The sequence below is a fragment of the Lissotriton vulgaris genome, chromosome 4_1 (genome assembly GCF_964263255.1).
Source record: "Lissotriton vulgaris chromosome 4_1, aLisVul1.2, whole genome shotgun sequence".
Taxonomy (NCBI): Eukaryota; Metazoa; Chordata; class Amphibia; order Caudata; family Salamandridae; genus Lissotriton; species Lissotriton vulgaris.
Window position 1 is genome coordinate 1,861,585,600 of NC_141691.1, and position 72,089 is coordinate 1,861,657,688.

A 72,089-nucleotide genomic window follows, 5' to 3' on the forward strand; every position below is an offset into this window, starting at 1 on the left:
GACTAGTTAGTAGCTCTCATCAGATAGCAGTTTAAATGGCAGGTAAAATGCTGAGCTTAAAATGTAATTTTATTTTCTTAGTACCTCATTGTCTGTCTTTCCATGTTAATGAACACTCTGAAGCTGTGCTACTTGAATTTGAGATGTCATTCAATGCTCTTGGATGATGTAAAATTGTAGTCTATGTTTGCAAAATACATTTTTTTTTGTTCTTCAAAATCAGGTGTCTGTATATTACCTACTGGCGATAGCCAGTAGGTATATATAGTTAGGATTTTTTCTCTATGGAACTTTTGAAAATTCTATGTCTAATAACTTTGGCGTTTGTGGACGGAATCGGCTGAAATTTTCAGGAAAATGGCACATTTTGTTTCTGAGCAGCCCCTGAAAATTTGGAGGGGTTTCATCAAGGGGGGGCCGAGAAAAAAGGGGGGTCCCAAAACGCGTTTTTAACATTGAGTTTTCCATAGGGCGTTTGGCCTCACTTTTAGCTCGAACGGCTGAATGGATTTGCACGAAACTTGGCAAAATTGTAGGGACTGTTAGCCCGATGTGCCTTTGCTGGGTCTCAATATGTGTGCTCCAGTGAATTTTGAGAAATTAACGTTTTAAAAAACAGATATATCTGTGACAGCGTCCCGGATAGCGCTCCGGTTCGCGAACTTTTCGCGTAACGGAACTTTGCGTAGCGAAGCTGATTGGCTCTCCGGTGTCTGTCAACATTCTAAACAGTCCGGAGCGGCCGCCATCTTGTTTCTCGGTAGGATCGAGAGACAAGAGGAGGAGAAAAACGAAGGGGGAATTTAATGAAAAAGGGCAAGGTAGACCCTTCTTGACCCCCTAGGAATGATGTTGGGGTTATTAAAGGGTCCCGTGGGGCAAATAAAAAAATATTGATTTTTTGCGGTAGAAGCGCTTTCCGGTTCGCGAACCGGGTAGTGAACCGGGACGCGAAACGGGAATTCGCCATTTTGTGTTTCGATTTAATTAAATTACAAGATGGAGGAAGAAAAACAATGTGAGAAATGGGTATAAGGGGGTACGGGAGACGTATCCTGACCCCCTATGTTTTCTGAGGGTGACTGAGGATGCTCATATATGTTGATACTTGTCTTCCAGCGGCTGCGCGTGAGCGTTTTTTAATTTTTTTTTGCTGCGTGACGTCTGTTAACGTTCGATTCGAAGGAAATCAGGAAGTGTTGACCGCCATTTTGACACTGCGGGTAAATATATTGTTAAAAATAATTGTTATAAATTAATCCGTATTGATAAACATTGTCTGCGCCATCTTGCTTTTTTTCCAATGGCACACTTTTGTCGTGCACGGCAGCCATTTTAGATGCCTTGACCAGACCCACTCTCTGCACGCCGCCGATCGTGACGTCTGTTAACGTTCGATTCGAAGAAAATCAGGAAGTGTTGACCGCCATTTTGACACTGCGAGTAAATATATTGTTAAAAATAATTGTTATAAATTAATTTGTATTGATAAACATTGTCTGCGCCATCTTGCTTTTTTTCAATGCCACACTTTTGTCGTGCACTGCAGCCATTTTAGATGCCTTGACCAGACCCACTCTCTGCACGCCGCCGATCCTCAGCATGGCTCCCCACCTTCACAAGCATCTCCCCCACGCACTGGTCACCCCCGCTCTCTGTCTTATGCATGGGCCATAAACCTCCCCCATCTGCGCTGCACATCCATGAGAATCACACCCTGTGCCCGCCCGACACCACCCTTTCACCCTATTCACTACCGCACCCTCTGACATTCCTCTTCCTTTGTGTCTGATTTTCCAGGCCGGTCCCAGGCTATCACCTAGCCCTGCGGATGTAGTTTATGGCCTCAACTGTAAAGAATCACCCCTCTTCAAAGGAGTTACAGTAGATCAAGGCCCCCACCCGATGAGATCCGTCACACCACACGCGTTCCTACTATCTGATAACCCTCCTGTATTGTGATTGGGGAGGGGATTCTCACTGTGAGGGTGTGTGGGACCGAGCCTGAAGCGGAAGATTCCAGGGATGCCTTTTTGTACATCAAAGTCTTCACAATTATGTGTCACATTAAAAATATATAGCACTCCAACAAAGTAGTAGGATTATAACACTTTAATAACTTATAAATATATACAACGCAACAAAAACAGTAAACACGTTAAAAAAAATGTTTTTAAACAGAAGCAACAATGGTCAGTAGCGGTCTGTTGTGCGAATAGTCCAAAGGCAGCACAACGTGCTGAGTTCTGGACGGCACCCAGGTGATGTCACCTGGGTGCCGCACTGGTTTTGGTATCCTACAATGCTGCTCCGAAAAACGGCGTGGGGCGCCCCGGGGAGGCGGGGGCGGCGGCGTGAACGGACCTTCCCAGGTGGAGGCTCGTCTGCTGTAGTGGGGCGCCCCTTTAGCGTTTCACTTGCCATTCAGCGGTTTTCCGCCCGCTTTTGCTGCACTGTGCCTCGTCAGTAGCGGTCTGTTGTGCGAATAGTCCCAAGGCAGCAGAACGCGCTGAGATCTGGACGGCACCCAGGTGATGTCCAGTAAGTTGCCGCACTGGTTTTGGCATTCTACAATGCTGCTCCGAAAAACGGCGTGGGGCGCCCCGGGGGGCGGGGGGAGGCGGCGTGAACGGGCCTCCCCAGGTGGAGGCTCGTCTGTTGTAGTGGGGCGCCCCTTTACCGTTTCAGTTGCCATTCCGCTCGCTTTTGATACACTGTGCCTCATCCGCCATTCAGCTGTTTACCACCCGCTCTTGCGGCTACAGCGTCTCGCTCACCATGTAGTTGAGTTGCGCCCACTCTTGCGGTGCAGCGATAGGCGGCTGCCACAGGACTCTTAAAATGGCGGCCGGCTCTTCGGATTTGGGCCTGGCCCACTAAAATGGCCCTGGGACACCTTGGAACTCGGACAATTGTCTGCTAGGGCTTGGGCCCCATTCTCGAAAGCGTCCCCTCAGCCTTGAAGATTCTGCAAAAGTCTTGGGGGCCCCCGACTCCCGCAGGCTTCCGGTGGGGAGCGGCTGCCATGATTGCTTGCGGAATGGCCACGACGGAGCTACGAGATGGTGGTGCTCTCATGCTGACGCCAGCTTCAGTCTGAAACATCCAGAAACACTGTAGACTATCAATTCGATGAGTTCCGGTGGAGCCCCAACGTGACCCGGTAGGGAAGAACTTGCCCTCCCCTTTTTTGAGTGATGGTTCTTGTTGCCTGTCCCCTCTGTTGTCATCTAACGGAACCTTTTTTGATTGCCGAGTGAGAAAAAAAAAGGTGGGTCTTTCATCGTTTGGGAAAAAAAAATGTTTTAATCCAATGAAAAGTGTTATTTTTAGGTCATATGATCAAGCCTTCCATCATTAGGAAACCAAAAGTAAAATGAACCAATGAAAAGTTTTATGAACAAGTCACATGACCTGTTATGCGGCTTTGGGCTATAAAAAGCGTACAAAATCCGTTGGCCCATGAGGCGGCGTCAGTAGCGGACCGATGTGCGAATAGGCCGAAGGAAGCACAACGTGCCGAGATCCGGATGGCACCGAGGTGGTGTCCAGCAAGTTGCACTGGTGTGGCCATCCTACAATGCTGCGCCGAAAGACGGCGTGGGGTGCCCGGGGGGAGGCGGTGCGAACGGCCCTCTTCCACCTCCCCAGGTGGAGGCACCTTATCTGCAGTGCGGCGCCCCTTAGCGTTTCACACGCCGTCCAGCCGAGTTGCGCCCGCACTTGCTGCTACAGTAGGCCGAAGGCAGCACAACGCGCCGAGATCCGGATGGCACCGAGGTGGTGTCCAGCAAGTTGCCGCACTGGTGTGGCCATCCTACAATGCTGCGCCGAAAGACGGCGTGTCCAGCTGAGTTTCTCCCGCTCTTGCGGTACAGTGACTCGAACGCGCCGAGATCCGGATGGCACCGAGGTGGTGTCCAGCAAGTTGCCGCACTGGTGTGGCCATCCTACAATGCTGCGCCGAAAGACGGCGTGGGGTGCCCGGGGGGGGGGGGCGGAGAGGCGGCGGAAACGGACCTCTTCCGCCTCCCCAGGTGAAGGCATCTTATCTGCAGTGGGGCGCCTCTTAGCGTTTCACTTGTCTTTCAACAGAGTTCTGACCGCTCTTGCGGCACAGTGCCTCACCCTCCTTCCAGCTGAGTTCCGCCCGCTCTTGCGGTACAGCGACTCGCCCGCCATCCAGCTGAGTTCCGCCCGCTCTTGCGGTACAGTGACTCACCCGCCATCCAGCTGAGTTCCGCCCGCTTTTGCGGTACAGTGACTCACCCGCCATCTAGCTGAATTGCGGCTACTCTTGTGGTGCAGCGATAGGCGGCTGCAACAGGACTCTCAAAATGGCGGTCTGTTCTTTGGATTTGGGCCTGGTCCACTAAAATGGCCCTGGGACACCTTGGAACTCGGACGCTTGCCTGCTAGGGCATGGGCCCCATTCACGTAAGCGTCCCCTCTTTTGACTGATTGTTCTTGTTGCCTATCTCTTCTGTTGTCATTTTACGGAACCTTTTTGGACTGCCGAAAGGGGTTCTGGTCCGACCGCTGGTTGGTGGAGACCTTTTGATTTGTTGGATAATCCCCGACCTGCCAGTACATCCACCAATGAAGTGGCAGTGACAGAATCAGAGGCAAGGGAAACGGTTCTAAATCTTCAGAAGAACTTTGGACAAATGAAAATGACATGTTTAACTTGCGGCAAATTAATTTCATGTGGAGAGAGGAGTGTTATTCTAATCAATAGAGCTTATGAACATCATCATAGTCGCTGGTTGGTGGAGACATTTTGACTATATCCTGGACCTGCCCGGCCTCGCCCAAAATGGCGCCGGTATAAATGGGACTCGTAACTCCTTGTTGTGTACTGGTTGCCCAACCTTGATATCACGAGATACGTATGCAGTTTTGAAGCACATGGCGGGCGGGGACGAGTACTGATTGAACATTTCGACATCCCTATTGATATTAAGTTCTGATGTGTCATTGATTACTGTACTATTGAAAGTTCGATTTAACGTCACCCATGGTACTTGCCCGCAAATGTATATCTAGATAATTTTATTGTAACTGGCCCTGTCGTAGTTTAATTATAAAATGTACGTCCACCGATTCCGCAAATGTTAGACACCTTAGTTCTTGCAACCTAATGGGTCACCCGTTACGTTGTTCTACAGTGTAAATGTCCCCTCATCATATACGATTCCAGTTTGCTCCGTGGCCGGCCCACGTGGTTATAGGCCCGTATTTGTATACTGACATTTTCACAATAAAGGTTTTTAAAACAAAACATGGTGGTAGTACTTACATTGGAAAAGTTTTGAATAATAGCCACTGTTTTCGAATCAGTAAAAGGCAAGTGAAATAAAGCAGTCCAATTACATGACGGTTAAAAGGTATAATACGCAGGAACGCAGTAAAGATAAATGGTCAAGGGCTGTTGTGTTTTCTACTCCTGCAACATAAAGTGATCGATAAGAATCTGATATTCAGGCATATCGGCGACTAAGACAGCAGGCCGAGCCTCTTTTGCTCAACGGCTCCCTCATGGGACGAAGAAACGCCCTTTTTCTCGAAAAAGGAATATATTTTACTTGCAGGACAGTTGTAAATTTTCCGGGAAAATACATTAGCCTGGAACATTATAACATATATGTTTAAGAAAAAAAAATGTTCGAAAGCAATGAAAAGCGTTATTTTTAGGTCATATGACCAAGCCTTTCATCATTAGAATAACAAAAGTAAAATGAACCAATGAAAAGTTTTATTAACAAGTCACATGACCTGTTATGCTTACGTTAGGCGCTGCGCGCCGCGCTCTGGATCGCTTCCGGGAAGCTGTGCCTCGCGCACCGGAGTACTTCCGGGTGCGCTAACGCGGCACGTCATATGACGCATTACGCGACAACGCAGGTCCAGAATATAGTTAAAATGTCTCCAACAACCAGCGGTCGGAACACAACCCCTTTCAGTAGTCCATAAAGTTCTGTTAAATGACAACAGAAGGGACAGGCAACAAGAACCTTCAGTCAAAGAGGGGAGGGCAAGTTCTTCTCTACCTGTTCACGTTGGGGCTCCACCGGAACTGATCGAATTTGGGCGGGGTGCGTGGCGGAGCCGAGCTGTCTTGCAGCCATCATGGCGTCGAGCTCAGTTCATCTCACTAGTTTCGTATTTCTCATGAGGGGTTGTTCCTAATGTTTCTATTTTAGCGAGGTCAAAAAGAGATCCCATTAGTGGCCTACTGATTTTGCTCGATTCCTTTTGTTTTTTTAAACGATTTTTCACTATCTGCAAAGACTAAACAGAGTATTGCGACTCTGTGCTTGTTTGTAAATAGAGAATGAACCAAAGAGAACCAATTCTAAAACAGTAAATGCTTGGATAACAATCAATCAAATGGAGAGAGAAGCAGGCACGACGGATTACAACGGGGGCAAAGACCTGCGTTACCTACCCTTCACTATCTGCAAAGAGAGAATACTCCTAAAAGAAAAAAAGGGGGGGGGCAGCGTTCAAAGCACATCAGCGTGCATAGACACGAAAATGTTTTTACCTACCACGTACTTGACATTTTAAAGCTTTTCATATTTGCTATTAAAAAACCATTGAAATTCACTGAAAAAACCATAGGTTATAGACCATATATAGTTAGGGATTAGCATTTACAAAACCTTAATTTACTCGCACAAAACCATAGAAATTCGCATATATAGTTAGTTGCAATAACTATATATCGCGCACCCGCAATCCACTGCTGATGATGTCACATATTACATCATTCATGACATGGTCAGTGACATCACTGATGACATCACTGATGACATCATCCAGTGACTGTAAGTTTCTGTAAAGTTAAAATATGTCTTACATATTGAAGAATGAGTGGATGTATAAATGTCTGGATGAAGGATTTAGTAGGTGCATGACTGACTGTATGAGTAAATGATTAAATGTGTCTCACTGAGTGCATGGGTTAGTGACTAAACTGTCTGAATGTGTGCATTAGTATGTCTGTTGTTGTGTAAGATGCTGCATGTGTTGATCAGTTCCTATATGAGTAACTATATGGGTTATTGATTGGTAAGTATTTGCATGGGAGAGTGAGTGTGTGTGTGTGGGTGTCTGGGAGGTGTGTGACTCTGTGCATAGATGTATGAACAGTTGATTCACTAGATGTATGGGTTCAAAACTGCATGTGGAAACAGCTGTATGGGTGGTTGACTGTGTGCATGAGTGTATTGGTGAGTGAATTGATATCTCAATGCTACATGTCAAAGTAAGTACATATGTAAAACACAGTACATATGAGAGTTCACATATATAAATTACTGTGTATAAGAGCTATAAATGTGTGAGTGGCTGCATGGATCATTGAAAACTTGTATCAGTGATTGTATAAGAGAGTAAATATGTGTTAGAATATGTTTGAATAAGTAAGGTGTGTATAACTGTATAGTTGAGGAAATGGAGGTGTGATTGATTCTTTGCATGACTGACTAGGTGTATGAGTAACTCCATGGATGAGTGACAATCTGTGAGTGTCTGTTTACTCTGAGTGTATCTAAGGTTATATTAGAGTCTGAAGAAGTTAATCGTATTATCACATGATTGATGTCATCAGTGATGTTGTCTGTGATGTCATTTGAGTTGTCATCAGTGATGTCATCAGTGATGTCACTGACCATGTCATGAATGATGTAATATGTGACATCATCAGCAGTGGATTGCGGGTGCGCGATATATAGTTATTGCAACTAACTATATATGCGAATTTCTATGGTTTTGTGCGAGTAAATTAAGGTTTTGTAAATGCTAATCCCTAACTATATATGGTCTATAACCTATGTTTTTTTCAAGGAATATTTATATATATATATATACCAGCGAACTCTTCCCGATTAGCCCAATTCCTCTAGGCAAAGAAATAGCGCGGACCACTGTGGCTAGTCAGCTGCCGTTTATTCAGACTCCATAGTTAGTGCAGCAGCCATGACGCGTGTTGTCCGTCACAGGGGGCTTGATCACATGACGTGCTTCTGGCTTGACAGTTTGTTTACATATTTTTTCGGTTTTCTTACTGCTTAAACCATATGACAAATCATTAAAGTGACAGTGCAACGTAAAAATTTGGGGCCATGATTGCTGCATAAATGTGTGACAGCAACTCCTATTCGGACAAACAAATGTGCATCAATGTACACATATAACCATACTCCATATTTATAAATAAATATAAATATATAAATATAAATCTCTTATCAAAATTATGGTAAAATCTTGGAAATGTAAAACTAGTGTTTGTGTATACATTGATATCACCACTATCATAGTTTATTGCTGTAGTTAATCCTAACTTACGTCATGGTATAAATACCATTGGTTGCCTTCATGAATAGCTTGATGCTTGTTCAGAGCCAAGTGCAATACATTTTAAAGTGCAATAGTGATACAACTGTGCAAAACCAAATAAATTACTAAAGGGAAAAGGACATTTAAAATCAAGGCATTTTGCAGCTGCTATGTTGCCTATAGATTTTTAGTGATGACATGAAGATCTAGGAGTAAAGATAACTAATTCAGCAGTGAAAACCTTATACTGTTTTTGATATAAATACCTAAAGAGAGATGGGAATTTTAAGATAAGATATTACATCGATACCACTAGGGGTTTGTATATTAATGGGATTCTAAAACTCTGCAAAATTGTGTTTCAATAAATATATAAATAAATAAATCAATACATAAATAAATATTTAAAAATAAATATGCCACATTTCTATTTATGAATTTTGCATGACGTGCGTCTGTGTTTCAGAAAAACCCTGTATGTTAGTAAACAATATTATTACATACATTGTACTCAAACCCATTTAGTATAACTGTTGTCCATACAGGTACACATTTCATTGCCAAACAGTGTAAATATATATTTAAATTCACAACCTGGACCAACTTGTAAAATCCAATATATTGATAAATAAATAAACATCTGTAAAAGCCACCTTAAGATTTCATTTTTGCTATAAAATTCAATTCATGATTAAACTAGGCTCAGTATTCATTCTTTCTAAGTTATATATCAAGGCTAATGCACAGTTCCTCTGTGGCATTTAATCCACCTGGATACTTGGTATCGAGGTTTAAAATATACGTCATCCTCTAGTCTACGAAGTGCCTTTATACGGTCCCCACCCCTCTTTGGTTTTGGGACTGAGTCCAACAGATAATATTGTAGCCCCTTCGGACTGCCTTCATGTTTTTCATTAAAGTGACGTGCCACCGGATAGGAAGGATCATTGCTCTTGATTGCACGAATGTGTTGTAACACCCTTTTATGGCCTTGTAGAACAGTGCTACCTACATATTTTCAATTTGCAGGGGCATTCCAATACATAAATTACAGGGTCAGATTTGGAGAAGTGTGGCTCAATGGTTAGAGCGGCAGACCCTGATGCAGAGGTCTAGCCCGGGACCAGGGTTCAATTCCCCGCCTCGGCGGGTCTTGGGCTCAAAAATTCCACGGACCTAATAATTCTCGCCTCGGTGCCTATTCCAATCATGGAGTCCCACTCTGCAACTCTGGGCAATAGCTTGCTTAATCTCCACAACAGCCCCCACGACGCTAAGGATGCCTGGCCTCCACCTTGGGGGTGCCCAGGAGTGGACACCTCACAGGGAAAGCCAGGATGGGTTCCATAGCGGTATTCGTACAAGCGCCTTGAGACCCTTGCGGGTGAGTAGTGCGCTATACAAGTATCAATTTAAATTTTACATTTGCAATTCAGTACTTTATCAATGGCAATTTCCTTGTCGCTAAAAGTGGTTTTGTATTTGGTGATGTACACACCATGCTGACAGGCTTTACATGTTTTACATTTAAAAAAGCCCACCCGTTGTGATAACCATGTATTTTTGATTTGGTGGTCCGCACGGTGAACAACCTTTACAACGAAACTTTTACAACGCTCTACCATTACAACGCAGGCATTACAACGCAAACCATTACAACGCATTGCGCTGGGGGGCGCTCTAGGATAGGGAATACGTTTAATTTTCTATCCAACACCTTCCCTAGTGTCCACGGGGACTGGAGTTGGAATAGAAAATTAAACTTTTCACTATCCAGCACCCCAAAGCGCTATGCGTTGTAAAGGTTTGCGATGTAAAAACCGCGTTGTAAAGGCATGCGTGGTAAAAGTATGCATTGTAACGTCATACATCCGGTCCGCACTGGTCATTCTTTACCAGAATATCCTTCATGGATTTGCCCCGGCGATATGTAATTGCCGGTTGCCGAGAAACTGTCGAGCCAATAATGGGATCTTGTTTTATTAGGTGCCAATTTTTCTTTATTATTTTCCTTACTGCACCTTCCTATTGATTAAACTTTAAAATGAATCTGAACTTGTCCTGTGACTTGTTGCTCCTTGACTCATTGTGTTTGATTCCCACCAGATTCTCTCTAGATTCCTGTTTGCTTTTTATGAGGAGGTTATTCCAGACATTTCTTACTATATCCCCTCTCTTGGAATCTTTGTATACATTCGCCCTGGGCTAGTAAAAGTCCTGCTCATTACTACATATGCGTTTTAAACGCAGTAATTCTCCATACGGGATGCTTTCAATTAAGTGCCCAGGATGGGCAATGCTAGCATGTAAAATAGCATTTCCCGCGGTAGGTTTTCTGTGCAAGCGAGTCTCAAGGTTACCTTGTTCAATATAGACTTCCATGTCCAAAAGGTTCACTGATTTGTCACTGATACATCCACTAAAATTGAGATTTAGTTGATTTACATTAATCTCAGCAATTAATTTTTCTGCTTCGTCTTTAGTGCCTTGCCATACCAGGAAGAGGTAATCAATGAACCTCCACTAGGTCCTAATGTATTTGGACATGGTTTCTTTGTGTCCCTCCATGAGAATCAGCTCCTCCCACCAGCCCATATGCAAACAAGCATAGCTGGGGGAGAAGCTGGCTCCCATGGCGACGCTACTAGCTTGCTGATAATAAGCATTTTGAAACCTAAAGATATTTTTGGTTAGGCAACTTTCTATCATGTTCAATAACATTTTAGTATGCTCGATGTATTCAGGACCCCTGCGTGCCAGATAATATTGGAGGGCTCTGAGACCATCTCTGTGTCTGATTGACGCGTACAACGATGTCACATCCAGTGTAATCAGTAAGTAATCATCATGCCACTTAAAATCAAATTTTTTTTGCAAAAAATCCCCAGTGTCTCTTATGTACGATTTTAGAGATTGAACATATGTTTGGAGAAAAAAGTCAATATAAATTGAAGTCCTTTCAAAGATACTGTTTCGAGCTGATTTTATGGCCTACCTGGGGGGTTTGTTCCATCTTTATAGATCTTGGGAATTAAATATAAAATCGGTGTTACTGGGTTATTGTTCTTCAAATATTTATATTCATCCATTGATAATAGCACAGTACAGGCTGATAGCTTCAAGTTGTAGACTCCATGTACTGTCATTAAGGCTTGTTTGTTGCAACGATTGTAACAGTCCATGTCATTCAGCTGCTTCATGGCCTCGCTTATATAATCTTCATGTTTCCATAGGACTACGTTGCCCCCTTTGTCCGCACTCCTTATTACTATATTATGATCCTTTTTGAGTTTGGTCATTAGTTCATGATATTGGAGCTCCTTTACATTTTTTCAGTGGTTTTTTATCAACAGTGCTGATGTTTGAATTTTCCTATTTTAAATCATGCACTACTTGATCTTGAAAGCTGTCAATTGTGTCCTTTGGCATCATGGAGTAGAAAGTAGAGGGCGGTTTGAAAGGTGTATGTTCAATTGCTTGTACAGTGATAGGCGACAAAGGTGTTTCTTGTCACCTTCCTCCAATAGAGCTTCCAATACAGACTCCAGTTGTTTGTCTGGTTCATTGTTGCCTGCGCGTATATATAGTCCGTGAACTACACGGGAAAGCAGGATGACTTCATTGCTGTTTGGTGGCCAGGTCTGCACTGTAACAGGGGTTTGGGCGTCTGGGGACTTGAGGAGTTCATGACACTGAAATTACGGGGCCACTCAGCAAACATTGTGCCCCCTCCTGCTTCAGGCACAACGGCACTCACCACAAGCATAATTTTGCCTCCCCGAAAGGTACTTACCGGAACATTGCATGCTGGTACCAGTAGTGTTTTACACCAGGACATCAGCTGTTTTCAATCGGGTGGGGCCTGCCTGAACTTCCACCAATGGGAGAGCCTGTGATTGTATTTCAGGAGGGCAAAAGTGAAACCCCATGCAAGCGGCATCTGAGGAAGGCGTTGTACGCCGAAATGCATTATGCCTAAAAGCCTGTGATTAAAGAGCTCCTTGAAATTCCCCGCTGTGTCCTCTGAATTACTCAGGAGTGGAGTGGTTTGTCGGAGATATATATATATATATATATATATATATATATATATATATATATATATATATATATATATATATATATATATATATATATATATATATATATATATATATATATAAACCACAAACAGCAAGATGCACGCTCTCAGCAGCTGCCGCAAAACACCAGACCAGGTACAATCCAAGGGTGTTTATTCCACAAGCTACATGTTTCGGCTTCTCACAAGCCTTGTTTGAACAATGCTTGTGAGAAGCCGAAACATGTAGCTTGTGGAATAAACACCCTTGGATTGTACCTGGTCTGGTGTTTTGTGGCAGCTGCTGAGAGCGTGCATCTTGCTGTTTGTGGTTTATCCGTTTTTCCGGCTGGCTCGACCGGAACGCACGCCACCTCCCTCGGGGCCTCCAGCACTCTGTCAGACCGTTTGTTGGATGAATATATATATATATATATATATATATATATATATATATATATATATATATATATATATATATATATATATCAATTCAAAAGGAAGTGCCTGCTGAGGTAAGAGACCACACCTGGAATAAGATTGGCTGACAAATTTATTTGGTGGTGCTGTATGCCGCTAAAACATGATGGCTCACTGAATGAAAGTTCTGCTCCCGACGCGTTTCGTGCTGCCTGCACTTAATCATGGTTTGCAGTCTTAAAGTTCAGTGGGACGGCTTCGCCTTGTTTTGAAGCACCTGAGTACAACGGGGCCCCGCCTGAGTGGGCGTCGCCACAGCAAGTAGCATTCTGGTCCTTGCGGTGTCTTCGCTTTACCCCAGTGTGTTGCTCGCTGTCTCACACACTTTCCTTAAATTATTACTCCAGTGGGTTGTGAAACATCAGCTTTCTTTGCACCAGCAGTTTACTCCCCCAAATGCAGCTTCCAGTTCCTTCTCCATAGTGCCGATTGACACTGCAGCAGGTCTGCAAAGCAGCAGGGTTCCTCAACGTGGTCTAGGCGGAACCGCTAACATCAATTCAAAAGGAAGTGCCTGCTGAGGTAAGAGCCCACACCTGAAATAAGATTGGCTAACAAATGTATTTGGTGGTGCTGTATGCCGCTAAAATATGATGGCTCACTGAATGTAAGTTCTGCTCCCGACGCGTTTCGTGCTGCCTTTACTTAATCATGGTTTGCAGTCCTAAAGTTCAGTGGGACGGCTTCGCCTTGTTTTGAAGCACCTGAGTACAACGGGGCCCGCCTCAGTGGGCGTCGCCACAGCAAGTAGCATTCTGGTCCTTGCGGTGTCTTCGCTTTACCCCAGTGGGTTGCGCGCCGTCTCACACACTTTCCTTAAATTATTACTCCAGTGGGTTGTGAAACATCAGCTTTCTTTGCACCAGCAGTTTACTCCCCCAAATGCAGCTTCCAGTTCCTTTTCCATAGTGCCGATTGACACTGCAGCAGGTCTGCAAAGCAGCAGGGTTCCTCAACGCGGTCTAGGCGGAACCGCTAACATCAATTCAAAAGGAAGTGCCTGCTGAGGTAAGAGCCCACACCTGAAATAAGATTGGCTGACAAAAGTATTTGGTGGTGCTGTATGCCGCTAAAATATGATGGCTCACTGAATGAAAGTTCTGCTCCCGACGCGTTTTGTGCTGCCTTTACTTAATCATGGTTTGCAGTCTTAAAGTTCAGTGGGACGGCTTCTCCTTGTTTTGAAGCACCTGAGTACAACGGGGCCCCGCCTCAGTGGGCGTCGCCACAGCAAGTAGCATTCTGGTCCTTGCGGTGTCTTCGCTTTGCCCCAGTGGGTTGCGCGCCGTCTCACACACTTTCCTTAAATTATTACTCCAGTGGGTTGTGAAACATCAGCTTTCTTTGCACCAGCAGTTTACTCCCCCAAATGCAGCTTCCAGTTCCTTCTCCATAGTGCCGATTGACACTGCAGCAGGTCTGCAAAGCAGCAGGGTTCCTCAACGCGGTCTAGGCGGAACCGCTAACATCAATTCAAAAGGAAGTGCCTGCTGAGGTAAGAGCCCACACCTGGAATAAGATTGGCTGACAAATTTATTTGGTGGTGCTGTATGCCGCTAAAACATGATGGCTCACTGATTGAATGTTCTGCTCCCGACGCGTTTGGAGCCCTGCTGCTTTGCAGACCTGTGAGACGGCGCGCAACCCACTGGGGTAAAATGAAGACACCGCAAGGACCAGAATGCTACTTGCTGTGGCGACGCCCACTGAGGCGGGCCCCCGTTGTACTCAGGTGCTTCAAAACAAGGCGAAGCCGTCCCACTGAACTTTAAGACTGCAAACCATGATTAAGTGCAGGCAGCACGAAACGCGTCGGGAGCAGAACTTTCTTTCAGTGAGCCATCATGTTTTAGCGGCCAAGAAAAAAGGGGGATCCCAAAACGTGTTTTCCCCATGTTAATTTCCATAGGGACATTCTGACAAGGTGTCAGAACCGCAAAACTTGGTGCGAGTATTTGTGGGTTGTACTCTTTGACAAGAGAACAGGAGTTCTTAAACCGAAATACATGGGCAGAACTGGTCCGCTCCTGGAGACAGAAGATGGCACCCGATATGGCCGCCCAGATGGAACAAGAGGTTAGCGGTCTAGTCTGCGAGGCCACAGCTGCAGGGAAGTAGGTGAGCGGCGCGAGCGCCTCTCCAACGACGCACTCCACCGAGTTTACCGACCAGTTAAGTCGTTGTTGCCAGCGCTGTTCCTTAGAGTTTTCCAGTCCCCTTTGAGGTGAAATAACTCCCTAGTTTCTGAGTCCGGAGAGCATATTGGCAATTATTTACAACGTACTCGCCCTTCCCCAGTCTTCAGAGCGAGTTGCTTTTTTCAGAAGTTGAAGAGGCTGAGGAGATTAAAACAACTGAGTCACCGTTCGTCTGAGTGAGGAGGTCAACGAGTTCCGAGTTCACATAGCAGAGATTTAGCAGCGAGCTCAGAGCTAAGTAAAACTTAAACTAGTTGAAAGATATTGTTGAAAACACTTACCAAGTACAAGTCGAGTTGTGTAACCTGAAAGAAACTTCAGAATACATTTTCAAAGAGAAGCATGAGAGACTTGAATGAACTATTAACACGTCACTTGTAAATATTGTACATACCTGACAGGAGAGAAGTTGAACCAAAACAGGAAACCTGTAAAAGGAAGAAAAGAATTAGTTATCTCTTGAGAGGCATTTGAATGCTATTTCAAGTCAGAATGTTACGTAAATCTTCACCTGAGTAGTAGTCTTGAGTCCAGTAAAAAGAACCTGTGAGAAGACACGTAGAAAGGAAGTCAGCAGTTTTAAAAGACAGAGAGAAATACAAGAACCCCATTAAAAGAGTTACTCTTCAGATAGTGAAGTAAGTGCACTTACAAATAAACTAATAAGACCACTAGAGCAAAATAGGCAGATGAAACTAATGTTTGTTTTCTTCTATAGTGACAACTAGCTGATGAGGGAGACTGAATCTCACTAATATCAGAAGAGAAGCAAGGTCCAGGAGATATAGGGTGGGTGAGATATTCCAGTAGGAAATTTACAGAGTAGTGTCGAAGTAAAGGTAGTAATGTTATGTTAATTTTCAGGTTCCACTGAAAGAAAAGACGACGTCTGCAGATAGCTGACTGAAGGAACCATTCCGGACCAGTCTCTTCTTTGTTTGTTATTTTATCCAATTCCCCCGTCCCCCAAGGTAATGATTTGGAGGTTCTGAACAAGACCTACTAGCATTGCCGAGTGGGATTTGGGATCTAGCATCTCTGTTCCTGTGCAAGATTTGGTAAGCCATAATAGAGCATAAGTAAGTTCTGACACATGGCTACAGCTCGAACGGCTGAACGGAATTACACCAGATTTAGCAAAATGGTCATCATTGATGCCATTTGAGATGTCATCAGTGATGTCACTGACCATGTCATGAATGATGTAATATGTGACATCATCAGCAGTGGATTGCGGGTGCGCGAAATATAGTTAGTACAACTAACTATATAGGAGCAATTTCAATGGTTTTTGAAATGCTAATTCCTAACTATATAAGGCCTGAAACCTATGTTTTTTTCAGTGAATTTCAAAGGTTTTTTAAATGCTAACTCCTAACTATATATGACCTTAAACCTATGGTTTTTTAAGTGTATATATATATATATATATATATATATATATATATATATATATATATATATATATATATATATATATATATATATATATATATATACATACATATATATATATATACATATACATACATATATATATATATACATATACATATCTGGAAACCCTCAAACCACTTCCTGAGTTCTCCCAGCGGCAGTCAGGCGAGGAAAGAGACGCAGACCTCCGGAGCTTTTTCAAGTGGGCAATATTTTATTTCAGTGACCCAAACACAACGCGTTTCAAGCCCGTAAGCCCTTGATCACGTGTCACAAAGTTGCATACACCATGATTTCAATTTAAAGTGCAAAAAGCGCCCCTCCTACTGTTTGCATCACAGACCACATGTGTAAGAACATGGAAAAAATACTGTGCATTGTAGCTTTCTTTTTTTGTGTAACAATTTAACCGCTTGTAAAATGAAACGGAGTATCACACTTGGCATATTAAACACATTTATACAAGTAATCTAAGCCTTGAATTTCATTAGTTAAAATATGCCACAGAACTTATAAAAAATAAATATAGTTATAGTTCTTTATATTTTAAAATTTCTTTTTACAAAAAGGCAAAACAACCTTTATCTATTACCGTATTTACAAGCAGTAATTCAGGGAAAAATAAATAACCGGTTAAATCCGTTTGATCAAAATACCCTGTACAAAGCTGAACTGTTATCCGTTGTAATCAACCCCTAAAACAGTTTTTTAAGTTTATACACATACATAGTCTATAACTATGGAGAGGGTTCAAAAAAGTGCTTATAAGTGCATCCCTTACAAAATAGTAAAGTGCAAGTGCAGAAAATGGTGCAAATTTCTCAAAATAATCAAATTTGGATCGAAGGGTCTGATTTGCCATTGACCACAAGAATACATGTAAATGAATTCAAGGCAAATGTAGGTATTCGTGAAAACATCCCAAAACCATTTGATTATAAAAACAGTTGTTTAAACTTCATTGTTTTTTTTAAAAGAGAGAAATTCTACATGAGGGAGGAATATGTGCAAACTATATACATGTGTTGTATTTACAAGGACAAATTCATATATACACACATGACTGAGGTACATGAACCAACGTGTTTAAGACCATGCTGTAACTAGTTTGTTATTACAGAAAACTCCGCATGTCTTCCGTCGTGTTCAACCCGTTGGGCCATTTGCAATCTAAGTCCAAGATATACTTGGTCTCTAATTGCCGGAGTTGGCGTTCTCTATTGCCCCCTCTTCTCTTTTTGTTTACAGCGTCAATTACATAGTAAGAAAGGCAGTTGATGTTGTTGGCATGCACTTTCTTAAAATGTCTAGCAACAGGATATGTTGCATCGCTGTGTAAGATGGCCCTAATATGCTGCAAAATCCTGACGTGCACCTGTAGCTTCGTGCTACCCACGTAGCGTAGCCCACAGGTGCACGTCAGGACATATACGGCATATTCAGTCTTGCAAGTGTAATTGCCTGTTATTGGGTTGGAAGTGGTCTTGAAGGGCGTGTGATATGAGGTCATGTTGCATCCAAATTTGCACGCTCTACATGTGGAACATTTGGTGAACCCTTTCTTTGTAGGCATCCAAGTAGTGACTTTTTTAATCTCAGGGGATACTTTATCCAGTCTACTGCCCATAGTGCTGCTCCTTCTGAAGGTGATTACAGGTTTGGCAGCTATCCTAGTTTGTAGGATGTTATCTGTCAGAACTACAGGCCAATGCCTATTTATAATGGACCTGATCTGACGTTCCTCTCTGTTAAACGTGGTAATTAACCTAGGAGTATCTGGTGTCTGAACTAGGCTGGTAACACCAGCTGTGTTGGGGCATTGTTCCTCTGTGAAAAGACTACTTCTAGGTCTAGTTTTGGCCTTTTCCTCTGCCTCCCTAATTGTTTTGGAAGAGTATCCTCTGTCTTTTAATCTGATTATTAAATCAGATTTACACTTTTCAAATTGTTCCTCATTGCTACAAATCCTTTTTATCCTTAGGATTTCTCCATAGGGGATACTAGCAATGAGGTGCTTTGGATGCGAACTGGTTGCGTGCAAAGTGATGTTACCGGAAGTCACCTTCCTGTGCAATGTACTTTCAAGGGTGTTATTATGTACAAAGATCTTTACATCAAGAAATTCAATTTCTTTTCTCTCTATGTGGGAAGTAAATCTTAAATTTAAGTCATTTTTGTTTATCTCGTTCACAAACAAAGTAGCTTCCTCTTCTGTACCCTCCCACAGAATGAACACATCATCTATATACCGCAGGTAAGATCTAATATGGGTGTTGTATTCCCTTAGAAAGGTGGTCTTAAGGACCTGCTCCTCCCACCAGCCAACATGCAAGCATGCATAGCTGGGGGAGAAGCAGGCCCCCATCGCCACTCCTCTCATTTGTTTATATAGATCCTTGTCGAACAAGAAAAAATTATTGTTCAGACACCAACTGATTAACTGCAGTAAGATTTTGTTATGCTCGTAAAGTGTGCTGGACCGTGTCTCCAAGAAGTATTTAACTGAAGCAAGCCCTTGTGTATGGTCTATAGACGTGTATAATGCTTCTATATCTAAAGTGATAAGAAGTAAATTATTAGACCATGGGAGCTTCTTGATTTTCTGTAGAAAATCGCCAGTATCCTTAACATAGCTAGGTAATGACATCACCAAGCCCTGTAGGAAAAAATCAATATACTGGCCCACATGTTCACCTATGCTATTAATGGCCGATATTATAGGCCTTCCAGGAATAGGGACCACATTTTTATGAATCTTGGGAATTAGGTACAGCACAGGTATCACTGGGAACTCTATTAGCATATATTTGTATTCTTCTGTGGAAATTAACCCTTGTCTTTTCCAGGATGCTAACATTTTGTGTAAAACAGATTTGGCTTTCTCATATTCCTTCATATTAGACTTCGCGTAACAATTCTCATCATTTAATTGGCGAGATGCCTCGGCTACATATTCCTTCCTAGGCCACAAAACTAGGTTCCCACCTTTATCAGACTTTTTGACCACCACCTCCTGATTGTTTTCCAATTTTTTGACCAAATCAAAATATGCCTTTCTTTTAAAAAAACAAATTTCTTTCACATCTGTTTTTGAGGACAGTATGATTTAATTTTTTAAGATCATTAATGATTAAATCATGAAACACATCAATGCTGTCCTTCGGCATAATTGGAACAAAGCTAGACTTCGGTTTGAAGGGGCTGAGCCCAGCCCCCTCTTGGACGTGGTCTATTCTGCGTAGTCGTGCCTGGGTAGCTTGATCTTGTTCATTCTCTTCAGAACTGTCCGAACCATCTGCCAAATCATGTACCAAGAGTAATTGGTGAATATCCGATGCTGCTAAATTGATAGCAGGTGCACTTTCATTTCCTTCAGCTGCGTTGTCTTCTTCAATGTCTTTTGATGTCTTGAGGGCAAAGAATTTCTTTAGCTTTAATTTCCTGATGAAACAATAAACATCAATGCGCGTTCTAGCGTAATTAAAACTATCACCTGGGCAAAAATTGAGACCCAAAGCCAGTAGTTGTTCTTCCGCTTTGGATAGGGTAACATTGGATAAATTGATCACAGTATTATCTGTTACTCCTTTTTGTTTTTTCTCCATTTCGCTTTTGTTTTTTTGGTGTTGGTGTTTTTCTTTGCACCTTTTGCGTTGTTCGCGTCGTCTTTTGGTTCGCCGACATTTACTACTACTTGGTTCCGTCGAGGTCTTAGTGTTTGCAGTCTCGCCTCGACTAAAAAATCAATCTCCTGTCCCACATTCAACACTGTTTGTTTTCTTCTTGTGGGAATAGATTCCGTGCTAGATGCACTGGTGAGTGAAATGGTTTCAAGACTGTCTGAGTTCTCTACGATTTGTCTTGCACTGGCCACTTCTTCCTGAGTATTGACTTTTTCTGTATATTGTTGGCGCTTTATGGGATCAAACTTCCTAGAGAAAGTAAAAATCTGACCATTTTCATAGTCTTGTAGGTCACGGTTGAATTTAGTTGCCTTTCTTAGTTTGATTTTTTCCTCATGTTTTTTTAGGTGGTCTAACATGGTTTCCTCTAGTTTAGCATTTTGTTCAGTAGCTCCCAATTCCTTAATTCTTTCCAAAAGGACATCAATTTCTTTTAATAATTCCTCACGGTCAATTTGAGCATATTTTATGAGGATTTTAACTAAATTCATTGAGGCAGTGAGGTTGCTCTCCCCCCACTCACGTAGCATATTGGGATTAGGCTTGTCAAAGCTGGGCGCTAATAGAATCCGAAGTCCTCGTGGCACCCTTCCAACTTCTGCATACTTTGACAAAGAGCGATGTTCCCACCACTTGGTAATTTCAAGTTTCCGCTTTTTTTCCAACTCCTTGTACAGGCATGTAATGTCTTTGTCCTTTTCAGTTGTAGCGCTGGCTGGCACGGCAGTTTCTTTAGCCGGTTTAGCTTGCGCGCAAAACATTGCCTCAGCCGCCAGCTCTCGTTCCCTCATTTCGGCTGCTGACATGATTGGGTCACGTTATTTCACACCAAGCCCCAACAGGCATGCGAGGATAAGACGCTGGTTCCTCTCACCCGCCGCACTGTTGTGAAATGCTCCAACTCCCCTTCTACGTGTTCCCGCTGGATACAGTATCGAGCAGACTCACCGGATTGTTGCCGCTTTTCCGCCGAACCTCCGTCCACGCGTACACGGCAGGCAATATCCTGGTGACTCCGTTTTCCACTCGTACTCTCCCGGGGTAGGCGGCAGCTGATAGTTATCCACCATGGATCCTTGTACTTTATCGGTTAGATTCAGCCGCCGACTCGTGGGGAGGAGGTCCGGTAACGAAGGTAACCGCCCTTCGTAATAGACACCTGGAAACCCTCAAACCACTTCCTGAGTTCTCCCAGCGGCAGTCAGGCGAGGAAAGAGACGCAGACCTCCGGAGCTTTTTCAAGTGGGCAATATTTTATTTCAGATATATAGATATATATATATATATCAATCACACGAAGGTTGCCCCAAAGAGAGAAGCCAAACAGGTACGTGAATAGTGTTCGAGTAGATTTAATGGCAGCTTGCATGCAGACACAGGCAACCAAAACGGCAGCAAACGGCAGCAAACAGTAAGACATCCAGACGCGTTTCAAGAGCATGAGTTCCCTTCCTCAGTGGCGTCTTGTAAATGAACACCGAGCAGCATTCTTTGCATCTTTGTAATGATGACCTACCCCAGTGGGAGTGGCCACCGACGTGGCCTTCTGGTCTTCCTGGTGCAAAGTAAAATTAACCTCCAGTGAGTCTGTTCAATGGTCAATTGTTAAAAAGTTTGTAATTACCCCAGTGGCTTCTCTCTTTGGGGCAACCTTCGTGTGATTGATATATATATACGAATCTTCAGTACATTTCCCAAATAAAAGTGTTCCGGGGATTCTTGTCGCGCATGGAAAGATTTGGGGCGATACGTCAACCAGGGGCTGAAAAAAAGGGGGGTTCAAAAAAATTGCTCTTCCCTTGTTAATTCCCTTAGGAGCTTTGAACATGGCTAGAGTCCGAACAGCACTAGAGATCAAACCTCTGGAAGGAATTACACCAAATTTGACAGAAAGCTAGCTTTTAGTCCGCAGATTGTGTTTTTTGGTATTTGGTTTAAATCCAGTCCGTAGTTGTTGAGAAATTTAAGGAAATCCAAATTATTATATCTGCGATCGCGCCTCGTTTGTGAATAATAACAAGCTTGTGCAGAGATTTGGAGAGCTCTGCTTGGCTGCCAACACTTCAACCAGGAACAGTTGGCAGCCATCTCAGAACTCAGCTCCAGTTGTGTCCCACAATAAAGCATAAAAAAAGAAAAGGGAGCAGGATAGGGATATCTTGACACCCAAGCCTTGGTTGTATTTATTTATATGTTCTTCTTTATTAAATTTAAGGATGGGACCCACTCCCTGGATATTTTGATGCCCTGGGAACCCGAACAGACCCCAGTACCCTGGGGAGCACCACCTCCTAAAGGCTTTTAATAAAACTAATAGGGGGTACCACACAGGCCCCCCAAGCCCTAGGGCCCATCGCCTCCCTGAGGCTTTTGTGAAATTGAATGCAGCGGGCCAACCCCCATGGGCGGCTCCTGCTATGTCATGGTGCGCCCACTCCCTGGACATAGCTGTTTGCTTTTGCTTGGTAGGAGCTGACAGCTCCCCCAAAGCAAAAGCAAACACTCCCATTCCAGTGGGGGGGGGGGGTTCTCAAAGTACTGTCGCCCACTGGAAGCAAAGGTTTCATCTCTCTCCCTACCTGTAGCCATGCAAGCAGAGAAAGAGATGAAAGTATTGCTCCTGCATGCAGGGGAGCTGCATTTCCATCAGCTAACTGTGTTCAGCAGTAGTGCCCGAGCTGCAGGAGTCAGGGTGCGAGCTTGGACCATGGAGGTATTGAGGCTTCCTGGCAGTCCCAGAAGTGAGCAGAAAGACGCAGAATTATGGTCAGAAACAAGCAGAAAGAGGCAAGATAAAAGTGAGAAACGGACAGAAAGAGGCAGAATAAAAGTCAGCAACGAGGAGAAAGAAGCATGATAAAGGTGAGAAACTAGCGGAAAGAGGCAGAATACAGGTCAGCAATGAGCAGAAAGAGGCAAGACAAACGTGAGAAACAAGCAGAAAGGGGCAGAATTTAGGTCAGCAACAAGCAGAAATAGGCAAGATAAAGTAGAGACATGAGCAGAAAGAGGCAGAATAAAGGTCAGAAACGAGCAGAGAGAGGCAGAACAAAGGTCAGCAACAAGCAGAAAGAGGCAAAATAAAGGTCAGCAATGAGCAAAAATAGGCAAAATAAAGGTGAAAAACTGGCATAAAGAGGCAGAATAAAGGTCAGAATCAGTAATGAGAAGAAAGACAAAAAGGAGGTCTGATTGAGCAGCAGAGGCTGAATAAAGGCGATAAACAAGCAGAAAGAGGCAGTATAAAGGTCATAAACAAGCAGAAGAGGCAAAAATGGTGAGAAACAAGTAGAAAGAGTCTGAATAAAGTTCAGAAAAGAGCGGAAAGAGGCAAAATAGTGGTGAGAATAGAGCTACAAGAGGAAGATTAAAGGACAGAAACGATCAGTAAGAGGCAGAATAAAAGTCAGAAAATAGCAGAAAGAGGCCCAATAGAGGCCAGAAACGAGCACAAAGAGGCAGAATGTAGGTCAGCAACAAGCAGAAAGAGGCAAAATAGAGGGCAGAAACTAGCACAAAGAAGTAGAATAAAGGTGAGAAATGAGCAGCAAGATGCAGACTAAAGGTCAGAAACTAGCAGAAAGAGGCACAATAAAGGTCTGAAATGAGCCGAAAGAGGCAAATTAAAGATGAGAAACGAGCAGAAAGAGGAAAATTACAGGTGAGAAACGGGCAGATAGAGGCAGAACAAAGGTGAGAAAAAAACAGAAAGTGGCAGAATAAGGGTAACCAACGAACAGAAAAGATGCAAAAAAGAGGTCAGAAACGAGCACCATGAGGCAGAGCAAAGGTGAGAAACTTGCAGAAAGAGGCAAAATAAAGATGAGAATTGAACAGATAAAGACAGTAGAGGTCAGAAATGAGCAGCAAGAGGCAGGATAGAAGTCAGAAAGGAGTAGAAAGAGGCAGAATAAAGGTCAGAAAGGAGCAGAACGAGGCAGAATAAAGGTCAGAAAGGAGCAGAAAGAGGCAAAATAAAGGCGAGAAACGACCAGAAAGAGGCAAAATAAAGGTTAGCATCCAGTAGAAAGAGGCAAAATAAAAGTTTTGAAACGATAGAAACGAGCAGAAAGATATCGATTAAAGGTCAGAAGGGATCAGAAAGAGGCAGAATAAAGGTTAGAAACAAGCAGAAAGAGGGAGAGTAAAGGTCAGAAACAAGCAGGAAGAGGTAAAATAAATGTCTTGAACATAGATGTCAGAAACAAGCAGCCAGAGGCAGGATTAAGGTCTTACATATTACATGACATGGTCAGTGACATCACTGATAACATCATTGACGACATCACAGATGGCATCACTGATTACATCATCCACAGAACCACTCACATAACCATTCACACCCCAATACAACCTCTCATACACTCACTCATACTCCCACATAGCCACTCAATTCCTATTCACAGACCCTTACAAATACTGACACACACACTCACTCACTCATACAGCAACTCACACAACCCCTCACTCACCCATGTAGCTGCTCACAGATCCAATCAGCCACTTACACACCCAGAAAACCACTCACACCCCTGCTCACAGACCCATACAGCCACTCAAACACTCACTCACACACCCATACAACCACTCCCATACCCATTCACACAACCACTCACATACCCATACAGTCACTCACACAGCCACTCACTCACCAATACAGCTACTAACAGAGATACTCACTCACCCATACAGCCGCTCAAGCAGCCATTTGCTCATCCACAAAACCACTTACGTACCCATTCACACATCAGTTCAATCACTCACATGCCCACTCACTCATCAATACAGTCACTCACACAAATATGTAGTGTGCAAAACAGCCACTTATCCACCCACTCACTTATTCATACACCCAAACAGCCACTCACTTGCCTATACATCCTCTCACACACCAGTCACTCACCCATAAATTATTATTATTATTATTATTAATCGGGTTTTGTAGAGCGCAAACAACCCGGAGGCCTCGTAGCGCTAAGTACCGTCATACTAAAAGAAAAGAAGGTTAAATGAACAGGTGGGTTTTCAGATCCTTCCGAAATTTTAAGAGGTTAGGTTCACTGCGAAGGGAAGTGGGCAGAGAGTTCCATTCCTTTGCGGCATTCCAGGAGAAGGAACGTCCGCCCCATCTGGTCCGTCTGATTTTGTTGACAGTAGCCAGGAAGGCAGTGCTAGATCTTAGGGGCCTGTGAGGAAGGTAGGGTTTTGCCAGGGAACAGATCATAGTAGGGGCATTCTTCCACATGGCTTTGTGCATAAAACAGAGAGATTTAAACAGCACTCTGGCCTTAACAGGAAGCCAGTGCAGTTTCCTCAGGGCAATGGTGGCTGATTCTCGTTTATTGAGGCCTAACAGGAGGCGAGCTGCGGCGTTTTGAGTCACCTGTAGCTTTTTGATTGTAAATGCGGGGGCGCCTAAGTATAAAGAGTTCCCGTAATCCAGGCGAGATAAAATAATGGCTTGAACCATTATTCTGCGAGCTTCAAAAGGGAGAAGAGGCAGCACTTTTCTCAGCATACACATTAGCCCAAAGCATGTGGCAGAGAGAGTAGTGGCTTGCTGTATGAAGCTAAGGTTGGAGTCCAACCAAATGCCTAAGCTCTTTATATGGCATTTTGGTTGAGGCGTAGGGCCCATACACGGTGGCCAGTCTAACAAAGGACTGGGAATGGTTGAATTACCTAAGACCATGAGCTCAGTTTTCTCGCCATTTCATTTTAAATGCGAGGTAGCCATCCACTGAGCCACCGCTACCAGACAGTTACTTAGATTGGAAGGGGAAGAGTCTGCCTGATTCATAGATACGACTAATTGCGTATCGTCGGCGTAGGTTATTATATCCAGGCCGAAAGAATGCACTATATCAGCTAACGGCTGCATATAAATATTAAAAAGAGTAGGGCTCAATGAAGAGCCCTGAGGTACACCTTGATCCAAGGGCCAGGCTTTTGAGTAGGTAGTGCCCTCAACTACCCTAAAAGAGCGATTCTCCAGGAATGACTGGAGCCAATGCATGGCCTTCCCTGAAATTCCCATCTGGTTGAGGCGATGAAGGAGAATGCTGGTGTTAACGGTATCAACCGTTCAGCCACTCACACCCACACTCACTCACCCATACAACTACTCATACAACCACACATTCACCCATACAGCCATTCACACACCCACTAAAACTCCCATACAGCCACTCACACACCCATACACCCAGTCACACATACACTCACCCACCTATACAGTCACTTACCGAATCTCTCACTCACCCTCACAGCTACTCACACATCCATTTATTCACCCATAACGCCACTCACATACTTACTCACACACCTATACAGCTACTCAGACATGCACTCCCACACTGATATAGACAGTCATAGTGCCACTCAAAGGACATATATTAAAAACAGTATCACTCTTTAGTAGTACAAAAAGAATAGTAATTTAACTTATGCAGTAGCTTAGTACATATCTTTAACTCTCAGAAACGTTTACAAAACACTTACACTCATTGGATGCTGTCATCAGGGATGTCATCAATTATGTCATGAGTAATGTCACTGACCATGTCATGAGTGATGAAATATATGAGGTCATAAGCAGTGCATTGCGGGGGCATGCGTTATAGTTGGCTCAGGTAATTATACCATGCTACACTATGACGTCCCTATAACCTTTGTTTTTTCCCAGTAAATATATATAATAAAGGATGCCTCCATGAATTCCCCTAACGTTGGCCTCTGCTCTTTCTTGTAAGGAGTTTGCTTGGATATATATATATATATATATATATATATATATATATATATATATATATATATATATATATATATATATATATATATATATATATATATATTTTACCTACTGGCGATCGCCAGTAGGTATATATAGTTAGGATTTTTTTCCTATGGGACTTTTGAAAATTCTATGTCTAATAACTTTGGCGTTTGTGTACGGAATCGGCTGAAATTTTCAGGAAAATGGCACATTTTGTTTCTGAGCAGCCCTTGAAAATTTGGGGGGGTTTCGTCAAGGGGGGGCCGAGAAAAAAGGGGGGTCCCAAAACGCGTTTTTCCCATGTTAATTTCCATAGGGCGTTTGGCCTCACTTTTAGCTCGAACGGCTGAATGGATTTACACGAAACTTGGCAAAATTGTAGGGACTGTTAGCCCGATGTGCCTTTGCTGGGTCTCAATATATGTGCTCCAGTGGATTTTGAGAAATTAACGTTTAAAAAAAATTATATATCTGTGACAGCGTCCCAGATAGCGCACCAGATCGCGTACTTTTCGCGTAACGGAGCTTTGCGAAGCGAAGCTGATTGGCTCTCCGGTGTCTGTCAACATTCTAAGCAGTCCAGAGCGGCCGCCATCTTGTCTCTCGGTAGGATCGAGAGACAAGAGGAGGAGAAAAACGAAGGGGGAATTTAATGAAAGGGGGCAAGGTAGACCCCTCTTGACCCCCTAGGAATGATGTTGGGGTTATTAAAGGGTCCCGTGGGGAAAATAAAAAAAAATTGATTTTTCACGGTAGAAGCGCTTCCCGGGCCGCAAACTGGTAGCGAAACGGGAATTCGCCATTTTTTGTTTAGTTTTAATTAAATTACAGGGTATAAGGGGGGACGGGAGACGTATCCTGACCCCTTTTTTTTTAGGGTTTTTCCCATTCATTTTTCCATAGGGCGTTTGGCCTCACTTTTAGCTCGAACGGCTGAATGGATTTACACGAAACTTGGCAAAATTGTAGGGACTGTTAGCCCGATGTGCCTTTGCTGGGTCTCAATATATGTGCTCCAGTGGATTTTGAGAAATTAACGTTTAAAAAAAATTATATATCTGTGACAGCGTCCCAGATAGCGCACCAGATCGCGTACTTTTCGCGTAACGGAGCTTTGCGAAGCAAAGCTGATTGGCTCTCCGGTGTCTGTCAACATTCTAAGCAGTCCAGAGCGGCCGCCATCTTGTCTCTCGGTAGGATCGAGAGACAAGAGGAGGAGAAAAACGAAGGGGGAATTTAATGAAAGGGGGCAAGGTAGACCCCTCTTGACCCCCTAGGAATGATGTTGGGGTTATTAAAGGGTCCCGTGGGGAAAATAAAAAAAAATTGATTTTTCACGGTAGAAGCGCTTCCCGGGCCGCAAACTGGTAGCGAAACGGGAATTCGCCATTTTTTGTTTAGTTTTAATTAAATTACAGGGTATAAGGGGGGACGGGAGACGTATCCTGACCCCTTTTTTTTTAGGGTTTTTCCCATTCATTTTTCCATAGGGCGTTTGGCCTCACTTTTAGCTCGAACGGCTGAATGGATTTACACGAAACTTGGCAAAATTGTAGGGACTGTTAGCCCGATGTGCCTTTGCTGGGTCTCAATATATGTGCTCCAGTGGATTTTGAGAAATTAATGTTTTAAAAAATTTATATATCTGTGACAGCGTCCCAGATAGCGCTCCAGATCGCGTACTTTTCGCGTAACGGAGCTTTGCGAAGCGAAGCTGATTGGCTCTCCAGTGTCTGTCAACATTCTAAACAGTCCGGAGCGGCCGCCATTTTGTCTCTCGGTAGGATCGAGAGACAAGAGGAGGAGAAAAACGAAGGGGGAATTTAATGAAAGGGGGCAAGGTAGACCCCTCTTGACCCCCTCGGAATGATGTTGGGGTTATTAAAGGGTCCTGTGGGGAAAATAAAAAAAATTTGATTTTTCACGGTAGAAGCGCTTCCCGGGCCGCGAACTGGGCCGCAAACTGGTAGCGGAACGGGAATTCGCCATTTTGTGTTTCGTTTTAATTAAATTACAGGGTATAAGGGGGGACGGGAGACGTATCCTGACCCCTTATGTTTTCTGAGGTTGGCTGAGGAGGCTCATATATGTTGATACATGTCTTCCAGCGGCTGTGCGTGAGCGTTTTATTTTTTTTGCTGCGTGACGTCTGTTAACGTTCGATTCGATGGAAATCAGGAAGTGTTGACCGCCATTTTGACACTGCGAGTAAATATTTTGTTAAAAATAGTTGTTATAAATAAATCATTATTGATAAACATTGTCTGCACCATCTTGCCTTTTTTGCAATGCCACACTTTTGTCGAGCACAGCAGCCATTTTAGATGCCTTGACCAGACCCACTGTCTGCACGCCGCCGATCCTCAGCATGGCTCCCCACCCTCGCAAGCATCTCCCCCACGCACTGGTCACCCCCGCTCTCTCTCTCATGCATGGGCTAGAAACCTCCTCCCATCTGCGCTGTTCTTCTCTCAGAATCACACCCTGTGCCCGCCCGACACCTGCCTTTCACCCTATTCACTACCCCACCCTCTGACACTCCTCTTCCTCTGTGTCCGATTGTCCAGGCCCGTCCCAGGCTATCACCTAGCCCTGCAGATGTAGTTTATGGCCCCAGCTGTAAAGAATCACCCCTCTTCAAAGAAGTTACAGTAGATCAAGGCCCCCACCCGATGAGATCCGTCACACCACACGCGTTCCTACTATCTGATAACCATCCTGTATTGTGATTGGTGAGGGGATTCTCACTGTGATGGTGTGTGGGTCCGAGCCTGAAGTGGAAGATTCCAGGGATGCCTTTTTGTACATCAAAGTTTTTACAATTATGTGTCACATTAAAAATATATAGCACTCCAACAAAGTAGTAGGATTATCAAACTTTAATAACTTATAAATATATACAACGCTCCAATAAAGTAAACACGTTAAAAAAAAACTTTTTAAATAACTATTTACATGACATTGCTTTAACCAGGATAGACAAAGAAATGACACAGTGATGTAAAAGTTTCTGAAAGAAATGCCAAGAACGTCCCATGTGAAAGTGAATTTTATCTGGCAATTTTTTTCTTTTCCTTCTTATGAAAAGAAAGTTAATGCCATGTTCGTTACCTGCCTCATCTGTAAAAAAAAAAAACTCTCGAGAGGGACCGAAAAAAAATATAGCTATGGTAATCATACCATGCATCGGCACATGGAGAGGTGGCACCCTCTTAATTATTCTAAAGCAAAACTTCGAGATTTGGTGGATAACCCCCGACCGGCAAAAACATCCACCAATGACTTAGCAATAAGTGAGTCAGAGGCAAGGGAAACGGTCTCAAATCTGCAAAAGAACTTTGGGCAGATGAGATTGACTTGTGTAGCATGTGGAAAATTAATTTCATGCGGAGAGATGAGTATTACTTCAATAAATACAGTAATCAATGATGCATTAGAACTTAATATCAATTCATTGTCCGAACGTGTAATCAGTACCTGTCCCATGTCAATTCATTGTTCGAACGTATAATCAATACCCATCCCGGATCAATTCATTGTCCGAACATATAATCAGTAAAAAGTGCGACAAGTGCAACAAAATCATATCGATAATTCATTGTGAGCAAGTACCAAAAGTGTCGACAATTCTAACCTTCAATAAATACAGTAATCAATGATGCATTAGAACTTAATATCAATTCATTGTCCGAATGTGTAATCAGTACAAGTCCCATGTCAATTTATTGTTCGAACGTATAATCAATACCCATCCCGGATCAATTCATTGTCCGAACATATAATCAGTCTTATCCCATATCAATTCATGTGCTAAAAACTGCTTACATATCTCATGATATCAAGGCTGAGCAATCGGGGCACAATAAGGAGTTGAGAGTTTCATTTGTACCGGCGCCATTTTGGGTGAGGTCAGGAAGGTCCAAGTATAGTCAAAATGTCTCCACCAACTCGTGGTTGGACCGGGACCTCTTTTGGCAGTCCAAAAGTTTTCGTTGAAGGGTAGTAGAGGGGACTGGCGACATGAACCATCAGTCAAAGAGGGGTGGGAGGCAAAAATCTCTCCTACCGGGTCATACTGGTGTCCCACCGGAATTGATCAAGTTGGTAGTCTTGCAGGATTTTGGTCATTTCAAGACTGAGGCCGGCGCCGGTATGAGCGCGCCGACGTCCCGCGGCTACGTCGTGGTCATTCCGTGGGTGATCATGGCAGTCATTCCCCATCGGGGGTCGGGGGCCCCCGTGGCTCTTATAGAATCTTCAAAGTTGAGGAGAACGTTTCTGGACGCAGGACTCATTTTCTAGTTGAACTCAGAAGCGCCGTTGCACCGCAACAGTGGACGAGACCCCCGCTGGGTGAGCGGAGCATCATTGCCTCGCAATAGTGGACGAGACCTTTTGTCGGGTGAGTGCAGCGTCGCTGCATCGCAAGAGTGGAGAAACCCTTTTGTTGGGTGAGTGGAGCGTCGCTGCATCGCAAGAGTGGAGGAACCCTTTTGTCGGGTGAGTGCAGCGTCGCTGCATCGCAAGAGTGGAGAAACCCTTTTGTTGGGTGAGTGGACCGTTGGGGGTGCAGCCGAGGGGCCCCCACCTGTGGGGGTGGGAGAGGTTTGTTCGCGCCGCCTCTCCCTCCCAGCGCACCCCACGCCGACACCTGGCGTTGATATCCGTGATGTCCGGACCAGGCGATAAGAGGGGGGGGGGTCGGAGGCAGAGGCAAGACATCCCCCCCCGTGGCCTGCAGGGCGCCGCTCCAGGCCCGAACGGGGAGCTCATATCAAGCCGAGGCCAGACCAGGAGATACGAGGGGGGGGGGTCGGTGGCATGTGCAAGACATCCCCCCCCGTTGTCGCAGCCATTATCCAAGAAAGAAGAAGAATCCCTCGGCTTCTTTCTTGGCCCGGAGATACGAGGGAGGGGGGGGGTCGGTGGCATGTGCAAGACATCCCCCCCCCGCGTGTTGTCGCAGCCATTATTTAAGAAAGAAGAAGAATCCCGTCGGCCTCGGCTCCTCTCCTGGCCCACCTTACGGGATGACCTCCCCGGCCGACGGCTGCCAGCAGGACTCGCCCTACACGTGCCGAAGGCCTCGTCTTCCGGATGGGCGTAGCCGCGAACCTGTTGCACTTCGGGAGTTTCCGGAATGGGGGTAGGTATCTGCTGATTTGTATTTATTTCATGTTACCGTTATTGGGCGTGGCGGGCGGTGGGACAGACATGCTTGGAGCAGTGGGGGGGTGGCGGAGCCTAGCTACCTCGTGGCTGCCGTAACGTCAAGCTTGGCTTCTTTCACCACTTTCATGTTTCTTATTTCTAGCGAAGTCAAAAACTCATCAGAGGCCTACTGATTTTGTTTGATTTCTTTCCCTTCCTTTTCAAGTGTGTTTCATGCTAAAGTTTCTGTTTAACAGGATACAGGGATTACTTCGTATTTTACATATGTCTTCTTTATTAGGGGTTCTCTCCGGTTGAGTCAGATGATGTACCTCTAATAAATGGTCCGGGTGGAACTAGTTTCTCAATCAGTGGGGAGTAGATGGGCATGACAGATTACAACGGGGGACAAAGGTCTGCATTACCCACCCTTCACTACTTGCAAAGACTAGACAGAATATTTCTATTCCACGTTATTTGCAAACAGAGAGTACCTCGAAAGAACTATTCCTTGAACAATAAATGTCCAGCCAATCAATCAATCAGTGGGGAGAAAAACAGGCATGGCGGATTACAACGGGGGACAAAAGTCTGCATTACCTATCCTTCACTATCTGCAAAGGGAGACAGAATATTTCTATTCTTCTCTGTTTGTAGACAGGGAATATCTCAAACAGCAATAATCGATAAAAAATTTGTAGGATTATAACACTTTAATAACTTATAAATATATACATCGCAACAAAAACAGTAAACACCTTAAAACATTTTTTATTAAAACAGAAGCAACAATGACAACTAACAGTAGTGATATCCTGGGCGGGTGATGGAACTGGGATTGTTAATGGAAAAAGATCTACAGAGAAAACTATTGCTGAATTATACTTCTCCGGAAATTTAAAACTCACAAATGTTTTATTTGTGTAATCGTTTCAGGTCAAACGGATTGTGGGACAATGTTCACAATGGAAGAGTCACCAAAAGGCATTTGGATCGATGTTGCAGCAGGCTGCCATGTATATAGTTATTTAATAAAACGTTTTACCCTGTTACTTTGCTGGTGTGTTGTATATATTTATAATATTTGCATAGGGTTTGTCGTTATTTTGGGTGGGGTGGGGTGGGCGGCGGAGTCGAGCTGTCTTGCAGCCATCATGGTGTGGAGCTAAGTTCATCTCACTAGTTTCGTATTTCTCATGAGGGGTTGTTCTTAATGTTTCTATTTTAGCGAGGTCAAAAACAGATCCCATTAGTGGCCTACTGATTTTGCTCGATTCCTTTTGTTTTTTTAAACGATTTTTCACTATCTGCAAAGAGTATTGCGACTCTGTGCTTGTTTGTAAATACAGAATGAACCAAAGAGAACCAATTCAAAAACATTAAATGCTTGGATAACAATCAATCAAATGGAGAGAGAAGCAGGCACGACGGATTACAACGGGGGCAAAGGCCTGCGTTAACTACCCTTCACTATCTGCTAAGAGAGAGTACTTCTAAGAGAAAAGAGGGGGGGGCAGCGTTTAAAGCACATCAGCATGCATAAACACGAAAATGTTTTTACCTATCATGTACTTGACATTTGACAGCATTTGATATTTGCTATTAAAAAACTATTGAAATTCACTGAAAAAACCATAGGTTATAGACCATATATAGTTAGGAATTAGCATTTACAAAACCTTGAAAATTCACTGAAAAAACCATAGGTTATAGACCATATATAGTTAGGGATTAGCATTTACAAAACCTTATTTTACTCGCATAAAACCATTGAAATTCGCATATATAGTTAGTTGCGCTAACTATATATCGCGCACCCGCAATCCACTGCTGATGATGTCACATATTACATCATTCATGACATGGTCAGTGACATCACTGATGACATCATCCAGTGGCTGTCTGTTTCTGTAAAGTTAAAATATGTCTTACATATTGAAGAATGAGTGGATGTATAAGTGTCTGGATGAAGGATTTAGTAGGTGCATGACTGACTGTATGAGAGAGTGATTAAATGTGTCTCACTGAGTGCATGGGTTAGTGACTAAACTGTCTTAATTTGTGCATCATTATATCTGTTGTTCTATAAACTGCTGCATGTGTTGATCAGTAGCTATATGAGTAACTGTATGGGTTATTGATTGGTTGTCCAAGTATTTGTATGGGAGAGTGAGTGTGTGTGTGGGGGTGGCTGGGAGGTGTGTGACTCTGTGCATACATGTGTGAACAGTTGATTCACTAGATCTATGGGTTCAAAACTGCATGTGGAAATAGCTGTATGGGTGGTTGACTGTGTACGAGTGTATTGGTGAGTGAATGGATATCTCAGTGCTACATGTCAAAGTAAGTACATATGTAAAACACAGTACATGTGAGAGTTCACATATATAAATTACTGTGCATAAGAGCCAGTGAATGTGTGAGTGGCTGTATGGATCATTGTGAACTTGTATCAGGGATTGTATAAAAGAGTAAATATGTGTTAGTATATGTTTGAATAAGTAAGGTGTGTATAACTGTATAGTTGAGGAAATGGAGGTGTGATTGATTCTTTGCATGACTGACTAGGTGTGTGAGTAACTCCATGGATGAGTGACAGTCTGTGAGAGTCTGTTTACTCTGAGTGTATCTAAGGTTATATAAGAGTCTGAAGAGGTTGATCGTATTATCACATGAATGATATCATCAGTGATGTGATCAGTAATGACAAATGAGATGTTATCAGTGATTTTACAAGTGATGTCATTTGAAATATTATCAGTGATGTCATCAGTGATGTCACTGACCATGTCATGAATGATGTCATTTGAGATGTCATCAGTGATGTCATCAGTGATGTCACTGACCATGTCATGAATGATGTAATATGTGACATCATCAGCAGTGGATTGCGGGTGCGCGATATATAGTTAGCGCAACTAACTATATATGCAAATTTCAATGGTTTTATGCGAGTAAAATAAGGTTTTGTAACTGCTAATCCCTAACTATATATGGTCTATAACCTATGGTTTTTTCAGTAAATTTTCAAGGTTTTGTAAATGCTAATTCCTAACTATATATGGTCTATAACCTATGGTTTTTTCAGTGAATATATATATATATGTATATATATACACACACACACACATATAATATATCCAAGGTATTCCGTTTCTATTGCGCGTATCTTCTTGAGCAGAAAACGGATTCAGACCACAACTTTAGAGCAAAGTTAATTTATTTTGTGCAACAGGTCGCCATGACGCGTTCCAGTCCCTCCCACGGGCCTTGATCACATGACACAGTACAGCATTGCACATTGGTTTAAATAGTGAAATATGTGGTCATAATCATTGGTGCGATAGGCATACAAGTCAGTCAATATGGGAGACAGACTTGCTAAAAACTACGAGTCTTTTTTCCTCTTTCATCGGACCATGCTTGGCTCGGCTCTTTGAAATATACACAGAAATCCCTGATTTTAAAATAGACAGTAAAACCGTAACATAAAAATCAGTTTAAAGCCATACATGATAAATCCAATGCATATACATCTCCACCAAAAATCCAATGTGCAAAAAGAAGGTTATTAAAATTGTGCAAAATGTGCAAAAAAGTGCTAAAGTGAAATAAAATGTGTCCAACATTTTTTATCAAATGGTAATACCAGCAAGGAGATTCTTTTGGGCATTATAGCGCTGTAGGTATCTGTATAAATACATAGATCACTGCTGTCATTGTTCGTGAGCAATAGTAAAGGTGTGGGGAAGAGTGAACAAACCACGAGGGTATTGCCGCGCCCCTCACCTGCGGACCTTGACCTCAGGAGCACCGCTACAGCCAGCCTCCCGCCGCCGCCGCACTTTTTGCCATCTAAGTGCCGCCGCACTGAGGAGAGCAGTACCTGTGGGACTCCATTGCCCAGGATCCTCAGCGGCCGGAATCCGCGCACAGTGATCTCACGCCAGGAGGCGCATAAAGACCATCGCTACCCCCCGCGTCGCGGGAGCGTGCAGGAGCAGCCCGGGAGAAGCCCGGGACAAGGGCGGGACAGTCTATGACAGTCATAGACAGGAAGAGGCAGGGCTGGGCCATACCCCCTGGCCAAAACTGTGTCTGGTCCCTTGGAGTCTAAGAACACTCGTATCCGGTAAAGTGTCGACCTAAACTATTGTCATATACTTGTTTGTACTGCATTGGATACTTAATAGGTTTTGTATTTATCACCCCAGTAGTTTTAACCTAGGCCATAGGTTGAATCATGCCAAGTGGCACAAAGGAAAAATTTGCATCGGGGGCTGGCCCTATTGATAATTACCTCATGAAGATGGTAAATAAAATAAACAATGACAGGAGGGCCTCCCTGGGGAGGGGTAGTCCCCCCAATCTTACCCAAGATCCCCCGATCCTCGTGGAGACTCCTCCTGAGATCGCCACCCCCGAAATGGATCTTACTGGGGTAACTACGGTGGTAGCCCAGGTTCACACCGAGCCCCCAGTAGTCGATTTAAATATTGCTAGCGATGACAAAGAAGAAGCTGTGCCCATCACTAGACCTGTTAGAAACTGTAGGAAACAACAAAATAAAAGGGGGGGGGGCATTCTAAAAGAAGGGTAGATACCCCCTTACTAGCACAGAACAACACAGATGAGTCCACTAAAGCACAGGATGATTGTAATGTGGTTAGTAATTTTTTAAGCCCAGATCAATTCTCTGATTTACTTTGATCCCTGGAAGCCAAGTTTGAAGCTAAATTAGAACAGTATGTCCAACCACTTGTGCGTAAACTCGACAGTGTTACTGCCGAAGTAAAAAGGTTAAGAGGGTTGCTGTCCAAACATATATCTTTGACTGACAGCACCAAACAGGCGGAGAAGGGTCTAGTAGGGCCTGAGCAGGTAGTTAGAGGAGGGACAGAGCAGGTAATTAGACCTGAAAACCAGCAGTATTCTACCCAGCTTACAATCAGAACTGACCCAGTTACAACAGCCCCTACTACTGCAGCGAGTGTAGTTACATGACCAACAGCAGGGCCTGACATCACATCTAGCATCAATCCGGCTAGGAGATGTAAATCTATTAACCTTCCGCCGGAGTGCACCCCCTACGTAATTGTCCTAACCAATGTTCCTGCCCATGACATGCAATCTGCCCAGACATCTGAGGAATCGCATGACTCCCTTAAAAACAAAACTGTGTCGTGGTTGAACAGGCGGTGCGGTTTCCCTATAAATTTTGCCCCTGACATCATTACAACTAGAAGGGCAAACTGGATAGGGTCCTCCAGAAAGACGTGTAATGCGGACTGTGGAATTGTAAACTTCAGACATCCACAACATGTGGCTACAGTTCTGTTAAGGGCCGCCTCCATGACATACGATGCTAATAGCATCTGTGTGCGACCTCTTGTTTTTTTTAATAATCATCCCATAAGAGTGCCCCCACAAAGTGCGAGAATGAGACCATACACTCCTGTCATGGCCCAGACGCCGGCTTCTTTCCAGAGACCCGGTGGAGAGAACTACTTTATCTACGGGCCTAACATTGCCACACATAACAGATTTGACGCTCTCTCCGGCTTAGAATCGTGTGATTGATGAGAGGCTAGTGAGGGAAAAAGAGAAGAGTCTCTCACAGGACTGGTTTCTCCGGCACATGATCACCTCACTTTGACTCCTCCCTCCAACCATTGTAACCCCGTAACTATGTACAACGCTGAAGGGGAAACGGTTAAGATGTTAAGCTGGAACGTTGCTTGTCTGCGTGCCAAGAGAGAGGATTGCAACTGGTTGAATTTTGTTAAGAAACATGATATTGTGGCTCTCCAAGAGACATGGGATAAGGACTGTGACTTTTGGATGGATGGCTTCACCTCGTATTTTGTCCCTGCACTAAGATCTTCAGCCGGGAGAGTTAGAGGGGGACTTGTGCTATTGGTATCTGTGAACGTAAGGGTTAAAGTTAAAAGAGTAGACTGTGCCTCTAATAAGTAAACCCCACAATTAACACTAAAATAATTCTAGTGAATTGCTATAATTCGCAGCAAGGGGATTTCCCAAATGAACATCTGGTATGGTTGACTGAATTTTTAAAAGATTATAACGCAAAGCAAACCACTTTCTGCCAATATATTTTGTTGGGTGATTTTAATGTGCATTTATGTAGCCAGAATTGCCTATTAATTGATAATGATGGGCCAGATTTCACATCCCCGCAACACTTTGAGCATTCCAACAAGGGTGAAGCTCTGGAGAACCTTTTGTCTAATAACGATTTGTTTGAAGCAGGGTTTTTCGACAAAAGTACTCGTGTTGCCACTTATATAGGCAGGGATTGTGAAACAATAATTGACTACATATTTCTTTCTTCAGGACTTTTAAAATATGTTATTTCTTATAATGCTATACCATCTCCCTTTAGTGACCACAATCCAGTGGTAATCGAGTTGATAAATGGTTTTTCTCTTTTAGATAAATCCGTTCCGACACTGGCTGCAGTGGAAGTTAAAGCCAAAGACCAGGGGAGGAGGGTAAAGTAGAGTAAGGTGGCGCCTGAGGACTTTTTTAACACTATTATCGTTAAGGCTGCTTACGATTTAAACATCTGTGGAGACCCCCTTTCAAACGGGGTGGAGGTAATAACCTCTTACGAAGCTATCTGCTCCCAAGTAGCCAAAGAACTCACGTCCAAAAGTCGACCCACTAAAAATAAACCGGTAAAGGGCTGGTTCGACCACAAATGCACCAAATCCCATAATCTCCTCAAAAAAGCTCTCAAGGAGCAACCAAGGAACAAACCTTTGGTGGCACAGCTTAGAAGAGAGTACACAAGAGCAGTACTGGAAAGGAAAAAGGAAATTAAACAGGAAGCGTGGGAGGAGCTTATGGATAAAGCAACGCTAAAAGACAGTGCAAAATTCTGGTCCATAATTAATACGCCCCTGTTTTCTCACATACAAAATAACGTCTTGGAAGTAAACATAGCAGAGGAGGACTGGTTGAGCCACTTTGAACAAATATATGGAAGTCATCTCGAGCTAGAAACCTTTGTGGCCCCAGCCTCAGAACCTCCTGTCATGCCAGTAAGATTTTATCTAGCGGAAGTTATTAAAGCAATTGAAGCTTCAGCAGGACGAAAGGCACCAGGCCCTGATGGGGTTCCCTCAGATATGTACAAGGCAAACCCGTTGTACTGGGAAAACATCTTGACTAATGTCTTTAATACCTCGGCCTGTGTAGGATTCCCTAAATCTTGGTCTCTTTCGACAATAATCCCAGTGTTCAAGAAGTGTCAAATGGGAGACCCCAAATGCTATAGGCCCATATCCTTGCTGGACTCCTCCGTAAAAATCTTGGGGAAGGTTATTCTAGCAAGGATAACAGGGTGGGTTACTGACAATAACATACTGTCAGATGCTCAGTATGGCTTTAGAGCGGGGAGGAGCACGGAGGACCAATGTCTGAACCTACACCTAATAATAGCTAAATATACAAAGGCGGCTAGGGACTCTATTTTCCTGGGTTTCATGGATCTGTCCACGGCCTTTGACCTAGTCAATAGGTAAAGGCTGTGGACAATGCTCCTGGAGGTGGGCCTGGATCGGCCTCTTGTATATTTTCTGGCCGAGGTGCACAAGGACTTAAAAGCCTCAATTAGGATGACGAATGAGGGGAAATGTACGTCAAGCTTTAAGTCCGGTAGAGGGGTGCGACAAGGATGCATTTTGGCCCCCATGTTGTTTACGCTGTATATCAACTCGTTGGAGGTAAACCTGTTATCAGCGACTCCTGACATCCCTCGCATGGGAGGTACACCGGTTTCGGTGCTCCTATATGCGGAAGATGCTGTTTTATTAGCAAGGACCCCTCTGGGCCTGCAAAGATTGCTGGACTCATTTGGGGACTTTATGAAAAGCCTGGATTTGGTGGTAAATTATGGCAAATCTCATGTCATGTCACTGGGTGCCACAAAGAACAAAGTGAAGTCCTTTTACTGTGGCGGAGAAGTAATCACCAGAGTGAAGGCATTTACCTATTTGGGAGTAATTTTTGATGATAGGTGCTCATGGTCCCCACAGCTATCAATAAAGGTAAATGCAGTGAGAAGTTCCTCAGCCGCAGTGTTAGGTTTTGCCAAAAGGTTGGGGGGGAAACCCTATGAGGCGATTTTGGCAATCTACAAAGCAAATACCATATCTATTGCAAGGTATGGGGCATCAATATGGGGATTTACTAAATCGGACCTCATCCAAACAGAGGAAAATAAATTTCTACGGTCCCTTCTGGGCCTCCCGCAATCTACAGCTACCCACTCTGTCCATCTTGAACTTGGGATAGGTTACATAGCAGACATAATTAAAATAGCCCCCATACTGCTATGGATTAAAATCTGGCTGAATCCTAACCTTTCCCTAAATCCTAAGATCCTAAAGGGCTGTATCAACCTTGACAATAGGAAAGAAATCCAGTGGTTGTCCTATATAAAAATGTTAGCCACGTACATGGGGCGACCTGAGATCTTTTCTAACCCAGAATCATTATGCAAGGCTGATCTAGAGTGGGTAAAAATTAACTTTATCAGACTAAGGGAGGCAGAGCGGGAAGCTGTAGAATTAGGCAAAATATCGGTTAGGAGCCATGTCTTGGTTACCTTGTCTTTAGCAATGTCACCTTATTTGTCTATAGTGACAAATTCGTTTCATAGATGGCTACTGACAAAATTCCGGTTTAACCAAATACATTTTGTACTCTGGGATTTGGAGGGCTGGAGTAGACCTGAAGATGCCGCCCCGTGTAAATGTGACGATTTTTCCCCCCAAGACACGTTGCACTTTATGTTTTTTTGCCCTTTGTACCATGATGCCAGGAAAAGGTTTATCCTCCCTCTACTAAAGAAAATGAATTTTATCCAGTGTAAACCTGCTCTATTGTTTTTACAACTGTAGGAATCTCCAGTAACTATGTTTTGTGTCGCCAGCTTTCTCGCTGCGTCTGTAAGAAATAAGAGGGATAGACTGAAAGCCGCACTGGAAATCCAACCTTCTTAATATAATGACATTGTAGCTGAATCAATTGTTCTAAATTTAGAAATGACTGTTAACGTTGTTCTAATGAACTTGTACTGTATTTTTATCTTGTATATCACATTTTTAACCATCTTTTTAAAGTTTTTTGGTACATATATAGCATACTTTTATGATTTTAAGTAATCGAATAAAGTGGTTTTATAAAAATAAAAAAAAGGTGTGGGTTACTGGAGCCCCAGTAATCCTTTATGCAAACTTAGTAGGCTCAAAGTTGCAATAGAGTTCTAATGCAGGACATTACGATGGTCCACATTTCAAGGTAGTTGTAGATTCCAAATTCGATCAGAACCTGATAGAATATTGGTTTGAATACCAGAAGACCTAATTGAAGAGCATGTGAGCTAATATTAATATTAATTGTCACTTTCAGAGGGTGAAAATAAAGTGTCCCCTTAATATCTATGGACATATCCCGAACTTCACACACATAAATAACTGAATACATAGGTAATAAATATTAAAAAGCAATGCAATAAAATCCATAATAGATAAAATCTGCTTAAATATTCATATATGTAACAAATAAATATGTATATAAAAGATCACTGAAATATCCATAAATAATCAATAAATATAGTAATAAAATCCACAATTCATAAATATTGCTCTAAAGAAAGATCTAATATTCCTGATATAAAAGTCATAATATAAATGTAGTCAACAATCTGGAAAATATTCTACAGGCATGTAAAAAGATCCTCTGTTACATTTAGACCGAAAGGCTGTTTTGTGTTAAATTCTAAAATGTATCTAGTTTCCAGTTGGCGTAATTTCTCTTCTCTATTTCCGCCTTCCCCTACTAGCAGGAATTGAGTCAATTTCAAAGTATCTTAAATATTTGCTTTTAGAATCATGTTTGGCTTCAAAGTGTCGTGCCACCGGGTATGTGTTGTCTTGATTATTAATTGCCCTCAAGTGTTGCAATACTCTCTTATGAACTTGGAGCTTAGTGTTCCCTACGTAAAGTAGATTGCATGGGCATGACAACACATAAACCGCAAACTCGGTTTTGCATGTAAGCAATTTGTCAATGTTGTGTTTTTTCTGATCAAAGGGAGTAATGTAAGCGGTTTTATTCTCAACCTCTTGGCAGGCTTTACACGATTTACAGTTAAAAAACACCTGTATGAGTTTGCAGCCAACTCGTAGACTCAATAACTTCAGGACTAGTATTAACTAAGTCGTCTCTTATGGAGCGACCTCTGCTGTAGGTTATGGATGAAAATTGGGAACAGTAGGTCCTTCAATAAAGTATGCCAAAAACAATAAATATTGACCAGAATCAGTGCTATATTGATTCACTATGTCCAGCCGGACAATTTTAGATCTAATATTTAAGTGTGAGTACTAGAGTTCAAGACAGAGCGCAATAGAGTGGGACACAATCCTGTATCCTTCAAGGTTCACAACATAAATACAATAACAATTAAACAAAACCTTTTCAGGCAAAACAGAGGAGCTTAACGCCGATACAAGGATCGTGAGGGCAAGCTTTTTAGAGAAGTAGACAGTAATGCACAGTTTTTAACAAATGTGTTTAACATGCATACTGTCTAAAAGAGTCGCAGACGTTTCGATCTATACCGAGATACATAGATCATCATCAGGACGGGGAAATTTAAGCATGCCTGAAAATTACACTACCTGTAAATAGAAGAACAGGGAGGGAGGCAGGAAGCAAAAAGCAAGGCATTAGAATTATGCAAGGGTGAAAGTGGAAAATTGACACATGAGACCTCCATAACTGAAAACAACATGACGGGTGGTACATTGAACCGACTAATAGAAGGAACCTTATCAATAGGTGAACATAAGAAAATGGTGAAGAGGCAGTAAGTGAAATATTTGCATTCGGTACATGGCTGCAAATAATGCCGGACAGTACATTTTAGCCTATTAGTGAAAGCAGTGGTGATTTTATAAGTGCTATTAAAGAAAAATGAAAGCAGGAAAGAGGGTGATGGAGCATGTAGTGAGACACTTTCATACGTTCAAAGCACTTGTTTAAGGCCAATGTGTGTGTGTATACATACATTTGCTAGGCTACATTATATAACATTAGCTGAGGCAGAGCCTTCCACCCGAGCCCCCTTGCCCTTCTCCCCACTCTGTCTTTCCTCTAGTACTTTCACACAGCCGACCTCCTGTGCTGCCTAAAAGAAACAGATAACTTAAGATAACTTCCGACTTTATTGGCACCTGCTGAAAGGAGAGCATAGTTTAAATGCTGCTTTGTCTATCATTCTGTAGGTAATACGGGCATCTGAATTTTAATATCTATTTGAACTTGACATATTTCATTAAGTGTGTTTTACTGTGTCCTTTTATTTTTATGTATTGATTGGATGATTTTAGTCATTTTACTTATTCACTAGTGTTTGTGTATTATGTATTTGGGCCAAGAGTGGGGGGGGGTCGACTTCTTTAGGATACTGGCAAATTAGTATATCTAGGCATATATGGAGTTATCCAGTGATGTTGATAGTTATCACATTGATTGGTGATGTTATTGCTGCTTGAAAGATGTGCTATCTTTATTTAAATGCCAACCTCCATGTCTTGGTACTTGGGACTTGTAGTTGTCAAATACACAGGCACAAAAATCACATGGAGCATGGCAGAATTGATTCACCTGAGAGCAAGGCACTTTCTGCCGAAATGCATCAGGAGTGAACAATTGGCCATTGCAGTCTTTGTCAGTTATAAATAAGTACTGTGAAGTTCATAACTGAGCTGTGTAACTCTTTTTGTTAGGGATTCAAATATGTCTCCCTCATCCATGGCCGCCCTGCAGGGAATTACCAGAGATTTCCATTCTGGAAGCAAGAAAGGGTGACAAATGAGGTTACATCTTTATTTGGTAAGATCTTGACCCTGCGTATTCATTGGCTTTTAATGTTGTGATAGCATCAAATTTAATATTAACAGCGCAAGCCCTTGTATGACAATTTAATATTACCTGGGCAATTTGGAAAATGTTGCAGTGGAAACAAAAACGCCATTTGGGCATGAAATGTACTGAACTGCAAATCGAATTGAATGAAAGTGTAGCACCACTAGGACCTGAAATGCATTAATGTGCAAAACCTTTGAAATTCACAAAAAAAAACATAGGTTTGAGGCACGTTATAGTTAGTTGGACATTGGACTCATGTAAAACCAGAGAAATTCGCCTGTTATAGTTAGTTGAGCTAACTATAACTCGAGCGCCCGCAATGCACCGCTGATGATGTCACATATTACATCACTCATGAAATGGTCAGTGACTTCACTGATGACATCTCAAATGACATCACTCATGACATCATCCTGTGAATGTGTGTTTCTATAAAATGTAAATAAGTTTTATATATATTTGGGTTTGTGGCATTGCGGCCCGGGTAACATCATATACGTATGAGGTCGCTCCAGCTGCTACTTTGATATCCGACGGGTACGCAGTACCAAGCCGCGCATTGCGTCATGTACGTATGGGGTCGCGCCCACTGTGTGTTGCGTATGCGATGAGTGCACGCTGCCAGGCTCTGTGTTACGTTATAGACATATAGTGAGGCGCCGAGTACGCCATTCCCTCTGGGTTTTTTTATGTCTCAAAACAATATCTAAATAACTTTAAACTGTATATGAGAGCAAGCGACAAAATAAAATATTTTAAACATTTATGTATTTCTAACTGTAATAAACTTATATTATGATAAATATATTTTCTCAAAATCTTGTCGGATGTGGCCTCCTTGGACCCTCGATGCGTGATTGCCATGTGACCTTAAAGAAAGCATTTGATTAGTTCATAACATTTCCCATTGTAACAGTTGGTGGACCCCACCAATTTTCGTCATTCTTTGTACAGCATTTGATGAGACACACCCCTTCTGCTTAGAGAGATTTTTTATTTTTTTTTGCTCTGTGCAGATATCTTATACTACACACAACATGCAACGATCATCTTAATCAATATTCATGGTCTGTACATTAGCCTTCCACGTGTGATGCCCATGCATCTCAAACGTTACATCAAAAAACATATGTGTGTTACACGATGCCCCTGGTGTGTGTTTGCACATTATTGTGCTGCCTTTCGGCCTGGGTATTGGTGACTCGAAGGGGTATCATCAGCCACGGGCAGAGTGCACACCCTAGATCACATGTGATAAACAGTAAAGAGTAATGTGTAGATTTGTGTTGCAGTATGCTCTGTTGTGAAACCGTACCAGTATAGTAGTGAGTCATACGTGAGACTTTCAGATTCACATTTGACATGCTTGCTTGACTGTAATGAACGTTATCACTATGTATGACGTAGCGTCCCTGCTGATCCTTCCTCCATCCGAACACATTCACATTCGCGATAGCAACACTTTCAATAATACCACACACCATTGACATGCGTGTCTGCACATATCCACAAGATTGACAACGACATGTGATGTTGGCCATTCAATGTTTTTGAACAGCATCTCATTAGCGATAGTTGCCGCCCTCCCAGTACATGCTACATTAATATAAATAGCGCATTCTGCGACGTCAAAACTGCAACAGAAACATACATAAGTAAACTTCCTGGCCAGGCAAGAAGTAAAGAACGCCCAGGTCCCCGGAACAATCATTCACACCCCTATGCTGGCGTGGCGTATGCAAGCCCAGCCCAGACCACTTTGTGTGCGTATAAATAGGATGACGATGATGCCACATGTCCCAGTTCTTCCAGACTGCCTCAGGTGATATGGCTGCACCCACCTCACATATCACAATGCGCAATAAAAAAAGGGATCCAGGAGGTGTACACCATCCTGACAATCAACACTAAATATGAATTGTGAACCCTACTGAACATCGAGTTCGAAAGGGATGCATGAGGTGTAAACCATCCTGCAATCAACACTGCATCTGAATTGTGAACACTGCTGCCCGTCGTGTTTGGGCACACACCAATGACAGCAGGTGAGCAGTGGGGCCTGGGTGCACAAGACCTGCAATTGAGCGCTGTTGTGGGAGGGGTGGGGTGCATCAGCCTGGGTGGGCAGGTGCAAACAAGCAATGTTGCCGTGTGTAATGATGTGATCTCTGACCTCTTTCACTCACATGTCTGTCTCCTTTTAAGGACCTGCTGGACCGCACTGTAGGCCTGATCCAGCGGGCAGCACTGCCCTACAGACACATGTTCAGCGCTGTGCTGCGGGAGGGGTGGGGTGCATCAGCTTGGGTGCACAGGTGCGAACAAGCGATGTTGCAGTGCGTAATTATGTGATCTCTGGGCTCATTCACTCACATGTCTGTCTCATTTTAAGGACCTGCTGGACCGTACTGTAGGCCTGATCCAGCGGGCAGCGCTGCCCTACAGACATGTGACGTTGGCTTTTGGGGCACGGTAGTGAGATGAATACTAAGTGTACATGCACACAGGCTTACGCCACTGCATTACACATGCACATTATACTTCTAGTTTGAGCTCTGTCCCTTTGTATGTGAACGTTGGCATAACATATTATTATTTAACCTTGTGTATTCTCATGCACTCCAACTCCTCTTTTAACCACGATTACCACTAAAAGTTGGTAGATCGTACTTCAAGAAGGGAGGATGCACTCAACCGGTATTCTCTATTAAGCTTCAAATAAACCTTCTTTTACCTCCAGACGTTTCCACCATTATATTTTTTCTCCCTTTTCAGACACTGAATTGGTTGTGTCAAAATGGGCGGAGCAGGTGCTCACCCCGTGATGATGCCCTGGGCATTCTGACGCCTTCCATCGTGGTATCAAGACACCATACCCCAAACGGAGGCCTGCTATGCCACCCTGAGAGGCACCCCGGAGTCAAAGCTTGCACCGGGACGTCATTGGACACACCAGTGATGGCAGGTGGGCAGTGAAACCTCAGTGCGCAGGAGCTGCTATTGAGCAGAGTGCGGGGAAGAGGATCGGGGTGCAGCAGCATGTGCGCACAGGTGCGAACAAGCAATGTTGCAGTGTGTAATGGTTGTGATCTCTGTCTCATTTTAAGGACCTGCTGGACCGTACTGTAGGCCTGATCCAGCGGGCAGCGCTGCCCTACAGACACGTGTGGAGCACGGTGCTGCAGAGGGGTGGGGTGCATCAGCCTGGGTGCGCAGGTGCAAACAAGCGATTTTGCTGTGCGTAATGATGTGATCTTAGACCTTATTCAGTCACATCTCTGTCTCATTTTAAGGACCTCCTGGATCGTACTGTAGGCCTGAGCAAGCGGGCAGCGATGCCCTACAGACGCGTGTTGAGCACAGTACTGCGGGAGGGGTGAGGTGCATCAGCCTGGGAGCGCAGGTCCAAACAAGCGATGTTGGCATGCGTCATGATGTGATCTCTGACCTCATTCTGTCACATCTCTGTCTCATTTTAAGGACCTGCTGGGCCGTACTGTAGGCCTGAGCAGCAGGCAGTGATGGTCTACAGACACGTGTTGAAAGCAGTGCTGCCAGATGGGTGGGGTGCATCAGCCTTTGTTGCAGGTGCGAACAACCAATGTTGCTGTGCGTAATGATGTGATCTCTGACCTCATTCAGTCAAATCTCTGTCTCATTTTAAGGACCTGCTGGATCGAACTGTAGGTCTGAGCCAGCGGGCCTCGCTGCCCTACAGACAAGTGATGTTGGTTTTTAGTGTACTGTAGTGAGCTGATTACTAAGTGTACATGCACACAGGCTTGCACCACTGCATTACAAGCGCACATTATACTTTTAGCATGCGCTCTGTTCCTTTGTATGTGAATGTTTGCATACAATATTATTATTTAACCTTGTGTATTCTCGTGCACTCCAACTCCTCTTTGAACCATGATTACCACTAACAGTTGGTAGATCAAACTTCAAGATTCAAGAAGGAAAGATGAACTCAACTGGTTTTCTCTATTAAGCTTCAAATAAACCTTCATTTACCTCCAGACGTTTCCACCATTACATTTTTTTCCATTTTCAGAAACTGAATTGGTTGTGCCAAAATGGGCGGAGCGAGTGCTCAACCTGTGATGATGAACTGGGCATTCTGACACCTTCCATCGCTATATCGAGACACATTCCCCAATGTGAGACCTGCTGTGCCACCCTGAGAGGAACTCAGGACTTGGAGCTTGCACCGGGATGCCGTTGGACACACCGGTGGTGGTAGGTGAGCAGTGAAGCTTTGGTGCGCAGGAGCTGAGATTGAGCACAGTGCGAGGGAAGGGGCTGGGGTGTAGCAGCCTGGGTCCACAGGTGCAGGCAAGGGATGTTGCCGTCGATAATAATGTAATCTCTGGCCTCATTTATATCTATTTCATTTTGAAGACTAGCTGTGACGCACTCTTTCTTGCGGACCCTAGCATCCCAGACACACGGGTGACGGGAGGTGAACAGTGAGAGCTGGGTGCAGTAGGCCGACGCTCTGTCTCCTCCTCCCTCTGTTCTTTTGACTCTCCCTCCCCTGCTCCCTTCCCCCCACTCCCTCTCTGTCCCATTCTCACTATCTACCTTTCATTCTGACTACCTTTCTTTTTCTCTTGGACATGGCAAACATACTTATGTTTCTTTTTTGTCTTGCAGGTTTTGTACGTTGCTTCCGGAGGAGTCCCACCCACTTATTTCATGTTATACTATTGTTTGTTGTAATAAAGTTGCATTTCCATTTATTTGTGTTGTTTTAATAAAGGTTATGTTTTTTACCAATAAATAAGTGAGCGTATGGGTCTTCTTTTTCTGACTACACTTGTCTGAAGTTTATTGTGAAAATCGTCTATTTATAGGAGGTTATAAGGGAAAACATTTGCAATTTTGCGGTGCACCTACCAAAAATAAACCAACAGACTATTCCATAAATGAAGCCTATGTAATTCTACAACTGCAAGGTTTCTAAGAGTGTATCACTTTATAACACCATGAGTACTGCCCGTGTGATTACAGAACCAATAAGGCACTGTCAAGGACCACAGAGGTTTCATGGACTGGCGAGGCTCACCCTGCATATTTAAGTAAAGCCCCGGAAGGTGGCGATCCCCGGACTTCAGTTGGCCGTGAAGCCCCCTAAATAATTAGTAAACAATTACCCGGGGAGGTGGCGATCCCCTAGGCTACGAAACGTCTCTGTGCCCTCCTGCGCCTAATTTACATGTGAGATTAAGGTACCGAGTCCTGCAGAGACCCCGCAATATAATAATAGGATTGGCCCCAGAACATTACTCACCAGGGGGCTCATTGAAATGAACGGGTGAGACCCTGCTTCATTTTTTTTCTCCATTTTTACCATCCGGATCCGCTCTATTAAAGCGATACGAAGTTTTCCTCCTCTCGCTTCAACGAGACAAACAAGGATTTGCTATCACAGGGTGGAAGCTATGCACCCGCCCTCTAATAGCAAACATAAATATCCCGCGGATGCACACCCCGGGACATTGTATGAGCTGTGCCTGGGAGGTGGTGCTCCCTAGAACCATGATGCATTGGTTACTGCATAGCTACAGAATTAGTATAAACGCATACTAACACTACTTGCACACGTGTAGTACAGCGACCAGAGTGTACTGAAAAGGCAGAGGAAGCCCAAAATCTAAAAATATAAATCCTACCAAATGTCGGATGACATAGTTCAATGAGCCGACAACCCTGGGATGAGGAAAAACAGCTTTATGAAGAAAACGGGTCTTCAGCACAACACAAGCAAGCTTGAAATATTGGTGAGTGCTGCCTTCTTTTTAACTTCTCCCGCTCGTTGCCAAATTTATGTCCTGAAGAGGCAGACAGCAGTGGATCCGATAAGTACTTTTATTGCATGAAAACAAGACAGCTTAAACAGCCACCAACAGGAGCAGACAGCAAGGCAACTGTCTTCTCCAGCACTGTGTACAAACTCCCCAAGGTTCCCCTCATGACAGCCCTACATTCTAACATTACATACTAACATCCTACTATGACTTACATTGGAATACTACACAAAGCACATGACTTTACAGCAATGAGCTCATGGCTTCATCCATGAGTCTTGAGACCGGTAGGGGTGAGTAGTTAAGCTTCGCACTCCCTGTATAGTATAAAAGCATACCATCACTTTAGAGAAATCAGCTCGGTTTGATCCCAGAGTCTTCACAACGGTAGACATGAGTACTTTGCTTCCCACTGTCAGGTGGGAGACTCACCTACTGGAAGCATTTCCTCCCCCGAACAAATAAACATTCCTTACCATCTTTGCCCTGGTTAACAGTGGATCCCATCGAGATCCTGTTCCCCCTAAAATTCTGAGATCCATAGCCGGCTCGTGAGTCCATTCCTCACAGATGTGATCAATTCCTCATTGTCTTCTGGAAGGGTCCCTTCCTCATGGAAGAAGGCGTTAATAAAGGCCTTGTTGAAGAAGTCAGGCCTAGATCCCGACTGTCTTGCAAACTATCGCCCCATATCGCTCTTACCTTGGGTCAGCAAAATTGCTGGGAAATTTGTCAACATGGCTCTCTCTAAGCACCTGGAAGTGGGTAAACTCCTACACCCATCCCAAACTGGGTTTCGCCCCTCGCAAGGGACTGAGACAGCTCTATTGGCTGTCGTAGAGGACTCAAGAAGAATCCTCGATGCAGGGGGCTCTTTAGCCGTGATACTGTTAGACCTCAGCGCAGCATTTGATACTGTGAATCACCATATTTTAATTCACCGATTTAAGGAGTTGGGTGTAACAGGAACAGCCCTGGATTGGGTGTGTTCCTTTCTGGAGGATAGATCCTACCAGGTTTTGGTGGTGAGGACAAATCAAGTCTCTATTGTGGAGTGCCTCAGCGGTCATCCCTGAGCCCCACTCTTTTTAATGTCTATATGGCCCCCCCTTGCAGAGACTGTTTCACCATTTGGGGTGCGTGTAATCACGTATGCTGATGATACCCAATTGGTGGTGGCATTCAATCATAAAAGCGGCCCTCCAACCTGCCTGGGCCCTTGCCTCGAGGAGGTAATGAGATGGATGTTCCATTCCCATCTTAAATTGAACGGTGACAAGACCAAGCTTATGTTGCTCAGTAATCCTTCCCCCCTCGAGGTTGTCTACATCTGGCCAGCATGTATGGGTCCTCCACCTGCCCCTAAGCGTAAAATAAAGAGCCTAGGGTTTCTGGCTCAATTCTGAACTTAACCTTAAAACCCAAGCCTGGAAGGCGGTTGCTGCCTACTTTGGCACCCTAAAATTGTTGCGCAAAGTGCTGGATTTGCTTCCTCCTTTAGCAAGGAAGCTTGTAGTCCAGGCGCTTATTTTATCACGCCTGGACTATGGTAACGCTCTTTATCTTGGTGCCTCTGGTGGGGTCTTTAAAAGGCTCCAAACCATGCAAAATTGTGCCAAACGGATTCATGAGGGTGTCCCTAGCCATCAATCAGCTAAACCAGCCCTCAGATCTTACATTGGCTTCCTATCCAAAGGATTTATTTTAAAGCCCTGTGCACCACCCATAAGATGCTTGGAGGTAAGGGACCGAATATCATTTCATCTTTTGTCTGACCCTACAAAGCCCACAGACAGTTATGCTCAAATGACCTTCATTTGGCATCTGTTCCCAGAATTAAGAGGACCAGAAGCGGCAGCCGGCTTTTTTCCTATAATGTCTCCAAACTGTGGAATTCCTTGCCGCTGCAGCTACGTAAAGAATCAGACCATTACATTTTCTGTGAGAAGCTTAAGACCTGGCTGTTTCCACACTGATTGCTACAATTTATTGCGGTTCGGCCCTAGCACTGGGATGTCTCCGGGTAACCATGCGCTTTATAAATGGTACCTCATTTCATTTCATTTCACTTCCGGTATAGTATAAACCACAGCAGGGGTCAGTAGTTTGCTTCCCACTCCCTGTATGGTATAAACGCCTACTAACAGTACTTGCATACGTATGCTACAAAGACCAGAGCACATTCCGTTTGATCACAGAGTCTTCACTTCGATAGGCGTGAGTTCTTCGCTTCCCACTTCTGGTATAGTATAAATGCACTGTAGAGGTCAGTAGTTTGCTTCCCACTCCCTGTATGGTTTAAACACCTACTAACACTACTTGCACAGGTATGCTACAAAGACCAGAGCACATCACTTTACAGAAATGGGCTCACGGTTTAGGCTCTCGGTTTCATACCCGATTGTAGCAGCATCTCATCTCAGCATCATGTCACTCTGAGCAACACCGTACTTTCAGACCGGTAGGTGTGACTACTTCGCTTCGCACTCCCTCACAGAGGTTACAGTGCTCCTATCCTCCTGTTTTCTACTCTTTTCGCCCTTTTTTCCCCTTATCCTCTCCAATGGAATCACAAACTGGCGGCCAACACTTCCTAGTTTCAACGGCTCGCACCGCTCGCAGCCAATAAGCAGCAAGCTCGTGCTCGTAACGCCCCAGCCAATCAGATGGCAGAATTCCCAAATATCGATATCTGTAAATTTTGATATTTCTCCAAAACTACTGAACGAATTACACCAAATAAACAAAAGCATGCTTTCTAGACCAAGACTCTTCTCCCTGCCAAATTTGGGGTAATTCTGTTCACCTGTTCGACCTGTAGCCTTGTCTAAAGTTTCCTACGGAAATGAACATGGAGAAAACACAGTTTGGTACCCCCCCTTTTATCTCGCCCCCCCTTGATGAATCACCCCCAAACTTTCAACATAGGAGCTGATATGAACAAGGAATGTTTGGAAAATGTCATGAAGATTCATCAAACGACGCCCAAGTTATAAGCAAAACAGAAAATGCTCTTCCTACGGAAACTTGGTCCTAACTATAACTACCTACTGGCGACCGCCAGTAAGTAATATATCTATATTCACTGAAAAAAAAAGGTTTCAGGCATGTTATAGTACAGTTGAGATGTCATCAGTGATGTCATGAGTGATATCACTGACCATGTCATGAGTGATGTAATATTTGACATCATCAGCACGGCATTGCGGGCACCTGCGTTATAGTTAGCTGAACTAACTATAACGGCGGAATTTCACTGGCTTTGTACGAGTGCAATGTCCAACTAACTATAACGCCCCTGAAACCTATGGTATTTTTTGGGAATTTCAAAGGTTTTTTAAATGCTAATTTCTAACTATAACGTGCCTGAAACCTATGTTTTTTAAAGTGAATTTCTAAGGTTTTTTAAATGCTAGTTTCTAACTATGACTACAGAGGTAGGACATGTGAATAAAGAAGAAAAAACGCACAGAAAGAAGCAAAAGAAATGCAGAAAGAAGCAACAGAAGACCACAAAGACGAAGAAAAGTGCAAGAAGAAGCAACACATGTGCAGAAAGAACCATCAGAGTAGCAGAAAGTGGCCTTGCCGCAAAATCATCCTGTGCCCACAACTTTTTCAGACGGGTAATGGTGGTAACTGACTCAGACTAACCAGGCCTAGAGCCAGTGCTGTGCTAAAAGACACTTAGAATACAGTGAAAACACCTACATACGCTAGGGAACACTATGCGTTGGTGTACCCCTGTGATTAGCATGACCTTGTCTGTAAGGCCATAGTACATAATAGGGCAGGGGGATTAAAACTACCTGTAAGTCAGAGGTGCAGAAATATGCTACTTTAACTAGTAGTCGCTTTTGCAGAGTGGTGCAGAAAGGGTGCTGGGCGTCCAACCAATGCTAAGGTATTCCGCTGCGTAGGACTTATAGGAGGTACTCAGGACTAAATTGGATTTCATCCCCCATCCTGCAGTCTACCGCGAGGCACGTTTACAGAGTGGTAGAAAAAGGGAGCCATGGCCTCCAAAGATGTCTTAGCAATCCCACTGTGTGGGACTTACTAGAGGTAACAAGAGGGGTTGTTGGCTCCAGAGGACATCCTTGGGGGCCAACTTCCCCAAACTATTACCTCCAGTCAGTTCCACATAGGGGCATTGGTACGTACTCGTACCAGGCCATGCCCACTCTGCGCTCCACTCCACAATCGTACTCCCTGGCCCGCTCTTGGATGGTGATTGACGTCCCCTCCACTGCAGGGGGTCCTTTAGGGGCCAACTAACCTACCTTTTACCTCCAGTAAGCCCCACGCAGTGGGATTGGTGAGTGGTAGACAAAGGCCATGCCCCCTTTCTCCACCACTCTGCCCCTTGGCGCGTTGTAAGTTGGGAGATTAATTCTCCTTGAATCCTAAGTGTCCCTGGGGTCCAACTAGCCCGCCAGGTACCTCCAGTAAGTGCCACAGAGCTGCGTTACAGAGAGGTGTAAAAATGGGGGTGACCTGGACCACCTCTCTGCAACACCGGCCTGTGGTGCTTACTGGCAGTACCTAGTGGGCTAGTGGGCTCAAGGGGCCCTCAAGATTGAAGGGGAATTAATTCCCCAACTTAAAACGTGCCACAGAGTGTGTTTGTACACATATCAACTCAGGCCCCGCTCCCTGTGAATATATATATTTTTCGTGGCCCCCCTCCTGAGGCCTCTATTGACCCCGGGGACCCCATCCCCCTGGGCCGGCCTTTATTTATTTACTTTATTTTTTACGGGGACGGGGGCCACGTGGCCCCCCTCCTGTGGCCATTTCCAGCCCAGGGGACCCCATCCCCGGGGCATGGCCACATAAATATATATTTAATGGAGGGGGCTGCATAGCTCCCCCTCCTGAGACCTCTATTGGCCCGGGGGACCCCATTCCCCGGGGCCGGCCTTTATTTATTTATTTTATTTTTTAGGGGGAGGGGGCCACATGTCCCGCCTCCCGGGCCACTTCTAGCCCCGGGGACCCCATCCCCCGGGGCTGGCCCTCTCTTTTGGGTACCCTGGGGGGAGCCCCAATGCCCCCACGGTACCGCCAACTCCCCGCGTCCTGCGGGAGCCGGCATTGCTTTTTCACATGGGGAGCTGCTGATATGCATCTCCCCTTGTGGAAAAGCAATTGTGCTTTGCTTCATTGAAGCGAGGGAAGGTTTGCCTGCTCTCGCTTCAATGAAGCAAAGCAGTTTGCAATGACAGGGCGGGAGCCGTGTGGCTCCTGCCCTATCATTGCAAATAGCAGTGTCCCGGGGGTGGCCACTGCGGGACACTGCAGGAGTCAGCCCTGGGGGGTGGTGGTCCCCAGGGCCATCGAGGGCTCCTGGAGGGGTCCACGCGGACCCCTTCCCAACATTGGCAAAGCCCCAGGAAGGTGGTTGTCCCCAGGAATATACATAGTTAGTGCCCGGGGGAGGTGGCGGTCCTCGGGGCGTGTAGGGGGGGCTCGAGCCCTCCCACACAGGTGTATGTTTTAAAAAAACAGCAGCGGGAGGGCCGTGTGCCCCCACCAAATAATTAATAAAAACCCTGGGGTGGAGGTCCCTGGGGCTTAGGGGGGCCAAGGAGGCCCCACACGTAAAAAATTAAAACAAAGCCCAGGGGGTGGCGGTCCCCGGGGCTGTAGGAGGGCCATGAGCCCCCCACAAATATTTAATGAAGACCCCCAGGGTGGCGGTCCCTGGGGCTGTGGGGGCCTGCCTGGAGCCCCGCAATTTCAATTTTGCATGCCCCCGGGACTTGGCCCACCCGGGCGCTAAATAATAACGAAAGGTGGGAGCGTGCGCTTAATTTTTTTATTTTCGGTCGAGATGTGCGCTGGGGGCGTGAATCTCGCCTATTTTTTTTTATGCTTTTTTGGTCCTATGTGTCTTTGTGGGACCCCCTGAGAAGATCTAAGGGGGGTCATGGTGTTTCAAGCCTGCCCCTTTTCTTGTTTTTTGCGTTTGTTTTTCTGTTTTTTTGTGACTTGGTTCTACCGAGTCACAAGATGGCTGCCAACACTTCCTGGTTTGGATTGTTGACAGCAAATTAGAATAAAGCTTGTGGTCGGGAGGGTGCGCGGATCCTCTGTCTCTCTATATATTGAAACTTTTTGTGATTTTCTCAGCAACTACTGAACGGATTTACACTATTTAAGGAAAATGCATTTTTCAACCTTTTTAAAAAATATTCTCAGGAACTACTGTACAGATTTACAACCTTTAAGAAAAAGAGTTATTTTTGAAACCAGGGCGCTACCTTTTTGCCAAATTTGGTGTAATTCAGTTCAGCAGTTCGGGCTGTAGCTGTTTCTAAAGTTTCCTATGGAAAATAATATGGAAAAGGCACGTGTTGGGGTCCCCCTTTTTTCTCGGCCCCCGCTTGGCAAATCAACCTGAACCTTTCTGGAAAGGAGCTACTGGAAAGGGCCACAAGCTTTGAAAATTTGCTGAAGATTCGTCAACCAGCGCCAAAGTTATTGGGAAAACAAAGAACGCATTTCCTATGGAAACGAGGTCCTAACTATAACTACCTACTGGCGACTGAGTGATGTCACTGACTATGTCATGAGTGATGTAATATGTGACGTCATCAGCAGTGCATTGCAGGCGTGCAAGTTATAGTGAGTCCAACTAACTATAACGTGGGAATTTCAATGGTTTTATGTCAGTAAAATTTCCAGCTAACTCTAACTGGTGTGAAACCTATGGTTTTTTTCAGTGAATTTCAAAGGTTTTTTAAATGCTAATTCCTAACTATAACTGGTGTGAAACCTATGGTTTTTTCAGTGAATTTCATAGGTTTTTTAAATGCTAATTCCTAACTATAACTGGTGTGAAACCTATGGTTTTTTCAGTGAATTTCAAAGGTTTTTTTAATGAAGCCACGACCCTTTTTACACCTCTCTGCAACGCATGTTTGAAGAGGGGGAACTAATTCCCCTTGCATATTGGGGGCCCCTGGGGGCCAACTAGCCCACCTGGAACCTCCAGTATGTGCCAGGGGGCTGCATTGCAGAGGTGTAATGAGGCTATGCCCCTTTTTACACCTCTCTGCAACGCAGCCCCCTGCCGCGTTTGAAGAGGGGGAACTAATTCCCCTTGCATACTAGGGGTCCCTGGGGGCCAACTAGCCTACCAGGAGCCTCCTGTATGCGCCAGGGGGCTGCATTGCAGAGAGGTGTAATGAGGCCACACCCTTTTTACACCTCTCTGCAATGCAGGCCACTGGCGCGTTTGCAGAGGGGGGACTAATTCCCCATGCATACTGGGGGTCCCTGGGTCATATCTGGCCAAACACCGATATTCCGAACGATTGAAAATGTCTTTTCTTGAGAAACATTTGGATTTGGATTATCATGTCCTATACTTTGGAATTTTTGAAAGACTGACTTTGAGGATGCTATAAATTACTCAAGTCTGCCCGAATTGTGTGGGTAAAATTGATACCTAGTCACTTTGAATAATAATGTACTTACGTCTCGTCTAACTTTTGGAAGAAATATCTAGTTATATGACAACAGGATACCGACATAACTTGAAGGAAATAAGAACGCCCTGAAGAAGTTCTGTTGTACAGAACGAAACGTTTCGGCTGGCTGTGGTACATAAACTTAAGGAAAATAAAAGCATTTGAATATTCACCAAGATTCAGCGCTTCAATAGGGACTCTAAGTGATATGATTTGATTGGACTCATTGTGCAAGTGGTGCTGTGCCAAACTTTGGAATATTCTCCACTACTCTCAAATACTCACTCTCTACTACTCATTCTCTAGTACTCTACTACTCTCTACTACTCTCTCTCTACTACTCACTCCCTGCTACTCGCTACTCACTACTCCCTACTACTCACTATCTACTTCTCTCTACTACTCACTCTCTACTGCTCTCTCTCTACTACTCACTCTTTACTACTCACTACTACTCTCTACTACTCACTCTCTACTTCTAACTCTCTACTACTCTCTACTACTCACTCTCTACTACTCTCTCTCTACTACTCACTCTCTACTACTCACTCTACTACTCACTCTCTACTACTCTCTACTACTCACTCTCTACTACTCTCTCTCTACTATTCTCTACTACTCACTCTACTACTCACTCTCTACTACTCTCTACTATTCTCTCTGCTACTCACTCTCTACTACTCTCTACTACTCACTCTCTACTACTCACTCTCTACTACTCCCTACTACTCACTCTTTACTACTCTCTACTACTCACTCTCTACTGCTCTCTACTACTCACTCTACTACTTACTCTCTACTACTCTCTACTACTCACTCTCTACTACTCACTCTCTACTACTCACTCTACTATTCACTCTACTACTCTCTACTACTCACTCTCTGCTACTCTCTCTACTGCTTTCTACTACTCTCTACTACTCACTCTCTACTCTCTATTACTCACTCTCTACTCTCTACCTCTCTACCTCTCTCTACTTCTCTCTCTACTAGTCTCTACCTCTCTACCGCTACCTCTCTACCTCTACCTCTCTACCTCTACACCTACACCTCTCCCTACACGCACACATATACACATATATACATATATATGCATATGCATTTATATATATGTGTGTGTATGTATATATATATTTAAAAAAAACAACAAAAATAATTTTTTTTTAAAACAGCTACTTTTTTTAAAAACTGTCATTCTTTTTCCCCATGGTACGCTCCCCGGTACGCTCCCCGGTGCGCGTACCGGGCGCTTCCTTTGCGGGCCCTTTTATGGCCCCCACATCAAACCTAGGGGGTCATGGGGGGGTCTACTCTGCCCCATTATGGTCAATTCCCCCTTTGTTTTAGCCACCTCTTGTGTCTCGATCCTACCGAGACACAAGATGGCGGCCGCTCCGGACTGTTTGGAATGTTTACAGACACCTGAGAGCCAATCAGCTTTCCGCACGCAGGTCGAGTAGCGCACCTCGTACGCGCCCCGGTGAGCGTACCGGGGCGCACCTATAGATATATAAATTTTTTTGCACCTAAATTACTCAAAAACCACTGGAGCACATATCTTGAGACATAGCAAAGGCACATCAGGCTACCAGTCCCTACAATTTTGCCTTTGTGAGAGGCTGGAGTGGAAGTGCATTTGCACAGCAACCGCTGTGCGACGGGGAGCTAGCTCGGCATTCCGAGCAGGGACAGTCAGGCCAGGGGTAGGGGGGCACTCACGGCGCTCCCTCGGCGAGGTCGGGTCAATCTTCCCCCGGCTTCGTCACTGGAAACACGCAATTTTTCTCACGAAGGATGACGTGTGGACCAATCCGGTCGCGGCGTTCACGGCAAGCCTCCACACACGCCTGGGAGTCAGCCAATGGCAGTGCGGCTCCCGGGAAAGGCCTGTGATGATGCGCTTCTGGGCAGCCAACCACAACACGGCAACAGTGATGACGCTGCAGCGCACGGGCCAATCCCGTCGCGGCGATGGTGAGGGGATTCGGCTACTTCGACCAATGGGAGCACGGCCGCTTCGATCTTCGGCCCCGCAGCCCGGATCAGGAAAGCAACTTGCAGAGGGTGTTTCTGGCCCCGGGCCGTGATGGTGATTTGTCAGCAAGAGATTTTCGGGGCCGCAGATCGCGGTCAGCCTGTTTACTCACCAGCAGATGGACAGGGGGGAATACAGGACACAGGGAAACACCACGGGCCTCTCCTCACCCCTGAATGTGTGCCGATGAGCACAGAGATCGGTCCTCACAGCTGGCAGGTAGAAAACACACGTTGGGGCAGACCACCACACGATCTCCTCAGCAGTTCTTGGCAGAGCTTAGGAACCTTTAACCCTGGGTTCCAAACAGGAGGCCAGCTCTTTGCAGGCCCTTGAAGATTCAGTTCAGGAGACACAGCACACAGCAAAGTCTCTGTAGTTTCAAGCAAGCAGGGACACAGCACACAGCAAAGTCCCTCTTCTCCTCAGCTTCAGTTGGTCAGCAGAACAGGTCAGCCCTTAGAGCACACAGCAAGGCAATCTTCCTTCTTAGTTCTTCAGCAGTCCTTCTTCCAGCAGAGGTTCCTCTTGATTGTAGAATATGATTTTCTGTTGTCAGGGGTCCTTCTCTTATACCCCAAAAAGTCTTTGAAATTCTTTGAAGTCTTTGTGCAAGTGGCCCCTGAGCCCGGTCTAAATCAGTTCTGGGTGTTACTGGGGGTTTCCTGGCTTCCTTCTTTCTTTCAGTATCAGGGACAGAGGTGACAGTCGCCCAGCGGGAGGTGGAGCCAGCATTGTGGTCAGGCAGGCACAGCCCTAGTCACTCCCAGGTGCTATCTCCTCCCACTTCCTTGGCAGCAGATGCAGCCTTTCATCCACGGGCTGACTCAGACAACCTCCTGGGGGCTCTGCAGCCCCTGTCACCCTCAAACCAGACAGTCAATCCACAAACAGTCCCAGGCACACAGAAAGGTTAGACAAGAGAACAGGCACTTTCTAAAAGTACTATTCTCAAACACAGAATTTAAAAACAACCTTTCCTAAAAGATGTGTTATTAAATTCTGAGTTCAGGGATATCAATCACTTATGTCCCATCTTGTTCCTATGGGAAGATAGGCTGGTATCCATTGGGACCAGCCTCCCCCATGTTAATCTATGGAGCAAGATAACCTTGCAGCAGTGAGCACACAAAATGGCTGCTGCTCACTACCAGAGCATGTTACCTGCACTAGTACATGCTCTACCTTACCCATACACTGCACCCTGCCCAGGGGGGTACCTTGAGCCTTTCATAGGGGTGACTGATGTGCACAGACAGGGAAGGGTTAGGCCCAGCCAGTGGGGACACAGGCCAGGCAGACATGGCAGTCCACTGACTGCACACAGGCACTGCGCTGGCACGCCTGAGACACCATTTTAGGGCTACTTATCTGGGTGGCGCAATCTGCGCTGCAGGCCCACTAGTAGCATCTGTCATCACCAGCCCTGGCACACACAGTGCACTTTACTAAGGACATCATGGTGATATAAATATGCCAATCAGGTATACCCAATCAATATGACAATTTACATAGGGAGCACTTACACTCTGGCACTGAACAGCAGTGGCAGAGTGTCCAAAGCATCTAAACCAGCAAAACCGAAATCCAGCACAGCATCAAAAATACAGGAGGCAGAGGCAAAAAGATGGGGGAAAAACCACGCAAAGGGTATCATGTCTAACATATCCCTTAAAGGGTCCCTACCCAGATGGTAGTCTAGTTGTTACAGTGTCACTTTCCTAGATGGAATGCCATTTCTTCTCCACTGTTAAGTCATCTAGGATGTTTGGTGGAGAGGTCTTGGCATGGGTCTGTTCTTTTCTTCTAGAACGCTCACAGAGGGTTCTTCTCAGACCCTTAAAATCTGGATGCAAACCTCTCGAACGCGGAGTCCCACAAGGCTCAGCGCTGAGTCCTCTGTTTTTCAATGTTTACTTAGCCCCGCTAGCCAGGGTAGTGGAGGAATGTGGAGTCAGAGTGATCTCATATGCTGATGACACACAGCTGATATTCTCATTTAGAGATCACTCTGACTCCAGCCTCTCCAGCTTCCGCCATTGTCTCGGCGAAATCTGTTCGTGGATGTCGTCGAATCACCTGCGGCTTAATACTGACAAGACTGAGGTCTTGTTCTTTAATCAAAAAATGACCATTCCACCCCCACTCTGGTGGCCAACGGTACTTAACCCCCCTCCAGTCCCGGTACATTCGGCCCGCAATCTCGGGTTTACATTTGATGACACCCTCTCCTGTAGCCCTCAAATCAATAAGGTTACTGCGACCTGCTTTGGCAAATTAAAAATGATGAGAAAGATCTTTCCATTTCTGCCAATGGAGGCTCGCAGAACCGTCACTCAGGCCTTAATTACCGCCCATCTAGATTATGCCAACAGTCTGTATGCTGGGGCCCCTTTATATCAAATTGAACGCCTGCAGGTGGTTCAGAATGCTGCGGCAAGACTGATTGGTAACATCCCTTACAGACACTCTATCTCAAAGAACTCCATTGGCTTCCTATAGCCAACCGTATCAAATTTAAAACGCTTGTTCTGGCCTATCGAGCTCTTAACGGCTCTGGTCCAGAATACTTAAGAAAGAGATTGAGACTGTCTCACTCAGTCAGAGACCTTCGTTCTAACAATCTGCGTCTCATGCCTGTGCCCAGATTCCGTCGCTCAAGAATGGGTGGCAGAGCATTTGCTGTCTTAGCTGCCAAACATTGGAACAGCTTACCGATCGACCTTAGATTCGCCCCATCTGAAGCTCTGTTCCGAAGACGCCTGAAAACTTGGCTATTCGCCTCTATCTAGATTGCTCTTCTCCTCTAGCAGATAATTTTAGCGCCGGGACACCCCCGTTGGGGGTAGCCGTGCGCTTTATAAAATCCATAAATAAAATAAATAAATATGATGTACCTTGATTCTAACCTGCGGAGTCTTCTCAGGCGGTCGCCTCCTCTAACATTGGGTGGGGCAATGTCCAACCCAAAGAATTGGAGTTTGTCCCGATCCTTACCATGCTCTTCAGCGTAGTGCCGGGCGACCGGATAGGCGGGATCCGCCTTTTCGATTGCCCGCAAGTGCTCCAATATCCTCAGTTTGAGTTCCTTGATTGTACTGCCGATGTAGCGAAGGCCACAGGGGCAGAGCAAACAGTATACTACAAACTGGGAGCTGCAGGTTATGAATTTCTTAATGGGCAATGTTCTCCCTGTATCGGGTATGGTGTACGTCAGCACTCTTCTGCTGCCGGCACAGGCTTTACAGCGCCCGCAGGGAAAGAATCCCATCATCTCTTTTAAGGTATTGGTTTTGGGTGCGGGTTTCTCCAAGTGACTGGAGACCAGCATGTCACCTAATGATCTTGCTCTACTGAATGTTAATAGAGGATATGCAGGTAGATCTTCCTTCAGTGTGCTGTCCATTTGCAATATATGCCAGTTCTTATGTAGCATTGCTCATAGATTGTTAGCACCTGATGAGTAGGGAGTAATCAGTCTGAACTTCTCACGACCACCTCCTTGATTATCGGTAGTCAATAATGTTGCCCTGTGTATCTTTCTTACCTTCTTCGATGTTTTGTTTAGAAGTTCTTCACCATAACCCCTGATAGAAAAGCGCGCTAAACATTCTGAGGCAGCCGCCTCAAAATCTGAATCCCTTGAGCAATTCCTTCGGAGCCTAAGAAGTTCTCCGTAAGGAATGCTCCTAATGAGCTGGGGAGGGTGGCTACTGCTGGCAAAGAGTGTTGAGTTGCTAGCAGTTTCTTTCCTATAGAGGGCAGTATGCAGATGGTCCCCCTCGACAACCATCCTCAGGTCCAAGTACTCCGCTGCCACCGGACTAATTGAACCTGAGAAATGCAAGTTTAGGTTATTGTTATTAAGTACCCTGATGAATTCCTCTGCTGTGTTTGTCCCACCGTTCCAGACGATAAATAAATCGTCAATGTAGCGGTGCCAGCATGCTGCCTCCCCTCTATCTTTACCAACCACACAGCTCCTGGGCACCTGCTCCTCCCACCAGCCCACGAACAAGTTTGCGTAGCTGGGAGCAAAGCAGGTGCCCATCACCGTACCGGACCTTTGGATGTACAGTTGGTCCTCAAAAAGAAAAATATTGTGAGTTAGACAAAATTCTGTGAATTCAAGAATCATTTCATTATGTTTAGCAAATCTCATCTGGCCCTGATCTAAAAAATGTCTGACTGCCTCCAGGCCGTGCCCATGTTCTATACAGGTGTATAAGCTGGTGATATCCAGCACCATCAGCAGATATTGTGGCCTCCATACTAACTTCTGAATCTTGATTAAAAAGTCCTTGGTGTCCTGTATGTAGGAGTCTAGTTTCACCACCAAGGGAAACAAAATGTTGTCCACAAAGCAGGACATGTCCAAACTGCCAATGGACAAGATAATGGGGCGGCCGGGAGGGCAGTCCATATTTTTATGTAGCTTGGGGAGGTGGTAGAAGGTGGGTGTCATTGGGTTGTTATTCCTTAGGAAGAGATGGTCATCTTTACCCAGCATCTGAAGACTGTACCACTTCTGGATTAGTGTCTAATATTGTGTGATACTTTGTTGATATATTGCAGTGGTACATTTCATGTAGAATTTTTATTCTGCAAGTTGCCTCAGTGCTTCTCCTATGTATTGGTCTCTACCCATTAAGACCACATTCCCCCCTTTGTCGGAGGGCTTGATCACAAGGGTTTTATCGCTCACCAGGTTTTTCAAAGCCAGCCGTTGGCGGTCAGTGATGTTGTTCCTTACGGCTCGATGCTCCGCTTTCCTGTATTGCATGAGGTCATTCTTCATGGCCTCTGTAAATACGTCCACAGCGTCCCATGGCGATTGTGGCACAAAAGTTGAAGTGGGTTTAAACGTGATTTCATCCCTCTCCTGCTCTACTCCTTGTAGGATTGCTCGTTGGGCGATGTTCAATCAACTAATGTCGGAGTCCTGTTCTAATCGCAAATCCTCAAGGGCCTCAATTGCAGGCAAGTCTCTACTACTGAGGGTGTCTGTCGCCGTCATCCTTGCGCCCTTCTTATTCCGGTCTTTCAAGTGGGGACGTAGTTTAAAATGCTTGTGGAGTTTAAGCTTCCTGGTAAAGCGGAACAGATCTATCTGTGTTTGCGTATATTCCAGATCGTTGGTGGGGCAGAATGTCAGGCCCAGCCTTAATACTTCAGTTTCTACATCGGTCAATATCTTCTCGGTCAAATTAACAACCGTCAGATTGACCGAATCTCCGGGACCATCATTCCCGCTTGTTATTATTTCTTGTTCGTGTTGCGGTTGGACCAGCGGGAGGTTCTTGCACTTCCTCTGCCTCCTCTTCCCGCCGCCTGCCCTCCTCGTCCTCCTTGTCCTCCTGACGCCCCTGCTGCTGATGTTGCATCTGTATCCGGCGGTTTGTTCTTCCCGTCGCGCAGCCAGGATTTTTTGATGATTTCGAATTCCTCCTGAAAAGGGGTTCTTTTGGGTCGAGCACCCTGTACAGTGTGGGCTGTATTTTGTTTTCCTGAGCCACCGGGTCCTTGTTGTTCATCACCGGATTAGTTTTCGGTGACATCAGACTCCGAGGTGACAGTCCCTGTTTCTGGTGTTGCACTGGCACCAGGGCCAGTCCCGGTTCCCTTCTGAAGAGCCTTCCGTGGAGCATCGTATTTCTTGGCGTACGTAAGTATGCGGCCCGTGAGGTAATCATTGGCATCGCGCTCATATTTCTCTTGTTTGCTCAGTCGTATTTTCTGCTTATATTTAGTGCGCCTAGCTTTCATTTAATGCCTCATTTGGGATACCTGTGTTCTTTGTCCCGGGCCCGTCTCCTTCTCCAGATCTTCATCTATTGAGCTAATTTCGGCCAACACCTTCTCTCTGTCACTCTAGGCGTATTTGACTAAGATCTTGAGGGTGCCTTCACAATAAGATGCTGTGTGCTCGAACCAATCGTTAGTAATTGAGGATCCGGGTGTTCATAAGAGGGCACTGTATGGACCCTTAAGCCGCTGGGAACCCTCTGTTCTTCCACATAGTTGGTCAGGCTTGTGGCTTCCCACCATTTACACACTTCGCGTTCATGAAGCCTTTCCAGCTTCGTGAATGTCTCCTTAAGCTTGTTGCTTTGTGGTACTGCCGTCAACGTTGTTACTGTCTCTGTAGGCGTTTCTCGCCGTTTGAACATGTCCTTTGCCGCAGCGTTACGTTCAATGTCTGAAAACATGTTGTCTTAAAAAAGTGTTGCACTGCTTCTATCACGGCAGCTTAACAATGCGTCTTCCCCACTTCCGTGTAGTCACTTCCCTCCTTTGTCGATCTGCCACTTTAACCCGCTACGTTTACATGCATATGTAAATAAGGAGGCTCACCGGGAAAGACGTCTCCTGTCGGAGGCTCCAGAAAATTCCAGCGCTCTCCCTCCAGCTCAGCCTTCTCCGGATTCGTTAGATCATTGCCCCGGTGGTTGCGGTGGTGCGCAGCATATATATATATATATGCTGCGCACCACCGCAACCGCCGGGGCAATGATCTAACGAATCCGGAGAAGGCTGAGCTGGAGGGAGAGCGCTGGAGTTTTCTGGAGCCTCCGACAGAAAACGCTGAGAATGGTGTCTTCCATTTTGGGAGCGTTTTCGTCTGGTATATATATATATATATATATATACACACATATATATATATATATATATATATATATACATATATATATATATATATATATATATATATATATATATATATATATGTGTGTATATATATATATATATATATATACCAGACGAAAACGCTCCCAAAATGGAAGACACCATTCTCAGCGTTTTCTGTCGGAGGCTCCAGAAAACTCCAGCGCTCTCCCTCCAGCTCAGCCTTCTCCGGATTCGTTAGATCATTGCCCCGGCGGTTGCGGTGGTGCGCAGCATATATATATATATAATATATATACCAGACGAAAACGCTCCCAAAATGGAAGACACCATTCTCAGCGTTTTTCTTTTACCTTCTTTATTTCGTCCGGCAGCAGTAGGCTGTAAACAGTTCTCTCAGCATTTAATTCTGCCACACTTGCCAAACGCGTTTCTGGGAAGATTTCCCCTTGATCACTGGCATGGCTTCGGGGAAAGGATCAGCTTTGCAGGTAATTTAAGTTCATAGTGCCGCCCATATGGGCGTGTCCGCTCAAAGCATTTTGGTTATCGTAGTTCATTGTAACGCCATAGTGGTGCTGTTACCTTTGCCTCCATCAATACAGTTCAAGTTAGGTTGCTGGTTTGACACTGAACTACTGTGCTGCTTGTTTTTTTTGCCAACCAAATAGGTACGCTTCTCCTTTATTGTGTCACGAACATCAAGGACACACAGACCCGCTCTTCATGCGGTGGGGTGCCTTCGTGGCCAGAGCCAGCCACAATATATGCCAGACGAAAACGCTCCCAAAATTGAAGACACCACTCTAACCTTTTTCCTTTTACCTTCTTTATTTATAATTGTTCACTTATCTATCACACAACCTCATAGTTTTATGAAAGTATTTAAACTAAATTTTTAATACATTGCCTAATGTGCACATATTTGTTGGATAATGTTTTGCAGTTTGCAGTGATTTCCACAGGATGTTTTCTATGTCCATACACCATCTGACATATATAAGTTGGTCTTTCAAACTGCAACGCTTATGTGATCAAGGCCAGGACTAGCCAAAACATGTTAGGGCAGCTCGTTTGCAAAAATATAATACAAGAAAGAAAATTTGTGTTGGTGCCGGATTTCTGGAGGAGTTATGGGGATGCTCATATATATCCCCACATGCACATACATATTTGTATGTGTGTGTGCATTTGTATACAAACGTTTACTAAGCTACTTTATATAACATTAGCTGAGGCAGGGCCTTCAACCTAGGGCCTCTTTCTCTCCTTACCACTCTGTCTTCCCCCAACTACTATCACACATCCAACCTCCTTCTGTGCTGCCTAAAAGGAACTTTCAACTTAAAACCACTTCCAACTTTAGAGGTGCCTGTTGAAAGGAGAGCATAGTTTCAATTTTGCTTTGCAGAATAACTTGACCTTTGTCCCAAAAACCAAGATGAATATGAAGAAAATCATCGGAACACCAGGACAGTCCTCTGAGAACTGCTCTGGTCGTCCTACTTATTCATCGCCCTTTCCTCTTTTCTTCCTCTGACTTGGTGCCACTTTTTTTCCCTTTTTCATTTTTTTTACTTTAAGGGAAATTCACCAACCTTTTGCCCAAATTCTGCCCTACTATTACAGGTAGTACAGTGTGGAACAAACAGCCTTCCTTTACTTACCCCATTCCCTCCACTCATGGTATTCACCAATTACAGTTTAGTGTTTATCTATCACTTGTGTGGAAGAGGTGTGGCGCAGTGGCCAGGGCAACTGACGCTTGACACGGGGGATCACGGTTCGATCCCTGGCTCCGGCGGCAGGGGTCTGCCCAGCACCATGTGACTCTGGGCAATAGTTCACTTAATCTTCCAGACGGCCCCCTGCGTTTTGACACCTTCGGGTAATTGTTTGCGCTTTACAAATACTGGACATTTACATTTTGTGCTCCTGCTTATGACCTTACATAGTACTTGACTCATGGTGCTAGATAACATAATTGTTGAAATCACTAAAATAATGTTAAACTAAAAAAAAGATATATAGTATACATATATATTTATATTTATATATCATTATTAAATAGTTATTTTAAAATGTTACGCAACTACTAAACTTAATGTAAATATAATATTTAATGTAACTTTTGTTAAGAAAATGAGAAATAATTTCAGCTAATTCAAATCATAAGATGTAACACATAACTAACACATTCACATTATTTCAAATCATATATTTTAATATACCTTTCTTGGTTCAATTCTTTTTAATGGTCTTTTTAAAAAATATTTTTAGCAGTTACACTCACCTACATCCCCAGTGCCTGCAAAGTTCAGATTTTTCTTCACATTCTTTGACTATCTCTACCAAATTGGTTGTCACGTTTTCTGATTTTGGACTGAGTGTACTGAACTTTGCCTGGCCTTGCATTATGTCTTTTGAATGAAGTGCACCCTGTGTCTTTTTCACTTCAGAGATGACATATGCAAAACCTAATTTGTCATTCTTGTTCCAGAAAGCATTCCAATGCAATGTGTCTAGAGCTTCGGATATGATAAGCATACCTTGTAACAAACATAATAAGTTCCACTCATTGCTGACTGGACAGTTTTTCTTGTAAAAATTTCAGCCTCAATAAGTGCACCATCTATGCCTCATGTACTAAGATAACCTCCTGCACACCACAACACAAGTTTTGTTATATGGGAAACACCCATCATTGGATAAAGATCATCTAATTCTACTGGATTGCTCATAAAAATCTCCACTACAATACGGAAAACACCTTCAGCTCCGAAAATTGGCATGATAGTCTGGTTTTCAAGCTAAGCATGCACATGTTTTAAATTTTTTTAGAGCTGTGTACACTGTTGCAAAGGTTGTGACTGGAGATGGTATTACTGATAAAACCCCAACCTCCTTCAGTGTGATGGTATCCTAGGAGATCAGAGCATGAATTTCAGCCCACAGAGTAACTGGTTTTTCTTCATCCTTCAGTCTTCACTGAATAAGCAATATGAAAAATACAGTTAAATTAGCTTTGCAGACCAGAGCATTAGCTAGAAGAAGATCCATGTCCTCAGCCACTTTGAAACTTTCTGGTAGACTGGGACGTTTTGATGCCTTATAGTAATTTTGCACATGTTGGCAAGGCAGAGGGGTTATAAGTATGCAGCTTCATTTGCTTATGCCTACCCCTGACACTGCTTGTTTTCCAGCAACGGTTTCAACGGTATAGACATGAAAAAGCACCTTGGTAGTATCATGTGTGCTAGATGTTCCAGACATAGAAGAGCTGTCTTCAAAATCAAAATTATCAAGAGCAGCAATTGTAAATCCTTTCCTGGTAAAGTGACCCGGGAGTAGTGTGCTGTAGGATTCACAAGATTTTGCAGCATGAACAAGTTCCTACTTCATACTATGTCATTATAACTTGTTATTACACCAATCCTATTCATTGAAGTGACTAGATCTCAACTGTTGGCACTTGTCATAGATTGCATAGTCAGTCATCATGTGTAGCAGAGTTTTCTTTTTGCTGTTGTGTAATTCATAAAACATGATTTGGAAAAGACAGTACATTTGCACAGCATAAGCCTATCAGTTCATAGGATTGTCTTCCACTTCTTTCCTTATCTCTTCAAAGTCATATTCAATGTTGTTCTGTTCCAAACTCAAGAACATTAGTTTATAACAGATTTGCTTTGCACATATTAAACAATTATGTACAAAATGTTAAGAACACATCAGGCATTCTTTTTTGACTAAAAACCACAAAAGAGAGACAAGGGAGTGAGCCTCCTCTAACTCCCCTTACAAAACCATCGAAACTCACAGAAAGAGAAGAACTAAACCAAACAACATCGAAGAGCCTGCTGCAATACACTCTGGACCAAATGTATCAAACAGTTTTACCCATTCTGTGTCTATGAGAAAATGTGTTTGTACAACTGGCCCTATGCCTGTGCCTCTATCCTAATAAAGTCATTGAAAATGATTGAAGAAGAGGGATAGAAGGGGAAATCATTAGAATTATTAATACTGCCCTCACCAACTAAACAGTGGCATGCTTCATCATATGGCTGCTATCAACACACAGGTGCAGACCAACACACTGGGCGGAGTGCTGATTTTTTTGTGTGAGGTAGAGGAAAGGAAAAAGAAGGTAAGGAAAAGTTTCCGTGATGAGGGATCTCTAGTGCAGAAGGAAAGTGAGACAAAACTGTCTAAGGAGGTACCATTTGAAATCCTTTATTATTGGTCTACCTTGGCAGGATTGAAAGTCAAATAGGGTGAGCAGGAAGAGTTGCCACTCCTTTACCCCGTCTGCATTTACCAACATTTTTCAGCCACTCTTGGTTGCCCTACTGGGTCACTGGCCTTTTTTTGAGGGTAAAGATCCCTCTTGAAACTGGTCTTTGTCACAATTTGATCAATTATGGAAGAAGGTTAATTCAACTTTACTCGTTCATCGTAACACATTTGCCAATAGCATCTGTAAGGAAGATATTTAAAATCATAAGAAATTCCCTCAAAACCCCAATGTACATTCAAGATAATTCAAAGTTGATTTGATTTATAAAAAAAAAAACACCTCTGTGTATTTTTACAAAGGAGGCATGGTATTCCCCCAACATGGGATATTCCATGTCAGACCACATTACAATCCTCACCACATGAGGACAGAGACTCTCAAATCACGAGCCCACTGAAAGTTCAAACTCCGTCGCCTTCTTGGTGAGGCTAAAAACAGTCATCTTACCCGAGTTTCGTAATCTAGTCTCCGAACCCGTAACCGTGGTGGGAACATCGCCCTGTAGTCACACACTGTAGAACAAAACAGATGTTCAAACAGAATAATGTATAGCCAGTGTAATATCAGCTGATTCTAATTCTGTTATTTGCCGTTATCTCTTGGTAGTCCATCTCATAGATGTAATATGGCCCTCTCCCCTTGGTGCCCAATCCTGCTTCCTATGTGGAGTTAGTACTGTATTGGGTTTTCCCTCTTTGTATTACCGGCCATTGTCTTGTCAATTAACCCTTCTCCCAAGATCGTAGGCATCGTGCGGACTGGGAGTGGTATGCTTCCCTGCCCCAGCTGGTTTGAAGATTACTTTGCCTCCAGCGTTTTGCGTGTCATTGTCGCCTGGAGCTGCACTTGCAATAAAGCCAGTGCTAGAAAGAGTCTGTCCCTAACGGACCCGTCAGTAAGCGGCATTGGGACTGGTAGAAGAGTACTTCCCCGACCCACCCCGGTTGTAGTATTGCCATGCCTGATCGTGAAGACGCCGTTTAAACTACTAAACCTTAGTACCTGTATCAAATTTGCAAAAAGGTTGAGCTGACAATCTTTTGTCGTTTTACTAATGTATATAACACATCTTCTTATACCGTTTTGATAATGGTGTATGTAAACCCATTTTTTAAGAATGTTTTTTAAACAATTGTTGTTCTACCTCTCTTTTTATCTGTATGTAAGTCATATTGCAAATGGTTTTAAGTAGCTGTGCAATATAAATTAAAATTCATCATCATTGGTCCTCACCATGCCTATTCATCCCCTGGGACCGTGCCCATACTTGTGCCGATGTTCAACAGTGTCTTTCACTTCATAGCTCAGCCCGCTCCGACTTACTTCGTCAAGGTTCGATGTCTCCTGGATACGCCACTCCACGTCCTCTGACGATATTGGAGTGTTCTAGCATCTCCCTAATAAAGGGTGGTATCTAATCTGGTGCATTCTTCTGGTTTCTGATTGGGTCAAGATAAGCTGGACCTGCAACCTGCGTTTTTTGTGGGCTAAAGAGCGTGGCCATCTTGGATTGCTTATGGGCTCGTATTTCTCGCAGTTCTAATCTGCTTATGTATGGAAGTGGTCATTTTTAGATTGATCCTAAGCCAGTGCGCATGCGCTGCTCTGGCGAGCTGCTGTAGTAGAGTACGAAGAGAAGCCCTGCCCACTCCCCCACCCATATATTTCATTAGCTTGTGTCTTTGTCCTTCGGAAATGCTGGCTTCTGATTCCTTAATACGCTTTTAGTCTCTCCTTAGTACCAC